This window comes from Strongylocentrotus purpuratus, unplaced genomic scaffold (assembly GCF_000002235.5).
Source record: "Strongylocentrotus purpuratus isolate Spur 01 unplaced genomic scaffold, Spur_5.0 spur5_scaffold_20, whole genome shotgun sequence".
Taxonomy (NCBI): Eukaryota; Metazoa; Echinodermata; class Echinoidea; order Camarodonta; family Strongylocentrotidae; genus Strongylocentrotus; species Strongylocentrotus purpuratus.
The window spans coordinates 8,015,839-8,076,786 of record NW_022145606.1 but is presented as its reverse complement, the minus strand read 5'-3'; the positions used below and the strand labels follow the sequence as shown (position 1 = coordinate 8,076,786).

Here is a 60,948-nt window from a genome sequence, read left to right as displayed (position 1 = left end):
CTGGCTCTTCCAAATTTTGTTGTCGTTTTATTATTTCGAATGGTCTAATAAATATATGTAGTGAAAAATAATGCTTAAACATGAATAATATATGATTTATGGGTAAAAATGTGATTTGTATGACCTTATTTGCATAAATTACCATAAATTTGCAAATGAGTACATTTTTCAAAACATTGAAATTATCATAGTATTCTATACACTTCACTTGACATGCGTGCAAATTTTCGCGGAGATCCGCCGCCTCACGGCCGAGATCTCATGGGTGGCCATAACGCCCCCCCCCCCCCCCCCCGCCGTACTTAGACCTCAAATAGCCCGGCCTTTTTAGGGTTAAAACAACTTAACCTTCTTTCTGAAAATGCAAACATTTTGGCTTTTCAATACTCATTTTCTTTTCTTAAAGCCTTGTAAAAAACGGAAAAAGATCATATTTTTACCTTATTTTTTCCATTTTATCGCAGATTTGTCCGGTGAATTCTCGATATTTTTTTTTTCTTTCAAAAATCGCTTACCAAATTTTGTAAATTTTAGTCGCAAAGTAAAGCATTCAATGAGATCTTTCATAACAAATACAAATTAAACATGTGTAATTTACTCTTATTTCGGGGTCGCTCTACCTACCTATGAATGACCTGACGAATTTTGTGGTTAATGCGCTGTTAAAGAGTGCCTACTTAGTGCTACCTTTAATATATCGATGATTTAAAAATAGTGACAACAGTATACCTTACACGTAGGAAAGAGTCTACAATTTCTTTAAATTTACGTTTTTGGGGAGAAAGTAACAATAAATTAACCCTATTTAATCATATTGATATCCCTTGCCTAATACATGTTACATTACTACTTCGTTAGAGTGGCTTCACAGTGCCACTTTTTATATTTGTGCTCAAAGCTCTGAAGTAATTATTTACATTGTCATCAATATGCAAGTACAAAATTACCAAAGTATACTAACTAAAACAGCAATAACAACATCACACCACATTTATTTAGACTCACAATTTATTGTTAGTGTACATGGATGACTTGACCAATTTTCAATTCATAGGACTACTTGATAACATAGTGCCTAGTGACACTTTCAATATGTGTACAATATGGTTTCAAAAGTGTGCATAATTGTTCACCTTCTACAGAAAATAAGCCTAATAATATGAATTTTTGGCTCAGTTCATCACAACCTTAACTGTTTGCCTAACAAACGTTGAACTACCATGTGCTACAGTGCTACATAGTGCTACTTTTAAGGTTGTTATATTGCAAATCCTAAAAGAGGATGAGTAAATTTCCGTGCCAAAAATCTAGGTATAAAATACATGCACATGTTAGCACTTTTGGAAAAATATATAATGAAAATCAATGTTCAACCTCAATTATGTATCCAACAACTATTTAATCTAACCCGTAACTGATCGTATTGGGCCTCGTATAAACATTAACTTATAAGAAAAGCATTGAGAAAAGAAAAACAAAACCTAATATATTCTTCCATATGTCATTTAAAAACACCTCACATTGTTTTATTTAACACTTGGTCATAAAGTGTTTTTCATGCTTTGATAACTTCATATAGAGAAATATCAAGCTGTTTATTTTAACAAAGTTTGAAATGTTGTTAAAATCTTAATCCACTATACACTCAAAGAAAACAAAAGAAAACACAATATTCATATAGTTCCATCAAAGAGAACTCATACTGCCAAATATCTTGCTCATTAAATGGCAGGTTTAAAGGCCCGGTCACACAGAAAGGACGCACGGGGAACGCACGGCCAGCGCATGGGAAATTTGCAATTTTGGCCAGTGCGTTGTCGTGCGCCCAACTTTTATCGAAGCTACAGCGAGCTCGACGAACGAGTAACGAATGATGACGCACGCCTAGCGAACGACAACGCACTGGCCCAAATTGCAAATTTCCAATGCGCTGGCAGTGCGTCCCCTCTGTGTGACCGGGCCTTAAAACCCGATGATTCCAAGATTGTTTCTGACTTTTTTTCAAATACAGATCGATCAATCGATCCGATTTACTGGGGATGAGCCACAAATATTTTTAAACAATTGAAATTTCTCCCAGGAAGCGTTACATCTATGTTAAAGAAATATTGACCTAATGGCGAACTAATGAATATTAATACGTCTTAATGATTCAGGAGAGTTTAGGTGTTTGTTTCTAGCTCATCGTGACTGTGCCATATGGATCAGTGATGGCCTAGTGGTAGAGTCACTGCCCGCAAAGCAGTAGATGGCAGGATCAAATTCCACTGGTTCCAAGATTTTGTTTGACTTGTTGAAATTTCTTTCGGGAACACAAACAAAATAGCGCCTTGTGCGTTTTTTTCCAGCCAATGCCTATATTGGCTCTTTGTTGGCTTTTTCGTGTTGGTTATAATACGCAAGACCACCCGGCCCATGTATTGTTGTATGTTGGGGTCTAAGATGACCTTCATGGCAATTTTAGGTTCTAAAAGGGCACTAGAAATGTCATAAATGAGAATAGGAGCAATAACCATGCACTATATATTCATTTGCAGTCTTAAACAAGAACTCAACTATCCCCTTGATGACTGGGAGCTTTTGGTCGAAAACTGTTAGATCATATCATGGAACATTGCACCTACATACTACATCTGTTTATTGTTTTTCAATGAAAATAATATCCCATTCCATTAAAACAAGATGACTTTGAACATGCATGTTTAAATCTTCTTCGTCCGGACGCTCTTCTTTATTCAGAAATTCCAGAACGCTCTCTACGAGTGAAGGCGGTGCTGTCTGTCGAAAATCTACTATTCCTGTATACAAATCCAGCAAGGCGTTGCCCTCAGCATCACTTTCGTTCATTGCGGAAGAAAAATCCACACTAGTCGGCAGATGATACACTTTGTGTTTTAGTCCCATTCCAGTCAGCATATCGACAATCGTTTGCGAAGATATTAAATAACTTCCCTCGAACGCAGGGTGCAGCTCGGGGAAATTAACAATAATCCGATAACCGGCTCCCTTTTCTGTTGTAAGAAGAAGCATAATTAAGATAAGCAGAAATGGTATGAAGTCAAATTGTGTGGAGCTTGAGTTATGTCGTCGTTTATTTACCCCCATCTTCAATAACTAGATGAAGAAAAAAAAAAGTCATTTAGGGATTTTTAAAAATATTATTTAAGCCACTATAATTGCCAATAGAGTAACAAGCCCGGGGCTAGCAATGAATCGCCATTATGTTCGGCTATCAAACCAAACTAGATGTTATGACATGGAATAAGAAAACAAAATACTAACGGGAAACGAAGTCCCTGGATCGAAATAATGGTTTACATGTCTGAGTGCTACATAATATGACCGTAATAACAACTTGCCATTTTGGGGGGAACTGTTTTATTTTTAATATATTTCTGTTTTGCATCGGTATTAAGGAAATGCACTGTTTCATTATAAGTAAAAATTTGAGTCTAGTTTTTTATTTATTTTTATTTTACACTATATAAATATTTCACAAATTAAATGGGACAAACAAATATAAAATCTATTGTCAGATGTACAAAGTACTGATAGGTACTTTTTGGATCTCTTACGACAAGCGTTTTTTTTTTTAAAGAGAAGTTGCCAACCTGTAAATCATTTGCACTGTATATTCATTTCAAATTAATCTTTTTGACTCTGGTTTTCCATATCTAATTTGATTTATTGCAGTGTGCCCCTAACTAAGAAAGATTGGGGCATCTTTAAACGAAATTCTTACCAGAACGTATAAATATCATAAGGCAGCCCTTCGGAGTCAGCTGATCAACGAGATAGCGGAGCGTCTCGTTTAAATCGTCTGCGTAGTAGAGAGAGTTTACTGCACTGATGAAGTCGAATTTTCGCCCATTACAAGAAACATCACGGTCATGCTTGAATTGCTGCATCGTCTTGAGCTGCCAATCATACTGGACATCGTCTAAGATGGAATGAAGCTTGTAATGAGAGACATAAGTCTCCGAAGGTTCAACTACGATGTGGTGAATTGACGGGAAGTAAAGTTGAAGTTGTTTTAACAGAGCTGCTTCAAAGCTTCCTGTAAAATCAAGGAAACATATACAATGTACATTTAAGCATACGATAGGGTAGGGCAAACGTTATTTGTACTGTCTTTATGTGTATCTTTATCATATTCAAATAACTAAGATTCATATTGCTTTTAATGCGCAGGCGATTCGTTGTAATTGTGTATTAAAAAAAATAACCGCACTTGATTTTAAAGCGACTTGGTAACATTGTTCAGACGAGAAAAAATGGTGCTAAGGTAGTGACTGCAATGCTAGATGTACAATCAAAGATAATCTGAAAAACTGGGTGAAACGGACCATTATTAATGATACAAATTGGGAAAAAATGAACTGATCGATTCCGTAGTTCTCCCAACCATATCATTACAATTTAATGACATTTTAGGTGTAAATGTAAATGTAAATTGTCAAAAAGCAGTAGATTGGCTCTACACACCATTCTAGACATTTAAGTGTTGACAGATTTCTAATAGCCTGTCTCATGTCTTTTTTTCATGGAAAAACGGTTGGGAAAATTCAAAAATGGTTGGGAGAATTAGTGTTATTCACTGATAGAGGGTGTTGCACAGTGACGCCTTCAAAGAAAACCATAGTTATCTTCTTGGTTTGAGAATTTGTTCATGATTGCTTGCATGTTAGAGGGGTAGTACAGTAGAAGGAAGATAATAAGTAATATTTTATACACGAATCCGGACAAAAATAAGGCAATTTGTTCATTTAACCTTCAACAATGTTACCGAGTCACTTTAAACACAGTTTACGGTTAACCTGCCGTCGACCCGCATTGGTCCAATTATACCAGACGGATCTATAGAAGATCGCTAGACAGAGTGTTTTGTCTCCATGTTCTTCCCTTTTACCACAATCTGCTCTACCCGGGGGCGTTCCATAGTAGACATAGCAGCATGTTGCTCTTGTTTTGAGCTCCGCATTTGTGGCCAGGTTCTACGATGTTATAGTCCGCAGTTTGATGTAATCACTTCAAGATAAACTTTAGTACTGGTAATGCGATTGCATTGTGAAAGAAAAGTATCAGAAACAGTTGATCATGTAGCATGTAAGTATCGGTGTGCACTGCAAGGTTCTGGAGTCATCAAAATCATAATAAATTTGTCCGAGTCTTGGTAAAGTAACAAGCACTCACATAGAAAGCTATATATGGGACAACACACATGGTGTCGGGGCTGGTACTACCTTGATTTCCTTGTCTTTCTATGCTCATTACTCAGCCAGTATACATTTTCTTTCAAAATTGTTTGGCACATGTCATTTATTTGTAATCTTGAACATTCAGTGTAAGTTTCGTTTGATTCTGTGAGAATTAATTTTTTTTTTTTACCAGTACTGGAGTTTATCTTTAATTGAAGGTTATAGATGATTCTGGACTAAACATCATGGCTGAAAAAGCACTTCCTTACGCCTGAGAAATCAGCTAAGTCTCAACAGAAAATTGTGAAAAAACGGCATATAATTACATATTTGGAAAAGTAGTTGCTTGTTTCGAACCATTTCTTCACTTTTGTAGGTTCATCTAATAGTGCAAAATAGTTGACCAAGGAAGATTTGCATTGGCTGTTAGTTGTTTTTTGTTTAACCCTAAAAAGGCCGGGCTATTTGAGGTCTTAGTACGGCCGGGGGGGGGGGGGGGCCATTATGCCCCCCCCCCTTAAGATCTCGGTGCCAGGTAAAAATGTCAGAGGTAAAAATGTCAGAGGAAAAAATGTCAGAGGAAAAAATGTCAGAGGTAGAAATGTCAGAGGTAAAAATGTCAGAGGTAAAATTGTCAGAGGAAAAAAATGTCAGAGGTAAAAATGTCAGAGGTAAAAATGTCAGAGGTAAAAATGTCAGAGGTAAAAATGTCAGTCGTAAAAATGTCAGAGGAAAAAATGTCAGTCGTAAAAATGTCAGAGGTACAAGCAAAAAAATTAGCAAAGTGTTTCGTACATGTCCTGAGGATAATACAATGTGGAAAATAGATTTTGAAATTTATTTTGTTGTGATCAGGCTTGCATATAATGAATGTCTAACATTTTTTGATATTTTGATTTGGTTGATGTGTTAATGTTTGTGAAACGGACCGGTTTGGCCGGTGGCAGCCTGCGACATAGCCCATGTAACGTTCCAGAGACGAACAAAGTCCAAACGAAGAAATGAAAATTCTCGACAAAAGTCAAGTGTTAAAGTGAGTAGTGCATTTAGTACAAAATAGTTACATAATCCCGAGGAATCACGAAAAGTTACATATAAGGGCTGGGCGCCCCGAACTCTGCTAAAGCTTTAGCACCTAATGGCGGCAAAGGAAGTGGAGTAAAAATAAGAAAATCAAGAAGTCGCTCCGAAAAGTAAAAAGTCGCTCCGAAAACTAAAAACCCGCTCCAAAAAGTAAAAGACTGTCTCGATTCAGAAGCTCATCCCCATTTTAAACTCTCCGACAATTATAAATAACGATGTCATTTAAACCGAACCTCTGCAAAGCGCGCACTTCTCTAAAATGTGATGGTGCGGTTGGCATTTAAAGATAAAGTTGAGTTCTGGTCTTGCGAAGTTGCATTGTGAAAGAAACGGTGTGGAAGCAATCAGAAAAGGTTGATCATCTAGCATAAACATGTAAGTATTGGTGTGTAGTGCAAGGTTTTGGAGTCATCAAAATGATAAAATCTTTGGCTCAGTCTTGGTAAAGTAACAAGCACTGTACACAGAAAGATATTGATATGGGACTACACAAACATATGGCATACAAATCGGGCCTCATTTTAAAGCTGTTACTTGTCATATCTGGGATATGAAGTCATTTGAAATAGATTTTCAAGGAATAACTTTTTTCTTTGATGTTCTTCCATACTTGCATAATAAGAATGATAACAAACGCTCACATTATTGTTCACTTTTCCCCAGAACTCAACCTTCTCTTTAATTGATGTAACGTGGGCGGCTTTCTGCTTTGTATCGGAGTAACAAAGCTGCTTATTGATTTTATACCGCAATAGTAATCGACAATATTTTATTGCAACGTGCGCACTTTGGGAATGTGATGGTGCGGTTAGCACTGATAACATGGCTTTCTGCTTTGTTTCAGCATGGACCCTACTTTCAGAGTATCAAAATACCAAGCCCACAAGAAAGTGGAATTGTCGGAAATATGCATTTATTGGAAATTACATATAATAGTAGTCATTGCCACGCAGTTGAAATGTCCAACAATCTTCAAAAGTGAAGGAGAAGTGGGGGGGGGGGGTTCATAGATATCTGATCCTATTTTGTGGGCTGTACTGACTTTTCTTTTTATTTAATGATTACACCATGGAGCGACAACTCAGCCTATAAAACATGGCCAAACTTCTCGATTTTAGAAATCTTTCCCCCCGGAAGTTTGCTCAGTGTACCAGTACCATTTGCTTATACAAAAGCATAATATACCGGTAAATAAATATTGAACTAGGCAGAATAATGGGACATGCATGGTTGCTACTCCGAGTTTCATGCCTTGCAAGCGATCATCAGACAAATTACTGATAGCATTCATCAAAGTACATGATTCCTCTACAACCTTGGTACAAATACGCTCAAAATAAGAGCCATACAATACATGTATATCTGTCCTCCATTTATTACCACAATTACTTTACTGGGGCCTACAGCCTTACAAGCTTGCTTTCGTGTAGGTCCCATCATATTTCTCTTAGTTAAATCACAAATTCATATTGACCACTTATCTTTGTTATTATTATTTGTTATCAAAATAAAAACAATTTTGTACTTCATTTGAAATAAATGTATGCTTATGAGAAATATGAAAATAAATGAAATGAAATGAAAAATAAGACTACAATACCTGAATACAATGCAATAAGAATACTCATGAGTAATTCCAATTGTATTTTTATTAGTTAAGTCTTTAGTCTTTTAGAGGTATTTGTACCAAGGTTGTAGGATAATCATGTACTTTTAAGAATGCTATCAGTTGCCTGATGACTGCTTGCAAGGCGCGAAACTCGGAGTAGAAACCATGTCCCATTAGTCTGCCTGCTCTGCCTAGGCATTGACCACTGTTCGGAAGGATATATAAAGCAAAGCATATATATAAGAGAAAGGGGAGAGCAGCCGGGTCACCGTGCCCCAGAAGAAGAATACCCTCCCCCCCCCCCCCCCCCGTCTTCCTTCGGCAATAATCGGGCAAAAAGTCACAATTTTGGGCCGAAAGGTAAATAAATTTAAACTGGGAAAGTGGAAAATAAAGAAGCGGTGAAATAACGACTGCAGAATATCCCTCGCTGTTCTTTTTCGATAAGCCTAATTAAATATATAACCCGGGTGTAATTATAACAAGCTTGTCACATGCTTTTGTTTTTATTGTATACCTCTAACATTTATACCTCTGACATTTTTACCTCTGACATTTTTACCTCTGACATTTTTCCTCTGACATTTTTACCTCTGACATTTTTTCCTCTGACATTTTTACCTCTGACATTTTTTCCTCTGACATTTTTACCTCTGACATTTTTACCTCTGACATTTTTTCCTCTGACATTTTTACCTCTGACATTTTTACCTCTGACATTTTACCTCTGACATTTTTACCTCTGACATTTTTTCATCTGACATTTTTACACCGAGCCAAGATCTCGGCCGCCAAGCGGCCTATTGCCGCGAAAATTTGCACGCATGTCAAGTGAAGTGTATAGAATAATATGATGATTTCATTTTTTTGAAAAATTCACTCATTTGCATATTTATGGTAATTTATGCAAATAAAGTCATAAAATCACATTTTTATGAATCATATATTAGTCATATTTAGGCATTCTTTTTCACTACAAAACCTGGATGACGTTATCAATCAAGGTCAAGGTTGAAAACCTTATTGTGCTCTTTCCTCATGCCTATATTATGTGTGCCAAATTTCAAGGCATTTGATTGAGCCATTTTCAAGTTATCGTGCTAACAAAAAAGTGGTTAGAAATAAGACAAATATTCTAACGAAAACATAAGGTGATCTGTATTATATACAGCCTATCATTATTATCATCTGTATTATCAGCATATTCTACAATGGCAGTAGTATAGTATAGTCATGTAGAAGTAGGCCTAGTAGTAGAGGTATCATTCTGATCCTTATTATCCTGATTATCTTTTGCAATACGTCTATATAGACGATAAACTCACGACAATTTACAATTGTCATGAATCGTTGTCTTTAAGCTTACCATTAAATGCATCTGGTTCGAATTTTGCTCAGGTATTTGGTACGTGATGATTTAAATGGTAGAACTGAACTTGTGTCCTATTCATTCTAGTCTTATTCATTTGCATTATGTTTTATTCATTCAAGTTCTAATGTTTCTGACTGTTTTCAAGACAATATTTTTTTTGTCGATCATAGTTCTATGTAGCTTGATATCTCACGGTAATTTTGAGAGAAAAGCAATGCAAGCAATGATTTCTGAATTGTAGCGACAATCGCGTTCGCCTTTGTTGTTCTTCAATAATATTTGACATGCAGTATTAATTATTTTTTCAAGGACTCATGATAAATTCGTTTAACAGTTGATTACCCTCGGTTGGATCTTTTGTTCGGATTATTTGGCGGGGAAAAAAGAAGTGAATGTATTATTAGTCTTATTTGTTCATCGTCTCTACGATGCTCTTTGAATCAAAAACAGCTTTTAGTGTTAGGCTTCCTGAAATAAATTTCAATTGTTGTTAAAGGTAAAGACCAGTTATGGTCATGCGATTGCATTGTGAAAGAAACGTTGTGGAATCGAACAGAAAAGGTTGATCATCTAGCATCTAGCATCTGCGAGGTTCTGGAATCATCAAAATGATAAGAAATTTGGCCCATTCTTCGTAAAGTTACAAGCACTATACACAGAAAGATGTATATAGGACTACCCTATATCTCTCACAGACCATGAGAGAAACAAATGTACCAAATATATGAATTAGTAGGCGGTTTCCCGGCAGTTTTTTTTATCATCATGTATTAGTCAAAACATATTCTTTCACATGATTGGTAATGAGAGCTTCCATTTCATTTTTTGAAATTGGGGCGTTTACAATACTGGTCTTTACCTTTAAGACATTTTTGGTTGCACTCTGTAGGTTATGATGATGTGTTTGATCTTTTTTTCAATACAAGATCAAACACATGATGAAAATCTACTGGCTGCATGTCAATAAATTCTTGACAACAATAACAAAATGTGAGCTAGTGCTATTCGGTGTGGCGTACACATGGCAATCACATGGTAGATAAAATTATGATCATCAGTACTGGGTCAAATAAATTAAAGAGAACTGAATTTGAACCCGGGCCATAGGCTACCCCCTCTCTCTCCCTCTTCGTCGCCTTACTTTTCCCTCTCTTACCTCCCTGTGCATTTGTATGCCTCGATAATACAAAAAATAAACAATAAGATTATTCCTCTTCCCCTCCTTCTTCCTAGTACATGTAGTAGGAGAAGTATTAGAAGCAGTATCACAATAATAATGACAACAATTATTATTATGGTTGGTGGTGTTACTAATGTTATTTTTGTAATTATCAGGTGGGCTGTATCAGGTCTGGCATTTTGCAAATGTTGATATGTTCTAGCTGGGACAATCTTCTACGAATGAAGCCATCACAATTTTTCATTTTGACAAAAGCATCATGGCGTATTTTTGCGAGCAATATCTCCGTCGTTTTAGCTTCGTTTACGCTGAACTTCGAGTATGTTGTAGCTGAGACAATAAGCTATCTTAAATTTGCCCTTTATTTTGTCTCAAATTTTAGTTAGACCAGCCCACCTATACTTGTTCAAAACAAGTATTACAAATCTAGTTATTATTATTATCATCAACATTGTCACCGGAGCAAGTGTCGCTTCAGGCGGAGCAACTGTTGGCGGAGCAATTGTCGGCGGAGCAAATGTTACCGGAGCAATTATCGCGTTTTGCTGAGCAATTGTCGGCGGAGCAATTGTTGGTGGAGCAAATGTCGGCGGAGCAATTGTCGGCGGAGCAAATGTCGGCGGAGCAACTGTCGTTCGAGGAGCATTTGTCACCGGAGCAATTGTCGCGTTTTGCAGAGCAATTGTCGGCGGAGCAAATGTTACCGGAGCAATTATCGCGTTTTGCTGAGCAATTGTCGGCGGAGCAATTGTTGGTGGAGCAAATGTCGGCGGAGCAATTGTCGGCGGAGCAAATGTCGGCGGAGCAACTGTCGTTCGAGGAGCATTTGTCACCGGAGCAATTGTCGCGTTTTGCAGAGCAATTGTCGGCGGAGCAAATGTCGGCGGAGCAATTGTCGGCGGAGCAAATGTCGCGCCAGCAATTGTCGCGTTTTGCGGAGTAAATGTCGGCGGAGCAATCGTCGGCGGAGCATGTGTCGGGTTACCACATTATTTCATGAAATGCATTCAGAAAATGAAAGTAAAAAAAACACGAAAATAACCCGTGAAAAAAAAATATTGTCGGCGAAGCATTTGTCGTAGTACTAGTAGCATTTGTATTTTATGGGACACTTTTTGAGCGGAACAATTGTCGGCGGCGCAAATGTCACCGGAGCATGTGTCGCTTCAGGCGGAGCAAATGTCACCGGAGCAATTGTCGGTGGAGCAATTGTCGGCGGAGCAAATGTCGGCGGAGCAATTGTCGGTGGAGCAATTGTCGGCGAAGCAAATGTCGGCGGAGCAATTGTCGGCGGAGCAAATGTCGGCGGAGTAACTGTCGTTCGAGGAGCATTTGTCACCGGAGCAATTGTTGCGTTTTGCGGAGCAATTGTCGGCGGAGCAATCGTTGGCGGAGCAAATGTCGGCGGAGAAATTGTCGGCGGAGCATATGTCGGCGGAGCAAATGTCGCGGAGCAAATGTCGCGGAGCAATTGTCACGTTTTTCGGAGTAAATGTCGGCGGAGCAATTGTCGGCGGAGCAGATGTCGGCGGAGCAAATGTCGCGGAGCAAATGTCGCGGAGCAATTGTCGGCGGAGCAATTGTCGGCGGAGCAAATGTCGCGGAGCAAATGTCGCGGAGCAAATGTCGCGTTTTGCGGAGTAAATGTCGGCGGAGCAATCGTCGGCGGAGCATGTGTCGGGTTACCGAATTTTGTTCACATTATGAATCTACATGGCATTCATCTATGAGCACTATCTTGCCTTTTTGTGCTCTATTTTCTCCCAAATGTTGGTATGATATAGCTGAGATTTTTAATTTCTTGATCACATGATCAGATCATGTCGAAATTTTCGCTTGAATGTTGAAATGATGAATATGTCACGTATGTCCTATTTGTGAAACTTAAACGTTAGCAGTGTCCTTGTATTCAAATTATGCAGGGAAACCCATTTACTTTCTAGACTTTACTGTCAGACACTATTGAGTAACTTCCTTTTTCTTTTGTAATAAAATACGTAAAATGAGCTTAATAGGGAACATGAGCATTTGTAAACATAAAAAACCCACTTCTTATAATGGCCCAAAATTAACTGATTGAATCTCGGCGTAGCACATAGGTAGAACATGACGGGTAGAGCATTTCATGGAATTAGATAAAATTGTTGAAATGCGTTCTTCATGACGTAAATTAGAGTCAAAGGTGTAACTGGTTACTGCACAGTGTCAATAGTCATCTTCCCTAGATCCATAATGATCAAGGGATCGATACAATTTAAACTTGATATATGGATAGATCATAATGGGAGAAGCATTTTATAAAATAATATGATATCGTGTAATGCATTCTTCGTTATGTAAACCAATACCATACGTATGACCTAATTCGTCTAAATGATGAATTCAAGTCTAGTGATCAATTGTATCGAATGCGGCTGAAAGATGAACAAGTGTCATAGGTACTACCTAGTTTAAATCGAGAGCAAACATGTCGTTTTTTACTTTAATTAGAGCTGACTCGGTAATGTGACTTGGCCTTTAAGCAGATTGAAATGAATCAAACGGATTATTAGATTGTTCTGCACTTAGAATAGAACACCAGTGAACTTACAAACAATTATGATTTCCTCTTAATGGTCCGTCATCAACACAAACATGCACATAATAGTTCATATTCTATCTAATTAACAACAGTTTACGAAATATAGTCATTTCACGGTAACATACAAATTATTTGGGAGTGCAAGAGAAGGGGTAAACACTACAGAGAGAGAGAGAGAGAGAGAGAGAGAAAGAGAGAGAACAGGGAGAGGATGTGTGCATATATAAGGAGAGAAAGATAGTATTTCCCCAAAACATTTAGCCTGATTTATAATTTATAATAAATAATAATATAATGAGTTCCTAATACATGTGCCATAATGCAAGATTATTGATCCTAACGAAGATATAAGTTGGGTTACTGATGCGTGACGTCATCTAGGCGCCAATTTTATTAATTTTGTTTATTGACCATTGTTATTTCCGTGAAACATTGTCAATTCTGAATGATTACGCGTGCGTCAAACTTTTAAATCGGTCCAAATTCGTATTAGACCAAAATAACACGTTTCAGACCTTATTAAGCATTAAAAACAATAATGTGCGTGTTCCGTCCGTAATGAATGTATGAATTCAATTTGTAAAACTTGTGTTGCTGATACTTTTTTTAGCAATTTGAAATCACTGTTAACCATTTTTGGCCTAAATTTAAGTCATAGACGTTTATGTTAAACCTCATAATTGACGCACGCGCTAATGAATGCAAATATTCCTAAAATGGTAACAAAAGTACCTATTTTTAATCGACGATAACTCTTCAGAATGGCAGGTAACCCTTATATTGTTATGTTATGTTCTGACAGGGTAAGGAGATGCGACTTCATGTATCACGTTTCTTGTTAGAATGTTTTAAAGTCAAAACAGTGCCACTTAAAGGAAAACAATTGAATATAATTCCATTTGGTAATATTTTGTCGAGGTTGTTTTGTATACATATATTTATTTTCCCCATATTCTATTATTTTGTGTCTTAGATCTTATTTATACAACTTTAAATTATAGGAAGTATAATACCCAATGCAATTTCATGGTAACATTTTCGCGCCGTCCCTACCCCCCCCCCCCCCCCCTCCCACCACCAGCACTACCAGTATTTGTCGATTTATGAATCGGCTAGGACAAAGGCTACTTTCATATAATTCATCCAAGCTTAATAAGGAGATAAAAAATATTGTATTGAAATATATTTAGCAACACTAATGGTGTATACTGATTGTTTTCAATTACGCTTATATTATTTGTTCCTATGTTTAATATAATGTTTATAATGTATATAACAAAATTAAGGCTTTTACTAGAATATAATCAAGATAAAAGATGGTCATACAGACTGAGTAGTACGGAGCATAGGTTGGGTAATTTGGAGGGTTGCAGAATACCAAGTACTTACATTGTTTTTGTTGAATTTCAATCAATTTGTATGTCAGTCTTTATAGTAGTAATAATAATGATAATAATATGTCTTGTTTACCCAGTGTAGCCTCATCAGTATTCATACTGTTCTCCCTGAGGGCCCTGCAATCATATTATTACCCCGGTCATCGGATTCAGGCTTAGCCGCATACAATGTATGCACATTCTCCACTTCCTGGGGGGCATTCCAGCCAGTGCATCATTTTTACAAGGGCACACTTGCTAATCTAAGCACATTAGCTTTCGCATCCTACCGGATACCCATTTAAGACCTGGGTGGAGAGTGGCAAATGTAGATCAATGTCTTGCCAAAGGACATTAGTACCGCGGTGGCACTTGAACCGCGGACCTTGTGATCCACAGTCCGATGCCTAATCCACCCGTCCACGAGTAGTGGCTAATTTTGACCGTACCGTAACCTTAAATGGCTCTGATTTTATTCCAGTCCAATCGTAAGCTCAAAATACATTAAACTACGAGACTTTTAAATGTCTGAGTGTTTAATAATTACTAATAACTTATATTTCATAAATTTCGTAAAATGATATTACTGTATTGCTGCGTTAGCATGACTACCATGGTAAAGGCAACACAAGCCACAGCTGGATTCTAATTACTTGGATTCATATCATTTGTATGACATGTCCCTTAGGGGAGGTGTGGTCTGGATCGTGGACTAAAAATATATATTCCAAAATGAAGCATACTTACCCGTTCCGCTACCGATTCCCAGAGACCTCCCGCATGAAATCCTCGTCTTGTTATCAAATATATTTTGAATGATGTTTGGGAACTCCTCGCTCGCCCATTTATTGTACAGTTCGATCTTTCCTGACTTCTGTTCGAAAATGTCGTAGCACCGTTTGTAGTGGGCATGGTTACGAGAAATTGAAGCTAAAGACGTTTCCATTGCAATTTATCAAGGACCTCCAGCAGGCAGTATTGCATTGGGTTGAGTAACCGAAAAGTGACCTATGCTGCGGTGCGTACGTCCCCTTAGGTGTTTTGTAGTTGAGTATTCCACCTTATGTTATATACAGTACATCATATTGCTCCGATTGTCTCATTTTAGCTCGCGTGAACTTTGCCAGCACAAAACACTGACCTCTATCTCCTGGACGGATCATCGCCCATTCCCATTTACTATACGTTACGTACTAAAAGGCTGTATTGTCTGACCGTTCATGAATATTCATGTTTTTGCTAAACTCGGCAAAATGCCATTCCCATAAGCAAAACTGTTTATTAACTTTAAAACACAGAATAATCTTACTCAATCTCATATGTCAGATCTATTTTGTAATCACATTCCGTACACTTCGATCATCATCAAAACACCTTCATGCGATACACCCTGTTTATATTCAGACCTATGGAGACCGATCCTTTGTGGTTTCATTTCCAGCTCTGTGAAATTATCGGCCACCGTGGATCAGGAAGACATGTTCCCTTTTTGATGTTAAGACAGCTTTAAAGACATACCATTTTTAACAGTGTAACAATTCTTGTTTCGATGTGTATGTGTGCATGTAGTGGTGTTTTTTTTGTATCCTCTTACATTTTTTGATGTAGATTGTAAAGCGTACTCTGTTAATGTGAAGCGCATAGATAATCAATTTTAATTTTTATCCGCTAATAAATCGAAATGCATTATTATTATCATTTTCTTAGCAGGAGCATGGCATTTTCAAATCAACGCGAATTCGAAGACGATAATAACATTTCGAGATTGGGCGTTTTATCTGAGCGGTCAGAAGGTTTTAAACAGTGGGTATTTGGACAGCTAGAGTCTCGTCAATGTCACCATATATTGGAAGCTGCATGCGGTACAGGGTACGTAAATTATATTTTTAAATATTAGCACCTATTAAGCATTCCCGGTTTAAAGATAAAAAACAGTTATGATAAGCTATCCTTAAAGATGAAGTTGAGTTATGGTCATGCGATTGCATTGTGAAAGAAACATTGTGAAATCGATCAGAAAAGGTTGATCATCTAGCATGTAAGTATTGGTGTGTACTACAAGGTTCTGGAATCATCAAAATGATAAGAAATTTAGCTCAGTCGTGGTAAAGTTACAAGCACTGTACACAGAAAGATGTATATGGGACGACGCCCACGTGCGCGACACATGCGTTTATCTCTCTTTTAACAATAGCTCAACAAATTTACCAAATATATCCTGGCAAAATTTGTATCATCATGTATTAGTTAAAACATACTCTTTCACCGGCATGATTGGGAATAGGAGCTTCCATTTCATTTTTTGAAATTAGGGCGTTTCCAATACTGGTATTTTCTTTTAATGGTGTTTTAGTACATTTTGTTCATGTTCTTTTTTGTAGCAAAGGATAATATTTATGAAGTCTCAAAACCTGTGTAAGTTTAACCCTCGGTGAAATTTTATTTAATCTCTGAAAGGCGACGATACAATGCAATTCAGTTTACCTTTTTAACTACACGAGAGAATTATACATTTTGTTTCATTCTGGTGATGGTTATAATTACACAATTTGCATTGAAAATCCCGGTAAAGTTATATTACCTAATGATAGTATAACACCTGTTGGGAAGCTAGACACGTATTATACAGCTGGTGTGGGAGGCATTGGCTGAAGTTAATGTAGGTGAATAATTTGGTTTACTTCTGCACTTGTGATTCATGAGCTGGCTGGGGTTGATACTAAAACTTCCAGATAACAGTGCAGCAATGTCCGGTACTGTTTACCTGTTGTTTCTATTCTGGTAAGGTCAGGCTCGCTTTTATACCTAGTTGCTTATATGTCATGCAATGTCGCCTTTCTCCGGTAATATTACCTTGTGTTGCCATACAATTTATTTAGTTTGATGGAATTGAATTTGAATTTTTTCACCACTTATACCAACAAGAAGTCTAAGAATAAAATGTGTTATTTCGCCCCAATATGGCTTAGCAAATACAATGGGACGGACAATATTCTAACGGAATTTAAAGTAGTTGTATCCTCAATACTGTCACGAAATTGGTTTTATTTCGTAGGTAGCTTGTTTAGAATCAAGAAAATCACTTTTTAATTTGTTTCCTCATATCTTCGGCGTAGATGGCGTAATTGTAGTTAGATGTCAAAAAGATTCGATTATATACAGTATTTCCTCCGTAGGAGGATTAGAGGGACAACTAAAATGGTGAACTTTGACATCTATAGGTTTTGCATTGGATGCATCTTTCTTTTCTTTTTTGTCCGATTTGAACGACGATTTTGGAGGGTCAATGTTTATTCATGAGCAATGACGTCAAAAATACGCCAATTACTGTTTGTAGATTGTCCATAAACAAAATCTTTTATGTTTAGGTCATGCATAATTTTTTTTTTTAATTCCTATAACTCCCTACGATTTGAGCACGAAAATGGCATTGGTATGCAAAAGAAATGATTTATATGATCGTTTGCATGTCTTTTCATCAGGAAACCTAAGATGGATTTATTGTTTTGGTTGACGACAATGGTTAGAACTGTGTTTGTTGGGTCTTGCGCATTCCAGCATAGGACAATACCAGAGGTTGCCCTTTCGGTGGTCCAGTTGTCGGTAGGGACTACTGTGTAGCAGAGTCAGTGGCATTGTAGAGTAAGCTGGCTATACAAACCACATGCATACGGTTATGCGCGCCGTTTGATCAAAAATTATTTGTCGATAAAAACTATTTTTATCTCTCGATAAACATAGTTTCTCTCGATAAACACTTCTATCTGCGATAAACACATTTTATCGAGATAAACACTGTTTATCGAGCGATACACACCGTTTATCGAAAAGCAGAGTTATTTGTATTTCGTCAGGAGTGGGCGCTCTTGAAAGTTGCACCCAAAGAGATTCGACCATACATATAGTATGTCCTCCGGAGGAGGACTAGAGGGGCAGCTAAATTGTGACCTTTGATACCGCTTTGGATGCATTGTTATTTGAATGATTTTGGAGGGTCAATGTTTATTCACGAGCAATTACTTACAAAATAAGCCAATTACTTAAATTTGAGTTTCAACGTTTATTTTCCTTGCTTCTTCAAAATCATATGAGAAATATATTCCCAAAACTTGTATTCCCTTCTCTGGCCGTGTAAAAACACTTTCTTTTTCACGTTGATGTCTTTTTTTTACCAATCCACATGCCTTCAGTTTTAGATTTATTTATACAAAGAACGGACATTTTCATCTCAAAAGTTTCCAGTTTATCTCAGTCAGTTTTACTTAACGTCCAGGTCTCTGACCTGTAAGTGGCTATAGAACGAATGAGAGCTTTATATATCCTGGCCTTCAAGGCTTTTGAAATATCTAAGTTGATCAATATATTGTTTCTCAGTCTGCCAAATGCCCAGGAAGCTAGGTAACTATTAAAGGGGATTACACTTTCAAGGAAGACAAAGTTGTTTACCTTCTCTATATAGGATTGCCATCTACTGAAATCTCCACATCATCGTTTGCCATGATTCTGCATTTAGCTGTGTTGATTTTCATTTCCCATATACCACATACTTCCACCAGCTTGTTAGTCGATGTTTGGAGTTTGCCGTAGATGCGTTCGAGTAGAGTGGTGTCATCTGCATAGCGGAGGTTATTAATGCGTATGCCACTCATCTGAAACCCACTGTGTAGGTGTTTGAGATCTGTCATCACCAACTTTAAAAGAATGTTAAACAGACTAGGGGAAAGAAGACAACCTTACCTGACGCCTGTCATAACTTTGAACCATTCCGTAACTTTATCATTAACGATGACAGCACGTTTGATCCGATCATACATATAAGTTATGAGGTCAATCAGGTTATTATTAACTCCGATTGAAAGAGAGCACTTCCATAGATCTTCCGACCAGACAGTATCGGATGCTGATTTGAAGCCAACACAGTTCCTATGAATGGGGTGTGTCTCTCTTTGGCCTTCCTCAGCACTTGTCTGACAATGGAAATAGCATCAGTGGTTCCTCTGTGGCTTCAGAATCCACACCTGCCTCATTGCATGATATTAAACCTTCACACGAGGCATTTTCTGATTATGTTCACTGCTCAAGATGACTTTAAGAACTATATCCTATACAATCCTCTTGATATACCAGATCTCTGTTCTCCACAAATTTCTAAAACGATTCTCTGATAAAACATTTGATTGTTTGCTTGTTTCCTAAATACGCCCATCATTTGTATCCGACACATTGATACATTGAATTGAATTGAACTGCATTTGTTTCCAATCACAATACAAATGGCATTATACATTGTTGTAATACATACACAGGCAAAGAAAAATACAGTGAAATATATGCATTTGTTAAACAAACTAAACAATTTTTTTTTTAAAGGAAAAGAAGAAAAAGAAGAAGAAGACATGATTGAATCTACTGAGAGTATAGGATGGATAAAGGTGCATCCGTAAAAGCCAAATGAGCTTGATGAATGTGCGCACCCTTAGCGCGTCAGAATATATTTTTTACCCAGGCTTTTCTTTAATGATGAACGATATGTATTACTTGTATCAACCTTTTCATACCAAGTACACCTTGACCTCAGAATTGCTCCATCAGCAAAATATTCATACATGTTATGTTATTCCTCTTCAATATGTTTTTTTTTTCTAATTAAAGTTTCTTCTTTCAAACTCTCCACTTCCATTTCGCTTATAGAGTATGTAAACATTAACACAACATAATTTCGTTGAAATATCGCATCGTGGAAAATTGTTATGTAAATCGCTTGATATCGACCATACCACTTTTAAATTTGATTTTGTTCCTTATACAGTGGTGATTCTTTGCTTCTTCTGAAGAAAGGCTACAACGTCGTCAGTTCTGATGGTTCTCAGGCCATGGTCAACTACGCAAAAAACGCCAGAGAAGAGCAGCAAATCGAAACCTGGGGTAAGATGAACGTTTGCATTTTTGTTTAGCGTTTACCTGTCCTGTTCTGAATATCCTCTACCACAATCAACAAAATAATATTTGAATGAATAAATATGTTATCCAAAGGAATATATAAACACGCCCACATTGCAGAAAGAAAGAATATAAAACCTTTACCACACCCGATTATATAATGTTTTGATTTCTTATAATCTGTGGATTGGTAAAGCGATAAATGTGTTATGGATGTCGAAAGTATTTTGTACATACAATGCAGTTGGTTATTTTACCTAACTGCTAAGAAAGCATAAATGCTTGTTTAAAGTAAGCAACCAGACGGCCGACGGCTCTAGGTCCTCTCCGAGGGACCTGGTAGTGAGGATAAATGCCTTACCAAAGGGCACTAGCGCACCGCCTTGGTTTCGAACCCGGGTCACCGGATTACGAGACCACCACAGTTTTACCAGCTGAGCTATCGTGCCTCCTGTAAAAATAGGTAATATTACACTTTTTTCTCGGGTACTACAATATTTATCGATGCATCTAAACACATACATTTCGAACTATTTGAGTGTTCAACTCAATTTTCTTTTCGTATGATTTAGATATACTTCAGGCCAATTGGTTAACGCTGAAAGACGACCTTCATGTGTATGGGGGATTTGATGCTGTGTTGTGTTTATCAAGTTCTATGGTCTGTCTCATTGATTCTACACCAAACTTTGACCTTTACCGCCGGTCCTTCGAGAACTTCAAATCCATGCTCAAACCAGGAGGAGTTCTTTTGATTGACCACAGGAACATGGACGTCATCATGGACCACGGTAGACCTATCAACAAGAACGTTTATTTCAAGGTAGTTCGCTTATTGTAAACTACACTATCTTAATACGATAAACACAAAGTGGGTAATTAACAAATAGTTCTACTCACACTTCCATATAAAAAGGACGCTTGCAGTGGTCAACTGTACACTATCCATACACATTCAAGTGGATTATTTGATCATTTTAATTGAGTAGCATGGTTTATTCAAATACTTCACCTCACTTAACAATTAACAACGAAACCCTACGGTAACTTAAGTAATTACGCATTCCTAAAACAGGATCAAATAATATCTTAACATATTGCACTAAGAGATTTTGCTACAGAAATACAAACAAGAAGGAAAGGGATTGAGGATGAAATTGCAAGATCAAGATCAAATCTTAAGTTTACAAGGGATGTAGCATTCGATGTGCCTCATGTAGATGGCAATTTAATTTTCAATTTACAATAGTATACCAAATTAAATTTAATTGTAATATTCTTCACTCTGCAACAACAACAAATAGACACTCTTTTATTGTTCAAAATTGTATAATAAACCATTAATTAAAAACGATAAGATACATATCAAATTAAAGAAAATGTAATACTCTAACAATCTCAATCAAAATCAAACTTGTCACACGTATATGGACATATTTATTTGACAGTAAGAATGTACAAATGCATACAGTTGCAAAAATAAAGCAAGTATCCATGCGAATCTTCATTAACATGTTCTTTCTATGTCACACTACGTTCTTTTTAAGCAATGAAAACAATGCATGAGAAACAATGTGGATTGAGCTACGGATATCCACTGTAGCTTTAGGACTACATGATTTTGAAAAGAATGGACACAGTGCACCTCCTTTTCACCTAAGTTTTAGAAGTTTTCATACTCTTCTCTTCTCTTTTTTGTATTGCTCTTGTGTGTGTGTGCTTGTATGCATATTCGTGGTTGATACCGGCTGTAGTTAATGTAAGTTTTTTTTATCTTCTAAAAATACATACCTTGTAAACTTTATTGTTGTGGCAATTTGATGTAAAGGGTAGTTGAGTTTTGTTGAAGAGGGGGTTACAAAAATAATTTTGTTGTCAGATAATTAAAAACTCAAATTTGAAAGAGCACACAATTCAAATGACAAAATCATATTTCTTTGATCAAAAGCGGTTCATATATTCATAAATATAACCATTTCTAATATTTGTCGGGCACCAAAAATGTTCGATAATTTTTAACCATCTGTTGAAAAGACGAAATACCGCGTTTATTCCAGCTAATGCTAATGTTGGCTTTTTGTGGCTTTTCGTGTTCGTTATAATACGCACAACCAGCCGGCCCGTGTATTGTCAATTAATTCATTAATTAACGGTCACCGTTGTTTGGGAAATTGGAGAAGAATAAGTTTGATCATATTTAATCTAAATTTCACACATTGTGAGGTCTAAAATTACCTTCATAGTAATTTTAGTACCTAAAAGGGCACTAGAAATGTCAACAATAAGAATAGGATAAAAGACCGTGCTCTTTGAAAGCATTTGCGATCTTAATCAAGAAATCAATGATATCGTTCAGTTTTTTTCTTTAAAAGAGGCATCATTTATAAGCAAATATTTCCTCATCGAGATTCTGAACTATTTTGTATTCTGTATTTATATTATTTGTGTATGATGTCAAATAAATTGATTTGAATTCACAATCATGGACATGCCACATGATACTTCTATTGCTCGTGAACATATATTATAATAATAATAATAATAATAATGGTGGCTTCTTATATAGCGCACATGTCCGTCACGTTGTGACGCTCCTGGCGCTGCCCCGATTATTACCCTGGCTTTGGCAAGGCAGCCACTGCGGCGCACTAGCATTTCAAGGAATTAATTCCAGCCAGGTACCCATTTACATCACCTGGGTTGAGTGTGGCAAAGGAGATCAATGTCTATGATGGCCAATATTTCCTTCAAGCAAGCCCCCCCCCCCCCCCCCCCCCGCCTGCCTCTCACGCAAAACCTCCTCTTTTGTTTGTTTATTGTAATTAAAGTATCATTTCATACTTTTTTTTTCATGCATACTCTTGCCTGAAGTACAACACTATATCTAAAATGGCATCGGAGGTCTGCAAATGTCCAGGAAAACCGGATGTGACGAACATTACATACGATATGATCCAGGAATCCGGTAAAAGCGATAACTGTGGTTCACGAAAGGGACTCATTGAAAAGTAAATATTTTATTTATATACGTCTTTTTCTATTGGTTGCTTTCCCGTTCATTATTTATGTTCTGGACAAGTTTAAGTTGCATGTTATAGATGTTTTGTTGCTTTTGCAGACCTAACAATATGAAGATTCATGAAGTTATCTCTATCTCTCTGCGGTAATCTGAAAAGAGCGATAGATTTTAATATTATACAAGGAAAGTCCCAAATCGTAATGATTGTAGCGTGGATTTTCATTACTACTATAATTATCAAAAATAAAGTAGATGTTTTTTAAATTTTAATTACCATTATTTCTACAACCTCTCCACCTTGCTGTGTTTACGCATTCTTCATTGTCTTCTTGTTCTCCTTTTTTTCCTTTTTTTTTATTCAATCAAGAACATGGTCACACAAAAGTTGTACAACGTTTGATGTTGCAGATGAATAAACACACTCATTGTTCAAACATTATTAGTAATACTACCTCTATTAATACTACTACTACTATTACTACTACTACTACTACTACTACTACTACTACTACCACTACTACTATTATTATTATTACTACTACTACTACTACTACTACTAATACTAATACTACTGTTACAACTACTACTACTACTAAACTACTACTACTACTACTAATGTTACTACTACTACTACTACTACTACTACTACTACTACTACTGCTGCTACTTTTACTACTACTACTACTACTACTACTACTACTACTACTACTGTTACTACTACTACTACTACTACTACTACTAGTACTACTACTACTACTACTACTACTACTACTACTGTTACTACTACTACTACTACTACTACTACTACTACTACTACTACTACTACTACTGTTACTACTACTGTTACAACTACTACTACTACTACTACTACTACTACTACTACTACTATTTGGAACGATAATTATGAAAATGAGAACAATGGCAATACTAAGTAAGTAAGTAAGAGAGAGTAATTCTTTATAACCAATTAACCGTAATTTGTTTACACAGAGTGACGATCCCATTGCAACCCATCCGTGCAACAAAATTTGCCAGTATTCTAGCTGAGGTTTTCGGAGAAGATTGTGAACACGCCCTCTACGCCGATTTCAAGCCAATTAAGGAGGTTGATTCACCTGCATATTATCAATATGTATTTCAAAAGACAAAGTAAAACAATGCATCCAATTTCTTAGTCATTTAACCCTACCTAATCATTTTAACTTTCACTCTACCCTGTGTTTTTCTTTCCTATTAACCGACTACATAAAACTGGAATTTGATCGTAGCTTGTGTGGACCCTCCTTGTAAATCGTAGCCTGTTTGCGCTCGCATTATCAACAGTGTTGGCGTTTCTATGTTCGTGCCATTTGTGTACTTAACTTATCCGGGGCGAGCTATAACCCATTATTATTGTGGCATGTGGCAAAAAGGCACTATGTTTGTTGTAGAAATTTCAACCATCATAGATTATGTTACTTCTTAATCCATATTGGAGAATGACACTAATCCTGAATCTGTTCGGTTTGCCCAACTCCTGGAGGATAATAACCCGATACAGCAAGTTTGAGGCAGCACACATATGTCGGGACATACATTCGAACTTATAATTGCTATATGAGATAATAATCCAAACTAAGTTAGTTCTGTAACTTAGGCCTGTATCAGGAAGAAAAAAAGATGAGGATATATAGAACGACAGAAAGATGTCTGTGTAGCGACCATTTTGAAATGTGGATAGAATAATAATGATAATAATAACGGTGCTTATAAAGCGCTTACCGCCGCAAGATCGACATCGGTCCCATATGCACTACTACTACGTCTTCTACTCCAACTAATACTATTTTTTCTACATGAACTACTACAACTAAGAAGAAGAAGAAACAAGAGAAAAAGGAAGAAGAACGAGAAGAGAAAGAAGAGGGGAAGGCGACGGGGAAGCAAGAATGTAATCATTTTTTTTTTTATTTATTTATTTATAACACATCTTTAAAAAAGAAGGGTAGCCCAATCAGCAAACAAATACTGGTTTTCGTTGAGGCCCTTCATGACACAAACAAGTATATACATTTCATCAACATATCAAAATATAAATAAATATAGAAAATTACAAAATTCGATTTTAACAAACAAAAAATTGCAAACCAGGTTATAAATAAGGATTTGATTATAAAGAATAACGAAATGATTAAAATGTATATGATACAAATATAAAAATATAAATAAATATAGAAAGTTACAAAATACGATTTTAACAAACTAAAATTGCAAACCAGGTTATATAAAAGGATTTGAACATAGAGAATAACGAAATTAGTAAAATGTATATGATACAAATATGTAAATGCCATATATCCTATTGAAGCAAACAGTAAAAAGTTATTAAAACAAAAACAACAAAAAACAAAAAAAACAACAGCAACATACAACCACAATAACAAACCAACAAGAGAAAACAAGAAGAAGATATGATAAAATATATAAAAAGAGGAGAAAAAGAAGAGTTATATCATACCATAATCATATTAAAATGTGGATGTCTTTTGCCTTTTTGCCAATTCTTGTTTAAATGGTTTCATATTTTTTATAAATCGAATACGTTCGGGTAATTTATTCCAGTTTGATGGACCTGTGACAAGAAATGACTTCTGATAAAAGGTCGTACGAACATGTGGCATCCTAATTAGCATCTTATTTGTGCTCCTTGTTCTCCGAGATGATATCGCTTCAATATAAATAAACTTATCACCTAGTACTTCAGGTGCAGCTTTATGTAAGCATTTATGAATCATGCAACAAGATGCTCTAAAAAACAGATGATCTACTTTCGGCCAGGATAGAATTTCAAACACTTGTTCAGATGGGGTTTCCCAGGAAAAACGAGATATCATATATGCTGCCCTCTTATGTAATCTTTCCAGTTTACTATGGTTTGCTTCAGATCTCCCAGACCAAACGGTACAACAGTACATTAAATGGGGCACTACAAAAGCCCAGTACAGTTTGTTCAATTGTGCTTTATCAAAATAATGTTTACATCGACGAATAGTTCCTAATTTCTGTTTTACAGTTAAAGCAATACTTTCGGTATGTTTTTTAAAGTCAAGACTGTTATCAATTATAACTCCCAAACATTTATATGTATATACACATTCCAATTGGCATCTATTTCTCTCATTTCTTCTTTACTACGCTCTAATACAAATTGTAGGTAATACACCATTAAAGGTACTACAAAGTTTTGGTATGGGGTCATGAATTTGGTTCAAATTAACATATTGGAAGCATATGCGTTCCTACAATATTCATTGATCGTTGTCGCGGTTGAAATTGAGTCTAAAGTTATGAAATATTAAATAATAAACTCTTTATGTTGTATAGCTCCCTCTCAAGGTCAAGATATTAATTTAGCTATGGAACAATGTTTCTTGACTAAAATCGACCGATTAGCTATTTCCGTTTGGAAATTATATATCACTACTACATATTCTGAGATTTTCATGGTCGCAGCTACCATTGTACGGCCATAGGCGCTATTTGAAATTCATCAAAATTTACCGGGAGCACCGGTAAATTTTTATATTCAATTTTTCTCGAAAACAGAAGTGTTTTAGGGGCTAATTTTTTAGTGCTTATAATTCATCCCCAGGGGCATCCAAATATATCAAAATTGTAAAGATTCACTATCCACCCAATTTTCAAAATTTCCCAAAACTTTGTATTACCTTTAATCTGTGTGGTTGTACTGAAGCGTCGTCGAAAATATTTAATATGATTTTATACAAAATTACGATTGTTATCTCTGTAATACCATTATACACATGATTATCTTGTAACTATAAATGTACTGATATTTTTTTTAACGTAGCTACATCCATGATAAATAATAAATGACAAAGCAAAGAAAAATATACGGTAGTCTATTGCGTTTATTAATTCGCGTTTCAATTTAGGTTAAAAACAAAATGGAGTCTTGTCAAGGCGAACAATAATTTGTGATTTTTCTCATTAAAACAAAATGTTTGTTTGAAAGAAAGAAAGTAATATGACAATGAAATTTAAAAAAACATGCAATGGATTGCTTTGCAAATTCAATTTTATGGACATTTATTTATCGGACTAACATATTGCTTCGTTTAGTCTCATTTGACAACGCCCCTTATCGTCAGAGTCATCAGCCTAACATGTTAGCATATGGACGTTTACAAAAAAAAAACGTTAAAAATTCATTTTTTTTTGTTTTAACGAAAAGCACATCCATCCCGACGTACGTTATCACTAGCTCTTTCATTGGAACCCTCATGTCTCATTGACTTTTGAAAGTTCACCCACCGTAATTTGATCAAAATAGGTTGCAAGCAGATGTGAAACAGATGTGAAACAGGTCGAACTTTGGTCTTAATTTGCCATGCGATTGTAAGAATTATAGATCAAGCACACGAAGGATGAGAATCATGAATTATCATAGATCACTTCTGCTTGGTTCATTATGTCCATTGTATCCAACCCCCCACCGTAATGTTTCCATTTAGTAAAAGCAAACATTTTGCCGAGGAAAGCAAAAACATGAATATTCATGAACGGTCAGACAATACAGCCTTTTAGTACGTAACGTATAGTGAATGGGAATGGGCGATGATCCGTCCAGGAGGTAGAGGTCAGTGGTTTGTGCTGGCAATGTTCCAGCGAGCGAAAATGAGACAACCGGAGCAATATGAAAATGTTTGGACCTTACATTTATGTAACGTGTGTCCCGAATTTTCCATTTCCATGGTGGGCAGTGCATGTGCCGTTTATCATCATTAATTTGGTTATTCCAAAAATCGACACAGTACAAACAACTTTATTTGTATTTAATAAACATATTGCTTCCAGATGGTTTATTAGATTATTAGAGTATTGACCAGAATTTAACTCTATTCTATCTTTTACTGTATGTTATAACTGCATTTCGTGAGTTTTGTTTTCTTCCTTTGAACGTTATTCAGTTATTTATTTTTTGTAATAGTTTTTTTTAAATATCTTTAATGAAATGAGGCTTGGATTAATTATCAACAGGATGTCGGATGTCCCTATTTCCATAGATAATATAAAGGGTTTGTTTAATTAAAAATCATCTCGCAGCCCGAAGGCTGAATTGTGTGACTTTTTATAAATTGATAAAAACATTACAATACGATAAATACATGTGAAATCAAACATTACATGATATAAATTACAAATTTGTTTAATTTTATCGTAAAAATATAAATTATGAAGATTTATATAAACGTGAACATGCAATAATATTTCCACACCGATATCCACTTATTTCTAACGGGTTGTGTTTGTTTGTAACCATGCAGACCGGCTTTTAAAATAGTTAAATAGCACTGCCGACAAATATTCACTTTTATAATCTACTGAGTAGATTATAAAAGTGAATATTTGTGTGATTTTAACAGATTAAAAAGACCAGTAAAATACAGTGATACATTGAAAATTTACTTTAATTTGGCAGAGAATGCGTTAAGATTTATAAATGCAAAATATAGATATACATTTAATATTCATGGGTTTAATACGGATCATGTGCTGATCGGTTTGTAAACGGGGCAAGCTATTTCAAATCGTTACAATAGAGACAAATACAGAGTGACGGATACAATAGGAGAGAAGGGGGACAATGAGAAAGAGAAAATAAAGAGAGAGCATAGGAGAGAGAGAGAGAGAGGGGGGAGGGGGAGAGAGGGAGAGAGAGAGAGAGAGAGGGGGGATACAGAGTGCTAGATACAGAGTAGATAACGGAAGAGGGGAAAAAGTTTATCAGTTACGATTGATACAGCAATGATTTGTCAATTAACTGGATAGAATTCATTAAAAATATAATATCATGTTACAAATTGGTACCAAAAAAAAAATATATTAACTTTGAAAGCAAGCCCGCGTACGACGATTGTTTCCCCTGTGACGGAGCGATTCGGTAATGAAATGAAATGAAAAAATTGGCGGGGCTTTCTACTTTCATTGCTTATTGTGCCTCATTCAGTTTTTTCGTGATTTTTAGTAAATAGTAAAAATTGAAGATCAGCCTTTTTCCTTTCTAAAAATATAAGTTTTGTTCATCAATACGAAAAATAAGGTCTGTTATTTTTGAGGGAAATTGCTGTCTTATTTTGCATAAGCTTCACGTCTTTCCTTTTCAATACACTCACAATACAAATTGCGTAAGCACCGCCGCACGCGCAGATTGGTCGATACTTCAATTAAATCCCCCATTGTTAATGATCAACCGAGCTATACATAATAGGCCTAAGCCTTCGTTTTACATGGGTTTTCGACACATTTTAAAACTATATTCTGACCAACAATATGCCATGATCTACACTAAATGCCCTTTCTTTTAAATGTGCAAATCAAATATAGGACTATTTGGGAAATGAATTTTGAGATGAACATCGTTTTAATCGCGAAAATAAAAATAAGATTTACTTTGAATGCTTTCGATTTCGTTTCTCATAATTTGAAATATTCATTTTGCCATCTAAAAAAAAGCCGTCGTGTGCCTTATCATATTATCATCTTACCACTATTACTAAATATATTTTATGGAATAAAAAGACACACAAATCCCATTTATCAGGATAGCCATTAAACAGCTAGACTGGTTTTGGTTATCCCTCGTGAGAATTCAATTTATTTGTCTTTGTCTCCATTTGTGTTTTCGCTCAACCTATCGTGTCAATAACATTTTGTTAATCCTCGATTCATGATCAGTTCTGTAGATGGCATGTATAAATTAAATGATGATGATGATGGTGATGATGATGATGATGATGCTTACAATATTGTAATACAAAAGTAATAATAATATAAATTATTTTCTTCATCTTGCACTTGCTTTTCTTCATTGCCAGAAAACTTGTTTTTATGTTGCCTTGCTTTATTTTTTCAACAATGGTAGCATCTTTGCCCAGGAAAAATCTCATATTCGTGGCTATACCTATAACTCAAACCTCCTCTAAAATGGTTACATGCCCTTGTAAAGGTATATAAGTAAGAGTGGTTGTGATGTTATGAGCTGAAGTTATACAGCACTCCTAATTGAACATAACTTATGTGCTTATTATTAAACAGCCACGTATATTCATTATGAAGCAACTATACAGAAGGCACTCTTCAACACAGTGCTCTTGGCAAACAGATTGTGTGATTTATTGAATGAGTAATTAGCCATGCACACACTCAACCCATATACACTGCCTTATGTACTGTACATGTGAGAGTGGTAAGTTGCACTTGATTACTAGCATGCACAGCATAAGCATGATGTTTTAGATACACCAATACACTCCTGAACCTGCTATGCATTCTGCCCCTTTACAGCCTTCTAGAACTCTGTCCATCTCCAACTGGAAAATGTCCTGACTTACACTGAGTCCAAATGGTAGGCGACAGAAGACATATCTTCCAAAAAGGTGTCTGGAATATGGGAAGTCTTTGGCTGGCCTCATCTAACTTGACTGACCAGTAGATATTGTAATCTTTGTGCACACAACAGAAATGCATGACCGCAATCTTCTCTACTTCATGCATGTAGCAGCAAAGAGAGGTCTCTCATTGAACTGAAACAAGTGCCATATCAGGCAAACGAGTATCAACTTCTTTGGTAATCGGTACTCAAAGGATGGTATCCAGCCCGATCCCCAGAAGGTAGCTGACCTAACAGGAATGCCGACTCCGAGTACCAAGACTGAGTTGCAGCATTTCCCAAGGTTTCATTAATTACCTGTCTCACTTCATCCCAGATTTCAGCACAAAGACTGCAGTTCTGAGAGATCTCCTTAAGAAAGTGGCTGATTTCATCTGGGAACCACATCATCAAGCAGCCATGGAGAAACTCAAGCAAGAAGTTTCAGAGAAGTCGCTACTCCAGTTCTTCGACACAACATCCCCAGTGTATATGCAGTGCGTCTTCAAGGGTTAGAGAGTTGCACTCCTACAGCATGACCAGGAAGGTAGACTCCGCCCAGTAGCTTACGCAAGCAAAGCCCTATCTTCAACTGAAACGCGCTATTCATGTATTAAATGAGAACTACTTGCTATTGTGTTCGGAGTAAAACGTTTTCACACATATCTATATGGCAGGCTATTCCATGTGATCACAGACCATAAGCCACTTCTGATGATTATGGACAAACCTCTCGCCACAGCTCCTCCAAGGCTAGAAAGGATGTTGATTCGACTACAGGGATACAACTTCCAGATCACACACCGTCCACGACTAGACAACCTGCTCGCAGACAGTCCCTCACGATAACCAATCACTCACAACAATGAAACAGTTGAACTTGATCTGAGAGTAGTTCTAGTGCAATTCTCGTCAAGGAAAGTAATAATAATATTTAATTTTTATATAGCGCATAGTACAAATGTCTCTACTAAAGCGCTTTACAAAAAGTAGATGAACTGAAACACTACAAAACAAGACAAAGTCCGAAGTGCACTGACGGAAGTTAATAGGGACTTTTAGATTGAGTGGACGAGAACACGACGAACGCCGACTGATCATGCGTGTCAACGTACTTAACTGCCCATGTTGACTACAATTAGAAATCTTTTAGATTGCACTCGACGATATACATGCATGCACGAAGTAACACTATGAACATCACGGACAAAGAAAGAGGACAACATATACAGTTCCTCATTCTAACCTCAACAAAAGAACATCCCTTCACTGCTATTATGTAAAAATGTGTAGAACAGGTGAATATGCCTGTGACACCTGTTCTACATTATGTTTACATAATAGCAGGGAAGGGATGTTCCTTTGTCTACCTGAGGAACAGTATATTTTATGCGCACGCGGCATACTAGTACCTTGAGCATGTAAAGGCGCTATATAAATATCAATGTGTATGTATGTATGTACTAGATTTAGGAAAATCAAGGTTGACGCATTCTCGATCGCCGACTGAGACGACGTAACGCATGCGCAGTGCCTTAAAATGACGTCACACGTTGCAGTCAAAGCTGTCGACTTGCAAATCTAAAAGTCCTTAGTGTGATGGGCTGGCCTGATACGGTGAAGCAAGTGTAACCAGAGTTGAGAGAGTTTTGGAGTTACCGAGATGAGTTAACAGTAAGCGATTGTATAATTCTCAAGGGAAATAGAGTGGTCATTCCCAAGCAGATGCAACCAGACATCTTGAAAAAGCTCCATACCAGCCACCTAGGCCAACAGAAAACAAAGTTGCTGGCCAGAGGAAAGGTGTTTTGGAGTAACATGAACAAGGACATTGACATACTGGCGCAGTCATGTATGAGATGCCAGGAACATCAACCAGCACAAACGCCAGAACCACTCCAGCCACACGACATTCCCACAATGCCCTAGAGCACGGTGGCAACAGACATGTTCGAACTCAAAGGCAAACAATGGAATTGTGGTGGACTACTACTAGTACCCAGTGGTTCACTAGTTACCAGACCAAGCAACAAGCAGTGCTGTAATCACTATGATGCAACAAATGTTTGCAGAGCATGGCATACCAGCACAGGTGGTGAGCGACAATGGACCCCAGTATGCCAGTTACCAGTTCAAGTCGTTTGCAGAATCATGGGGGTTTGAACATGCCACATCGTCCCCAGACGACCACAAGGCAACGGATGTGTAGAGAGACAAATCAGAACCATTAAGGGTATCATAAAGAAGACTTCAGACATTCAGCTAGCACTACTTCTTTGGCGTACAACTCCCATATCAGAGAAACTACCAAGTCCAGCTGAAGTTCTCATGAATCGCTAGTTGAGAACTACACTCCCAGCCAAAATGCAGAGAACACAGCCAGATACTGATGACATCTACAATCAGCTGCAGGAAAGACAGAATAATAAAAAATAAAAAATCTATTTTGACAAACATGCCAGAAGAGCTGACTTGCCAGAACTTTACCTTGGGCAAGACGTAAGATATCGCGACCCTGTGACCAGACGGTGGTCTCCTGCGACAGTCGATACCAGGGCTGAGGGACAGCGCTCCTACATTCTTCAGAGCCCTGATGGACATTACCTACGACGTAACAGACAGCACATCACACCTGATTTTACCGACCACTCTGCAACTGAGGTTCCCGGGGGTGCTGACAGCAACCCAGGTGATAACGGTGCCTCATCCACTGACCACGATGAGCAGTTGAGCACTCCACATCGTGCGTTCACTGAGCCTCGAAGTAGCCCAGGACTGGAGGAGAATCCACCTCGAAGACAACGTTCATCGAGTAACACTCAACGCCCTAAAAACAGATTATATTTTACATCCAATTAAGATAGGATGTAAATTAATGTTGTATCATCGTTGTACATGATACAATCAAATTTGTAAGAAGTATAATAATAATATTAATAATAATAATCTGTTAGGCGGACGCTCTACTGACTGAGCCAACACTCCGGATGTGGAAGATCATTGATGTAAATTAAAGCAAAAGAGTATCAAGAATTGAGCCTTGTGGTATCCCATGTGTAACCGAACAACATTCAGAAGAATCTTTGTTCCAAACTATATATCGAGATCAATTTCAAAACAACCTAAAGATATGCCCGTAATGCCATAGTGTTTCAATTTTGAAAAGTGTGTTCTATGACCAACTATGTTAAAAGCTTTAGAGAGGTCCACGAAAACGATGATAAAAAATGTATTAGTGTAAATTCTTGACAGAAATGTATTTTGTAAATCTAGCAAAGCATGATTAGTCGAATGAAATGATGTTTCATAAACTCATATTGAGTTTCTGTAAGAATATTAGTAGTAACGGAGAGGGAATATAATCTTTTGAATGCATTTTCTAAAAATGTTGATATTGGTTAACGTAAATGTGCCTGTAATTATCAAATTCATGGGGTTCGTTCTTATTAAAGACAGTGTTATTTTCTAGCAATGTTCTGTTTGCTTTGGACTTTGCCTGTAAAAAACAAAACATACAAGTTTGTTACTGAGATTAGCTAATCTACTAGAGTTACTGTTGTTCAATAAGATAATCATTTGTAAACCTTCATTTTCTAGTGAAAAGAGGTACTATGCTTTTTTTGTGACGTCACGCATAGTCCCCCTTTTCCCTAGGGAAACAAAGTGAACTATGCGTTTTTCCAGCGAGCGCGTACATGATTGCAAATGCCTCCGCACGGTCAACTCCCGCGGTGTCACGGCGCTCAAGCCATATACAATTTACGTTGTGCGATAACTGCACTACACTAATGCAATAGCGCCAGCTTAACAATATTTACATCCTTCAATATTTAATTTGAGCCGCGCAATCTTCTTTATTTATTTTCAATCTGAATGTAAGATGTGAATGTGAGTATAAGGTTCATATTATTACAGAAGTGTACGAGGAATAATACAGATGGAAGGGATATAACAAAATATAAATTGACTCATTCTCGGATTAAGCTAAAACTATTCGCACTCAGGAATATCATTAGTTGATATTCCTTCGATGCGAATAGTTTCAGCTAGATCATCGAGTGTTATTATATATTTGTATAATATATACCATTAATTTTCATGCATCATTTGTCACTCTTGAATTCAGCCTATACCGTACTTTTTTATATGTGCTTTTGCAAAGGGACAATAATGAATCCTCTTGCATAAAAAAAGTATTTCTAAAGTTTATCGTTAACTATTATACCTAACAGTTTCTTTTCACGCGATGGTATTTTCATATTCAAAACTATAAGTGGAGACTTTTGTTTGTAAAAGTACATAATTGAAACAGCGTGAACAGGAACGAACATGCTGTATCAATGCTAAACATAAATAAGATATTGATATTTTACACAAATTTGAAATGTTAATATAGAATACCACATTTATAGCATATATAATTGTTTGACGCATAGCAGAACTAAGTATGGAATCACAAACTATTAGCGTTAAATGGGGTCATGGTATGTACTCTCTCAAAGTATTAAACATCACAAACACCTGGGGAGGAAGCATTCATAACTTTTTAATACATATAGTTGATAAACGACTCCGATGAAACTGTAAAACCAAAATGAAATTTGCGTTTTGGCAATTAGAGTACAAAGAATGATAGCAGGTGAATAACATGCTTCAACAGCAACACAAACACCTGAGAAGCAAGGAAGCATCCATAAATTTGAATAATTTAGTTGATAAACGACTCCGCATGTGAACGTTTGTTGGAGCAGAAAGCAGTGGATTCTTAACAACACGAACCCATTCAACAGAATGTCGGAACGTAAATTAAATTTGGCGCTGTTGAAAATGCATCTTTCTACCCTGCGACTTTAATGGTACGATCCAGTAAATTAAAACAGTAAAATGGCTCTTATTTAAAAATTTCTCATTAAATAAAACCCAAAACTTCAGTGATATCAGAAAAAATATGTTATATCTTACTAATAATTAAAAAAGATGTATAAACATTGTGAAAGTGTCGCATTTTACGATAAAAGACACCGATTTAGCGAAGATGACTCATTAGTGCGCTTGCATCAGGGAATACAAGGTCAAAAGGTCAATTCAGACGCTGATAAGTTATTGGTCGAGCCGTTTTGTTTCCTTTATTCCGACATAATTATACAATCAATCAAAACAAGTTTAATACCAGAAAAAAGCTAACGATTAGTATTTTCATTAACCGCTTGCCCCAAAGTCGCTTGACCACAGTGAAACGAGTGAAAACTTGCGAGAGCGGCAAAAGTGTGATTGAAACTCGCTATTTGTTATTCTTCAACGCAAAAAAAGACAACATTGTGCTGGATATTGTATTTTTTCCGACGAAAGTACAGAAAATGTGCATATGGTCTTTTTATATTATACTTTATAAATTGTTACCCGAGTGACTTCCGGGCGCCCCAATGCTGGAAAGAAACGCACATTTTAGAAAACTTCACTTTTTCATGGAAAAATGCTTATTTGTTCTATGCAAGCAAGCCAGATTGAGCGGATGATACAACGTTTCCATATGGGGGGGGGGGGGGTGAGCTCGAGGCTCTCGATCCTTGCCGTACCTCGGGCCTTGACATGTAGGAATATCAAGAATCTTATTTTTTGCCTGGCTGTAAATTTAGAAATTTGTCATTTTCCAACAAACACATACAAACGTATAATCTACTACAAAGTGAGGAAAAATTTCGGAAATTATGTCATTTCAGCATTATTTGTAATCCACCGTTGTGGAATTAGAAATAAACCACGTTTGAATTTGATTTCTCCAAAGCCCCCCCCCCCCCCGCTCTATCAGTACGCCAGTATCTCCTCTTTTCCTCTTTTTCTTTCCCTTTCCTTCCTTCTCTCTTATTTTTGTTTTGATTGGGGGGGGGGGGGTTAACAACTTGGGAGGCAAGACCCTTTCGGCCCCCCGATCTCCTTCTTCCCCCTTTTCTTTTCTTCTTCCTCTTCTTTCTTTCCCTTTTTCTCCTTTTTCCCTTTCCCTTCTATTCCTTTCTTCTCTTTTTTGCGGGGGGGGGGGGGCAAGGCCCACTCGGCCCTTCTGGATCCGCGCCTGCTGTGAGCGATAGAGAAAAAGAGAGAGAGTGAGAGAGAGAGAGAGAGAGAGAGAGAGAGAGAGAAATTGAGATGGAGGAGAGGGACGGAGAAAGAGTTAGATGTGAGGGATTCAGAGAGATAGCAAGTGAGAGATAGGGGAGAGGTGAGGGAAGGAGAAAAAGGGGGGGAATCGAGATAGAGGGACGGAGAACGAAAGAGAGGGGAAGTTCTAGATAAAGGATTGAGATAGAGAGAGAGAGAGAGAAAGAAGGGGGTTATAATATGTTTTAAATCTAAGTTTTGACACGTTTACTTAAGGCTAGCCGAATATTTCGTAAGATTATCAAATATCTAGACTATTTATTAGTTAGCAAGGATCAAGATCCCGCATGAGCGTCAAGCCGTGACGTAACATTTATTTTAAGTGTGTTTCCTATTCCACAGTGTTCACCAAGTCATACACGAATACACGTATATATAACAACGCAATGCTCTTCAAATTGCTCAGTGAATACAGTCTATGGGGCCCGCAGTTGCCGTTCATTTACATGGCGACTTTAAATATTGCGGCGCCTCACCGCGCCATAACTGAACAAGCCTTTTTGTTATACAGATGAGGCAATAATTATTTTGTTTTCCTTCCACCAGGTTACTTTATTGAATAATATCATTCATATAGGCTTACATATATGTATACAAGAAGAAATATGTACATGCAGAATTTCAAAATGATATGCTTTGCCATTCAAAATATGATGATATCTTACATTTATAGATATCAGTTACAAATTGCAGTTCATTTTTAAAATATCACAGATTTACTTGGCAAAATAATTTAGAAGAAAAAATCAGAAACAGTTTGTAAAAGCAAACCACTTTTTCATAAATTTCTTTTTTTTTCAGATTTGTTTTACATATATACTTTTCCATATCATGATACCACTTTATCGTTAGTATTATGTGTTAAAAAAACTGGCAAATACTCTTTGCATTTCGCTGCAAAACTTTCTTTCCTGACTATAATCATAGTGCAGTTGAGGGCACTGTTGCTACTTCCATTTAACCCAAACAATTTATTTCCATTTTTAAACGTAGTATGTACATTATTACGGGACAGCCCACGCTCAAGTTTTGACCATATTTCGTTTGAAAAAAATACAGTAGCAATATATATATAATTATATATATATGTATAATTTTTTCTTCACAGTTATTAATAATAATAATAATAATAATAATAATAGCCTAATAGTCCACTCCAAATTTTTTAAACCGAAACGGAAATTCTTTTTGCCCAATTGATCGTGAGCCCGGCAGCCACTGAGCAGCGCCAGATCGACGTTGCTCTATCCGTATCTATACAATGTATTAGTGGGTATTAGGTTTTTGGTAAATAATTTAAATCTTAACAGAGCATCTTTCATATAACGAATTCAATTCAGTATCTTGAACTGAATCCACCTCAGGCAAAACAGATGATTTAATTTTCATTCATTCAATGTAGTACAATTCACATCTAATAAACAGGTAAAATAGCAATAAAATTTAACACATAATACATCATTTGTGTCTGAATAAATGTGCCCCTTACTGTCTCTGACAAGAGGTGGCGCTACACCTCTTACATCTACCAGTTTTTTAAGACCATTAATTAACTTTTGCTCATGCCATCTTTTTCAACTCTTTAATGATTGTATGTTGAATATTTTTTTTGTATGCGCCTTGAGCATCTCTAGAGATGGATATGTTGCGCTTTGTAATGTCCATCAAACCTTCCATATTAACTTATAAACTCATGTTTGGGTGAAATTCCCGAAATGTCAATATAAAATGTTCAGTCGTTTTAGAACATAAGAAATGCAGCTGCATAAACGAAAGGACGTTGACCGTATTGTTTATATAAAATAATGTAAGACCTAGAGAGGAGAGATTGAGAAGCAGATCACAAAGACCAGAGATGAGTGTATCGAGGAAGGAGTTCAGACAGATATGAAGGAGGGAAACCATGATAAGTCATGAAAGTATAAGGAGGACGATTTTGTAAGTAATGCGAGAAGTGATAGGAAGCCAGTGAAGTTTTTGAAGAACAGGGATAATGTGTGAAGTACGAGGAACACAAGAAACAAGACGAGCTGCTGTGTTTTGGATACGCTGGAGCTTTGAGGTTATTTTTGCAGGAAGAAAAAATAGAAGGGACTTGCCACAATCTAGCCTAGATGTGACGAAAGCATGGATAAGACGATGGGCTTTATTCTGGTCGACAAACCTACGAATTTTTACGAACAATTATTATTCAATTGCAGTACTTTCAGTATAATGGGCTAGTATAAAGTTTGAATAGCTTTCAGCAGTTGCATAAACATTAAGACACATTGAAAACAAGTACTAATGTCCTTTGCTTTATAATTGGACTCATACCTTTATTTTGATAAGGCATGTCGATCAATAATAACAATAATAGTAGTAACTGGTTCTTATATAGCGCTTTACCTAATAGATCTAGATAATAGTATACATTCTCAGATTGTATTGAATAATAATTTGCGAGTGTTTGTTTTGCGTGACTGCTAAATCATGTGTGTGCTACTATGATAATCAACTAGGGGACCTACGTCCTTAATTCATAACTGACAGTAATGAAGATTAATGCCTCACAAAAGGGCACTAATATAGCCGATCGACACGGTTTTGATCTTGGGGGCTCACAGTAACCAGGACATTGCTTAGCCACTGAATCATGACTGTACACAGCGGGGGCTAGGGTACGTCGGCGCCCCCACAAGTACAACAAAACAAAGAAAATGCAATAGATTATCAATATTTTTTTGCATTTTCTCCCGGTCCCCAGCATAAACATTTTCTCTTTTTTTGCAACGCATTATGGGTCAAGGCATGCCCACATAGAGGATTTTTTTAATCTTAGGGGTCGCCTTCAGAGACTCCAAAACTCTTTGTCTTTTCTGCTCCTCTTCGGACTCACATAACACCTCTTCGACTTGAACTCTCAACCATCGATGTCCCCCGTACATAGCTGACTGCTTGGTTCGTCGTCCTCGAGTCCGAAATACCCGCTCATCATCATCCATCTGGCTCACTCAGTGTCTCTCTAAGAAACGTGCTGGTGAATTGTCTGTTCCATCGGTTGCTGCAAAACTGTGGAACCAACTACCTACTGCTTTGCAGACGGCCTCATCCTTTGACCAGTTCAAGAAACTACTCAAGTTACATCTATTCTGCTAGAAATTACTTTATTACCAGCCTACATATACTTTACTGATCTTTGAGAAGTGTCTAACTTTTGCTTTTAAGTGGCCCAAACATTGTCGAGCATGTGTGCAGCGCTTTGTAACTGCAAGGACAAGGCGCTATATCAAATATCTTATGGATTGGATTGGATTGGTGCAAAATACAATGAATTATTGAAAATTGATTGCGTTTTCTTAGTTTTTTTTTGTATTTGTGGGGGCGGCGACGTACCCTAGCCCCCGCTGCAAACAGTCATAATTTAGTGGCTAAGCAATGGCCTCGGTACTGTTAGCCCCCAGGATCAAAACCATGTCGATATGCTTTATTAGTGCCCATTTATGAGGCATTAATCTTAATTACTGTCAGTTATGACTTAATGACGTAGGTCCCCTAGTTGATTTTCATAGTAGCATACACATGCTTTAGCAGTCACGCAAAACAAACACTCACAAATTATTATTCAATATATTCTGAAAATGTATACTATTATCTAGATCTAGTAAGAATAAATCATTGTTAAAATCTTTCCATAAATCAGGGTAAAAAAAAATTATTCCACCATTATGACCAACAGTGTTATACAAAATAAATTCTTAAACATTTGGCAGAGAATGGCTGTATCGTATCCTCTGTTATCATTAAACATTATCATATTGAGTAAATGTAAATCGCGTTAAAACATGTCTATACAAAATGCGCTAGATAAATTCATTATTATAAGTAGTAGTAGTAGTAGTAGTAGTAGTAGTAGTAGTAGTAAGTAGTATAGTATGAAATACAGATCTATATCACATTCTCAAAATATATGTACAGTCACTCTAGTGGCTGTAGACTTCTACCGAAACATCACAACTCAGATGTGTCAACCATATATCAATCATTTTGCAGAATGATTGAGGGGAATTTGTGTGTCTTCCTATAACACTGCAAATATATTCCTAGTTGACATTTGGATTTGCTTGGTTTTCATTAAGTGGATTTCATATACACGATACAACCTCAAATGCATTTAACTCCGTTTTCCCATCTTTCTTCTAACGAACTTTCTCTGGCTTTTAGTTGGTTTTGCACATGACGCTGAAATAGTTCTTTTTCCCACATTTAGCAGACGCTTTAGAAAATTGCAAAGAATTTTCCGTGCATCTTTTCCTGCTGTTTCCCACAGTACCTGTAGCGTTTTAACATCTGTGGTGGTGACTTTGACGTCTTTTTCTTGTTAATTATTTTTTCCCCATCATTCACAGGTGTTACAAATAGATATTTTGTAAACATTCCACGAAAATTGATAATTACATAGTATAATTGAAGGTAATTACATACAACTCATATGAAGAAAAAAAATCAACATCATTATATAGTTAAATGAATAAATTAACGTGTTAAATTAACGTGTTGAATATACATGAGAAAATAAACCCTTACGCACTATAACACCCATGAATTGGAGCCTATCTAAAAGACAGACAAAACCAACAAACAAATAATCATACACTTCATAGTCTTTAAAAGAAAAATTAACGAACAAAACAAAAAGAAAAAAAAAACATTAGAGAGAAACAAAAAGTACAAATACAAACAAAACAAAAGAAAAGAAAGAGCTTAATTACTAATTATCGTATGTACGAATATCGATATCGCAAGCAGAGAAAATTGATGCCCCACCGAGAAAAAAAATTACTCTAGCTTGTCTTTGTGTCTCGGAAAGCTTTCTAGATATCAATTTATGACGATGAGCTTTCCATAATAGTAGGGTTTATTGAAGTTCGCCATATATATTGTTGATCAATTCAGACTTAATTGTCGCTCCATCGTAAAGGTGAAGTCAATTATACAGCTAATATCGGGTAAACACCGGGTACAAACATGGTATAAAATCTCCATGAAAAAAAAGAAAGCTAGATTATTTATCTTTAAAGATCTTGCTGTCAATTGTAATCGTGTAACCATACGACAATACAGCTATGGCGCTTTATTCAAATCATTTAGAATTTTAATCGACTCACCCTTTAATTGAGATGCTTTTACACAAAGATATTTCATTGAATAAATGAATTAATTCATATATATATATATATATATATTACCCTACATGGTACATTAATTGGACATCATAGAAATCCTAACCCTAAACCTAATTCTAACCCTAACCCTAACCCTAATGTCTACTTAATGACTCATTTATTCACTCCAAATGTCCATCCAATGACGCATTTAGTAAAATTACACATCGAGAGAGAGAGAGATTTATAAAAACATTGGGTCTTCTATGAGAAATAAAACGTAAAAAACGATAAGATTGTCCTCCTAATAACAATGTCTACTTAATGAATCATTGTTTTCACTCCAAATGTCCCTCTAATGACGCCTTTAGTAAAATATTTTTAAAATATATATATATATATATACCTAATACATGAATATGTCATTATCATTACTGAATAATGATTATCATTATTATAAGTATTATTATTATTGATATATTATCATTAATTATGATATTTCATTATTTGTAACTTTATCATTGTAAAAAATATACAGTCACCATCTAAAGCCCCGTCTTATACTTTTTCGATCTCACCCGAGCGATATGTGGATGAGAAACAGTGGGGGTCTGATCGTAAAACACGTGGTGAGGTTTTGGACACCGTCTTAATCAGCCATCCGCAAAAACCTCACCCGGGTAGTTTACCATAACAACTGCAACCTGTTCATTGCGATCAGCTGGCGCGCGCTGTGTATATGACATGTAAATTACAGGTATATTACGGGTAAATTACGTCATCGCCGTGAAAAATGTAAAAAAAAATCACGGCGATGACGTAATTTACCCGGGTAACATTCCGCGAGCGTCTTGATAGGCCGTTTATCAGGAAGTCGTCCGGACGACGTCCGGAGGTCACCCTCCTATCACCCTGGCTCGTCTAGGGTGAGATTTACCTCGATATCGTCCGGACGCTACCACGATTGACGCGTTTTAATTGGAAGGGGGTAAATGTCGTCCGGACGACGTCCGGACGTCATCGCGACTTCATTTTCCAGTTAAGACGGGGTTATAGAGAGCTAAATTTTTTTGAGAAGCAACTAAACTGGATGGAGAGACAATATACCTAATTCTAGCAGAGGATATTTACCAGGAGGACGAAACATGGGACCAGAAACATGATTACCAGAAACGGTTATTTATAAGTTCTGAATCTAATCTTAGCCAGGAGCGGATACAGGATTTAAAAAGAGAGGGGGCATGAATTTATTTTTATATTTTTCTAACTTCACAATTCTCTGACAAGCAACATATTATCAAGGCTGTACCTTATATATTATATATATATATATATATATATATATATATATATATACCTTCTTAGGTGTCAAGTACTATGAATAATACTCAATATATTAGTTTAATAGAGAACATTATTTGAAATTGTGTAAAAAAATAACATTTTAAGAACAAGTTTTATCTTTCATTTGTATGTATTTAATATGAATGTAAACTGCAGCCTCAAAGGAAACATAATATCGCTCATGGACATCTCGAATTCGTAAGTTCATGTCGTCATGTTATGTCGGTATGTCCAGGTTATTAGTTTTTGTTTCACGTATCCTACCACAATAGTATACAATTGTAAACCCCGAGCGTTTATGTCCAATCCATTACCCAAAACATCTACATTTTCGGTAAAAACGATCGCCACATCAGATCTCATTAAAACAATGGCACATTTGATGTTAAAGTTTATGTTAAAACTCCACAATACCTGACAAAGTATGGAACACCAAATGAAAACATGACTTGGCTTTATATAATATATAACCTGTATCTTCTTCTTCTCCACCTTTCTCCTCCTCATTCTCTTCTTCTTCTCATTCGCGAGCGTCTCAACAAAAGAAAAAGAAAAAATAAAGAAGAAAAATACAAAGAAAAAAAAAGGTGTACTGATCTGTTTCATATAAATTTAGTAGTTGCGTATTTTTAAATGTGAACTATGTCATCACATAGGCTTAGAACATCAAGTTTCTCTTCACAAGGTACAAAGTACCTGAGCTTTCAAGATAGAAATGTACACATTTTCCCCCAGTCCCGAACAGGAAAAAATTCCTCTGTAGGGCCATGCATTATGGTTCAAGGCATGCCCACATAGAAGATTTTTGGGGGTTGGGGGTAGGGGCAAAATGCAATTAATTATTGAAAATGTATTGCATTTTCTTTTCTTTTTTTGTTTTTGTGGGAGCTTTGACGTATCCTAGCGCCCGCTGCGTACAATCATGAGTCATTGGCTAATCAATGGCCTCGTTACTGTGAGCCCCCAGGATCAAAACCGTGTCGATTTGCTCTATTAGTGCCCTTTTATTGAGGTATTAATCCCCATTACTGTCAGTTATGACTTAAGGACTTAGGTCCCCTAGTTGATTAGTATTGTAGCACACACATGCTTTAGCAGTCACGCAAAACAAACACCCCCCAATTGTCATTCAATAAAATCTGAAAATGTATACTATTATCTAGATCTATTAGGAATAAATCATTGTCAAAATCATTCAATAATTTGGGGTAAAAATAATTATTCCACCATTATGACCAATAGTGTACATACATTTTCGAAAAAAACATTTCAAGATAAAATGCACAAAAACAAAGAAAATGCAATACATTTTGTGCTTTTATTGATACAGGACATACCTAAAATTGATAGATGATAGTATACTATCAGCAGGAAGCACTTGCATGTGTGTTCACTATTGGAAAACATTTTCTATAACACTTTTCTAATAGTTAACATCAAAATTAACATCAGATCTTCGACCTCAAAACTATTTCAAATCGATTTCACCATTTTATATTTTGGCAGGTCAAATCAGATCACATCAATTCCTAACACCAGCTGCCAACGTACTGCATCGATATATTTTGTCATAACTATTTTGTTGTAATGAATACTCGTTACACTTTGGTTTTTAATTCTACCTGAAGATTTTAATTTTTTTCAGGGTAAGTCTAGGAAAATAGCTAAAGTTAGCTTGAACGCTAAACCGCCAAGTGATTTAACATCATCGTACCAACAAGAAATATTGATGTAATAAAAAGAAAAATGTGGTATGGAAGTATTAATTAGTCCTAACTGACATTCTCTGTAAAAGAACAATTGACTGAAATTCTCCTTTTTTCCTCATAAGCTTCATTTGATGTGTCGTCTTTAAATATGACAATGCTTCATCAAAGAATAAAGAAAGTGTCTATGCACTTGTAAACTAAAGGCTCTTTTTCCGCCCATTTCATATATCTTATTAAAATAATTAAGCAAGTATACAAATTACCAATTAACTAGTTACAAGGGTTAGATTGCCCTTTAAAGGCATCTTTAAATCTGAGATGCACGGCCTTACGTGTTTTCAGTGCCTGTGATATGGTGTATTATTGAAGCCCTAAAAAAATCCCGCTTCAAAATGATCAAAAAGTGCCTCAAAAAAGCAAAAATATGTCTGAGTGACCGGTTTGACCATACTCGATTTTCCCAATAGATTGTAGTGTTATGAAAACCGTTAGGAAAACGCAAAATTTGGTTATGATTTCTAATCATAAATATCTTGATAATCAAACGGCTTGTAAAAGTCACGGGGTTTCTGACTGACCTAAAGGTTTATAATTATCATTGAAGCATGAGTTAAATCGAGGATTGTGTTTCAGAATCTGAGACAAAGTTACCGGATCCCTTTAACACACATGATAGTGACAGAGCCCTCTCACTGTTATCGTAAAGTAGACTTTAATCTATTCGTGCACAACATGTTGAAAATAGGCCGTATCTTCTGTGTCAACATGCTCCTGTAGTTCAAGATCACCATAGAGGGAGTAATTGCAATTTGATCCAAACATCTCTTTGAGTAGTGCAGTGAACTCGTGAACGTGGACGGGAGCTATCGGAATCAATACCCTGTTAAGTACATACATAGGTAAATGGTTATTAATGTGTAAAAAAGTGGTACTGATGAGATAACAATGTTTATACATGTACTTATGTCGATACTGATTGAATGTTGGGTTGCCAATTTTCGAATGCCTACGCCGTATTAAACAGCAATGCTAGTTTTTGTAATTATTAAATACAATATATAAGTGTCCTCTCGAATGGGGTTTGCAATCTTCCATAATAAGACATTGATTTATACATTATTTTCAACTTTTGAAACAAATTAACGGCGCTTCGGGTAAACTTGCCCTAATAAATTAAATTACATTACTTTCCACTTACTTTTCTAAATTTGTATTACCCGTTTCATCACTCTTTACCACCAAGTGGTAAATGATGTCTACTCGCTGACGAACGCCGTCTTTTTCTATCACTTCCATCGAGACATCCGAAACAGTGTCTACCTAGTAAAATGATTGAAAAGAAAGGACAGAGGTTTATATTTAATAAGTTTGTTACTTTAGCCTAAAGCTATCTTTCAGTGTTATCATGAACGAGGTAATTTACTCTCCCTCAAACAAAGGCGTACAACCTCTTTATTCATTTATTGGTGCATGTACATTTATGTAAAGGGAATATGTTTTATGTTTAATAAGGGTTTATTAGTAGAATAATATTTTTCGCTTCACATAAATGCCGTTGGGGTATTTAGGAGAACTGAAGAACAAAATCTTAATTCATTATCGTTTGTTGTTATACGTCAAGTTCCAGGGTAATTCGAAATGACAATATCAAAGTGGTTCTAGGACAATTACCCCCTTAGGACTATTACCCCTTTGGACAATTACCCTCTAGGACAATTACACCCAGGATATATTTGCCTGTGCTTTGCACAATATATTATCCTTGTACATGGGCAAATTTTTTCTATTTTAATCACACACACAAATCATGTTCTTTACTTTTAACTGCGATGTTAATTTATCTTAATCCGGTTAAAGTTCGTATTAAAATGTAGATGATTTATTTTCTTTTCATATGACACCAAACTAATGGTAGTCAAGGTTTCCCTAAAATGTAATACAATAACCTATTTTTCGGTAAAAGGGCCCCTCCAATTGAAGGGGCGACCGCTACAAATAAAATAAAAACACCTCTGAAATATTGTGTATTATATCAAAATCTTTCGAATAAACAAGGTGTGCTTAAAGTGTGTGTGGTAGTGGCAGGCAGCTCAAAAGCTAAGCATGATATTTGGCCCTACGCTTATTGGAACTTCATTTTGGCTGAATCTCCTTTTAGAAGATCAATAATAATATAATATCCATCATATCTTAAAGCACCACTGTACTACTTATAGCTACTTGCGCCCTCTATATAGCAAACGATGCCTAACCGGTGCCTGTTGGTCCCCCATGATCCCTTTTTTCATGTTAATTGAGAGTCAATTTGATGGTATAACCACCTGTCAGTGACCTTGCAGGGAATTATAATCGCCTTGGACAAACTAGTTCAGACGGGCTTTAAATCCATATATACTCTAGATCTAGACTATATCGTAAGACTGTATTGCCGACCCATCTTATAAAACAAATAATGCACTTTTTGTATAACAATAGTTGATGGTGTCTTATTAACTTATTGATACTGCTGGATCTAGCTTGGATAATTGTTAAATTTCGAAAATGCTCTTTGTCCTCAATCCTTTGAAATTACGATTTCCGAAACTTATCTAAACCTGGATTCTGAAGCGAAAACAAAACCAAGCAGAACCTCTGTAGTAATCGCTATCAAACGGAATGGAATATGTAACAACTTGAGAGGACACATTTGAAGCACACAAACCTTATGATAAATGTTCTTATTCACAGCAATGCCATGATCGAGCATCGAATCCAAGTTCCTGTGGTCGATCAGTAATAATCCACCTGGTTTCAAGAACTTCCTAAAGTTTGTCAAACACTTTCGATAGAGGCCAAGCTGTGGGGGCAAATCCACTAGGTGTAAAATCGAACTTCCCAAGCAGAGCACGGCGTCGAATGGCTCTTGATCTGGTAAGTCCTCACTTAACGTCAGCCAGTTGGCTCGCTTTACAACTACAGCCACGTAAAAAGAAGAAAAAAAGGGAAATAGAATAACAAAAATCTAAGTCTTTTAAAAACCTTTTTGAACTCGGAGTGAATATCATTACTGCATGGATATATATGAAAGTATGTGTGTGAGTGTGTTGCTTAATGTTAAAAGGGGCCAAATCCACTTGTGACCTATTTTCAATTCCTTTGTTGATATGTGCAAGTGACACACGATCATTAAATGTATTATACTGCATCTAAATTGAATTTTTGTTCAACTTACAAAACGGGCTAATTTCAAACTCATTCATTACGATTCCATTAACCAAAAAACAGCTGTTAACTTTATACAAGAGAAAGTGTTAAATTAAATATGCAGATTTTACTCAAAAAGGCCATATTCCCATTCATATATATATATATATATATATATATATGGTGTTGATATAATCTCAGAGCTTGTTTGATCTATTCTAATGACAAATAGACTCTATCTACAATAAATCATATCGTCGCAATAATTTCAGAAAAAGGATTAAAAACAGATTATTCCAATCTTTTGAAAAATAGGGTATGGTGGATCAGATTATTAAGTATTGTTTTACTAATGTGTGTAGTATTAAACTGAGGGAAAGATAATACAATATTTAAATGAAAAGGATGGGTAAAAAACATGCCCTACCCCAGTCTTTAAGTCCAAGACGTGTTTTCTCTGATCTAGCGTAGACGAGCATCGCTTCAGCATCATCACAGCTAACGACTTCCATTCCCTGCTCGAGCAGGAATACCGAGTCCACACTGTGTAAAGGGGAGTATTGAATACTTGTTATTTATTATGCCGGAACTCACCGTGATGGAATAAGTAGAGGGGGGGGGGGGGTGTGGCAATAATTTGAAACGTAGTGTACGTGTGCACATAGCAGTCCGTCTTTCAACGATAAAGTTCAGTTCTGGTCATGTATTTATTCTTCTAAGACAATCTTCCGCAAGCTCACAAGATATTTGTCACCATTCCCAGAACATTTCCTTTAAACTACTCATTTTATTTAATGTTTATGCTGAACTTGAAACATCCCAAAGTTATAAAACACATTTGGCATAGTACAACCTCATAGCTTCAATATAGTACATATGAAGTACTCGGTTCCAAAAGGTGTCGTGGACGAGTGGATTTGTCACCAGAATGTGAATCACAAGGTCCGCGGTTCAAGTCCCACCGCGGCACGGCCTTTAGCAAGGCATTGATCTACATTTGCCACTCTCCATCCAGGTGTTCAATAGGTACCCGGTAGGATGCGAAAGCTAATGTGCTTAGATTAGCAATTGTGCGCTTGTAAAAATGACGCCTAGCTGGAATGTTCCCAAGGGAGAGCAGAATGTGCATACATGTAAGCCTGAATCCGTTGACTGGGGTAATAATATATATATATATATATATATATATATATATATGTTAAAGGTAATACAAAGTTTTGGGAAATGTTGAAAATTGGCTGGATAGTGATTCTTTACAATTTCGATATATTTGGCTGCCTATGTGGATGTATTATAAGCACTAGTAAATTTAGCCCCTAAAACACTTCTGCTTTCGAGAAAAATTGAATATAAAAAAATGTACCGGTGCTCCCGGTAAATTTTGATGAATTTCAGATAGCGACTACGGCCATACAATGGTAGCTGCGACCATGAAAATCTCAGAATATGTAGTTGTGATATAAAATTTTCATACGGGAATAGCCAATCTGTAGATTTTAGTCCAGAAACATTGTTTTATAGATAAATCAATATATTGACCTTGAGAGGGAGCCAGACAACATAACAAGTTTATTATTTACAATTTAATCACTTTAGACTCGATTTCGACCGCGACAACGATCACTTAATATTTAAGAATCGCATATGCTTCCAATATCTTCATTTGAACCAAATTCATGACCCCAAACTCCATGACTCCTGGAAAGTACTCATTTTTGACAAAATATGGATTTACGTCTTTGTGTCCCTGAACCGTCGAATTTAGTTGTACTAATATTATCATACATAGTATTATCAAAGTTCGTTTAGATCGAGCTTTTCTGGACTACCTTTTAATTAGTTAGCATTTCTACACTTACCCTTTACCACAAGCTAGGTCAAGAATCCGATGACATTTTTTACTTTGTAACACTCCTAGCAACCAGTTCTTGTACTTAGACGACCGCTCCCTCCGCGATGCCCCCATCTTCTTAAGACTAAGTTTGTTAATGACGTCACTGTCATCAAACGGATTAGGTGCAAGGTCCTAAAAGAGAGAAGAAAAAGGAACGAAAGTTCATTGTAGTAATTTGAATTCTCGCTATCCCCGATATGTTAACAAATACCTGTATGTTACCTTCAGGCCCCCATTTCAAACGCAGTCTGGGATAGTTTGGTGACCAAGTCGCTTCCGGTCCATTTCGTGCGGCCGCAGTGTGCTGTGCATTTCGGCGTTGAAACGTGCGTGCGTGCGTGTGTGTGTGTGTGTGTGTGTTTGTGTACTTTATTTTCCGACAGTAATCACAGTGATTTATCACAATTTTTAAGCGATTTCAAGAGAGGATCATTACGGAAAACGTATGAAACAAAATTAAAGGTCATAGGTCACTTTATCCTTGTAATCTTGATATCTTATGAAAAATGAGAGGTATAAGCAGTAAAACTTGGTGATAGTATGTATCACCATAGGAAGACACTATCACTAGAAAGTCGGTCAACGGTAACAATGTTCACTTTTTGAAATTAGAGGTTTGTAGCCTTGCTATCGCTACATCTAAAACTGGTGACCAGTGGCGAAGATCTGTTGTTAACCTAGGGGCGGAGGTGATTTAATGCGCATAGAGGCGTCCCTCCGGGGTGGCACGGGGCACACTGCCTCCTCTTTTCCAATGTCCCAAAAGTGCCATTTTTACTTTGTAAGAAGTGCCCGTTTTTACATAGGAAAGGTGCCCCTATTACTCTGTAAAATTGCCTCGTCCCCTTTACACCTCTGATAAGTGCCCTACTATTCTCACACGCGCCCCTTTTCCTAAACATGATATCTATCAGGCGCGGATCCAGGGGGGGGGGGCCGAGCGGGCCTTGGCCCCCCCCCCCCGGCAAAAAAAAAAACAAAAAAACAAAAAAAGAGAAGAAAGGAAAAGAAGGGAAAGGGAAAGAGGAGAGAAAGGGAAAGAAAGAAGAGGAAGAAGAAAAGAAAAGGGGGAAGAAGGAGATCGGGGGGGGGGGGCGAAAGGGCCTTGCCTCCCAGGCTGTTGCCCCCCCCCCAATCAAAAAAATAATAGAGAAGGAAGGAAAGGGAAAGAAAAAAGGAAAATAGGAGATACTGGTGTACTGATAGAGGGGGGGGGGGGGGCTTGGGGGAAATCAAATTCAAACGTGTTTTATTTCTAATTCCATAATTGTGGATTACAAATAATGCTGAAATTACATAATTTCCGAGATTTTTTCTCACTTTTTAGTAAATTATACTTTTTTATGCATTTGTTGGAAAATGACAAATTCCTAAATTTACAGCCAGGCAAGAAATATGATTCTTGAGATTCCTACATGTCAGGGCCCGAGGAACGGCGGGAATTGGGAGCCTCGAGCCCCCCCCCCCCCCCCCACACTTTAACAAAAAAAGTATATTAAAGAGAAATTAAAAAAAGAAAGAGAGCAAGAAAGAAAGAATAGTTAACTGCCAGTGTTAACAAATAAAGAGGCATCAAAATATGATCATCTGACCGTGATTAAATGCCTAAAACCCCTAAGCTTCCGGGGGATCTACCCCCTGGATTCCACCTAGGGCCCTAAGGTGGGCCCTTCGATGCTCATCTGACGGTTATTTAATGCCTAAAACCCCTGATTTTGGGGGGCTCCGCCCCCTGGATCCCACGCCAAATAGTGTCCTGCCAGTGACACAAAATAATAAGGATTATAACAAAATGCTCATCTGAAGGTAAATAAACGCCTAAAACCCCTGAGCTTCCGGGGCTCTGCCCCCTGGATTCCACCTTGGGCCCTAAGACGGGCCCTTCGATGCTCAGTTGACGGTAATTTAATGCATAAAACCCCTGATTTTGGGGGGCTCCGCCCCCTGGATCCCACGCCAAATAGTGTCCTGCCAGTGACACAAAATAATAAGGATTATAACAAAATGCTCATCTGACCGTAATTAAACGCCTAAAACCCCCGAGCTTCCGGGGGCTCCACCGCCTCGACCCCACCAGGGGCCCTAAGGCGGGCCCCTGAATGCTTGTCTGACCGTAATTTATTGCCTTAAACGTCTGAGCTTCTGGGGTCGGACAAGGTATCAAAATGTGTTTATCTGACCGCAGGCGCGTAGCCAGGGGGGCGGTGGGGGCGGTACCCAAACAATCACCGCCCCCACCCCCCTAAAAAAAGAAAGAGGAGAGAAAAGGAAGAGGACGTAGAAAAAAAGAGGAGCAGACAAAGAACATCTTTAAAATTCAGACAAAGATTAGTGTAGAGAACGGTACAACGCATCGTCTTCTTTCTCTAATGATTTAATGAATCTTAAAAGCTTCCGCGCTTCGCGCGGGAGGGGGTAACCTGTATTCAGACGAGGATTAAGAGTCGAGAACTGTACAACGAATCGTCTTCTTTCTCAAAAGATTTAATGAATCGTAAAATATTCCGCGCTTCGCGCAGGAGGGGCCGGGGTGTGGGGGGGGGGGGCGGTGAAAATGAATTCAGACGAGGATTATTTTCGAGAACGGTACAACGAATAGTCTTCTTTCTCTAATGATTTAATGAATCGTAAAAGCTTCCGCGCTTCGCGCGGGAGTGGGTAACCTGTATTCAGACGAGGATTAAGAGTCGAGAACTGTACAACGAATCGTCTTCTTTCTCTAATGATTTAATGAATCTTTAAAGCTTCCGTGCTTCGCGCAGGAGGGACCGGGGGGGAGCGGTGAAAATGAATTCAAACGAGGATTATTTTCGAGAACGGTACAACGAATAGTCTTCTTTCTCTAATGATTTAATGAATCGTAAAAGCTTCCGCGCTTCGCGCGGGAGGGGGAAAACTGAATTCAGACGAGGATTAAGAGTTGAGAAATGTACAACGAATCGTCTTGTTTCTCTAATGATTTAATGAATCATAAAAGTTTCCGCGCTTCGCGCGGGAGGGGTGAACCTGAATTCAGACGAGGATTATTTTCGAGAACGGTACTATGAATCGTCTTCTTTCTCTAATAATTTGATGAAACGTCAAAGCTATCGCGTTTCGAGGAGGGAGGGGGAAACTCGCCCCTCCCTGCACCCACCCCCCCCCCCCCCCCGCGCATTACGTCACTGCTGGTCACCATTACGTTCCAATTTTTGGCTCGCATAATTTCAAATTTGGGCCCCCCCCCCCCCTAAGAAATCCTGGATCCGCGCCTGATATCTATGCCTATATATACTTTGTCTAGTTATGACATTCTTGTACTAATGTAGAACGCTGTGAAAACATGTTTCTATAAAACTAAGGCCTTCAAACAAAATCTATTCAACATCAGCTTAAAAGATAAAGTCTCTTATGTTTAAAGAGAAGGTTGAGTTCTGGGAAGAGGTGAAAAATAATTTGTGAGCGTTATCATTCTTATTATGTAAGTGTGGAAGAACATCAGATAAGAAATGTTCCCTGAAAAGCATGGCTCTTCAAATGCCTTCGTATTCTAAATATGTCATGTAACATCGTAAAAATCCAGGGTAGGATTTTTACGCCACGTGTTCGTGTAGTTCCAAATACATCTTTCTGTGTACAATGTTTGTAACTTTACCAAGACTTGGCCACATTTCTTATCATTTTGACGATTCCAGAACCTTGTAATACACACAAATTCTTATATGCTAGATGATCAACCTTTTCTAGTCGATTCCACACCGTTTCTTTCACAACGCAAACGCATGACCAGAACTCAACTTCATCTTTAAGGATAGCTTATCAATCATCTCTATAAGTGCGTAAATGCAGTTCGGTATTTACGTTTCAGGGGTTTCACTTATGTCATGAACTACATTATGTTTCACATATGTATAAAACTCTTCTTAAGGATGGTGGACCTGAATATCAGGTAAAGTGTCATAAACAAAAGCCAGAATATGTATCAATTTCTCACATTACTTATAGATCTGTCTGGGTTTGCTCATATATTATATTAGTGGGAAATGTATTGATCGAAGCGGAACGAAGTAATACCAAAATCTGACAAGCCTAATTAGGCCTACGCTCCAAAAATAGAATCTATTCTACAAACTTCTTTTATAGGTTCTGAACACCTACGCACCTCAGGTTAAAATCAATTACCATAATATATTTTGTTTGATTTGTGTAAAACCTGCCAGCGTGAAACCACGTTTTCTTTCAGAAATTTCCTTTCAAAAGTGTTTTCCTTTATCCTGTGACCTACAAGGCCAGCCGCATGACATATCTTATTCGCTTACAATACTGTAACACGATAAGGTTTAGTCTACTCCAAAGATAATTTGCGTGTAATAGATGCAGAAGAACAAGTGAAACAGAGCAATAACAAACATTGAGTAAAATCCAATAAATAAAAAGCAATTTATAGATTTTTAAAATAGTATGAACAACTATGGAACTTAGAAAATTACTACACATTTTGCAGATTAGGTTATCAGTTTGTGACGTCATTGCCTCATTATTTACCAATTGCTTTATATATTTTATCCCATTAATTTCCCTTTGTATTCCCCAAAACTTGATCTCCCCATGCCTTTCCCTAGGTTTTATGATTTGTATCATATTGCGTGCATGACATTTTACAAAATCTTTTATGAGTTTTGAAGAATTAATAAATTTTCTAAATAAGGTATGTTCATAATCATTGATTTGTGTATGAATGGTTTATCAACATTCACATTTTTCATGATTTACCTGAGTAAACATTACTTTATATTCTTGCATCCACACATACAAATATTTGTGTCAATACAATTTGGATGCTGGTGTGAGAAAATAAGAGTTTTAGGAGGAAAATCGGAAATTTATATTATCAATATAAAGAAAGCAATAAATGGATAGTGAGGCAAAGATTTGTCTTGCAATTTTCAAAGTTGTTCATGTCATTAAAAATTCATATTTTTGCTCAAACTTTGTTTGATTGGTTCTTCTGATTTTTATGCTTTTATTGAAACTAAGTAATTTTAGGAGTGGACTTGCCCTTTAATAGTGTGTCAGGCTGTATACCATGTTATGAGTGATGTGGATCGGACAACGGTTTGTGTGGTTTCCAGGCATAGTCGCTTTGTGTTTCTTTCTCTTTGTGAAACAAATACAGTGTCAATGAGTAAAGCCATATCGTTTACACGATATCAAGTAAGAAAAAAATATCCAAACACACAGTCAGTTCCATAACACAATGTTTTAAGTTTAGAGAAGAAAAAATCCTTAGGCTAAATGTTATTAGTATTGGCAGATTTTCTCAATTCGCTTAGTTTTGTTTTATATCCATAACGCTTGTACGTGCCAGAGGCCGTCATCTTGCTTTCACTCTATAGTTTACTTTTTGAGCCGAGGCCCTTTTACAATGACATGTAGATGATATTTTGGACTCCATTTCGTGTTGTGATTTTTACTTCGTCGAAAACCAACTGATCAGATTGCTAGCGATCTCTGACTGCATATAATCCGCTAGTAGTACGTCCCCTCCCCCCCCCCCCCCTGAAGCTACGTCACTGATGACATTTATTGTCAGTATTGTTTAATTAAGCTAATGAGGGCTTACAATGTTCACTTTGTCCCAATTGTAATCAGAGCTTGCAGGATGAATCATGAAGGCAGTTTCACGACCGTCTGTATACCACTGGCATTCACAAATGCGCCTTTGTTTTTTCCCCCATTGATACACATAGGGATGCATAAAGAACGTTTGACCTGGTTTTGGTCGTTAACACAAACAATTGCTACCTAAACTTGAGCGAAGTTAGGTGGCAATAGGGACTTTTAAAATTGCACGACGAGAACGTGGACTGCCACGTGTGCCATCCTTTTAAGGCAATGTGACTTCCTTTTAAGGCACTGGCAGTACCCGGCAGTGCCTTGTTGGCTTAAAAGGAAGTCACATTACCATAAAAAGGATGTCACACGTGGCAGTCCACGTTCTCGTCGTGCAAATCTAAAAGTCCCTAATAGCCGTGTTCACACGACGCCCCACTTTTGGGTTGGCGTGAAGGTAGTGTTAAGAGCTAGTCGACTTAAATATGGTCAGGCCGGCTTAAAGGTCGGCAAAGTGACCGTCTGAATGATAGTCCCGTTAGCTACGCCGACCTAGGGGGATGATTTACTGACGCGCAGAGGCACCCCCTCTGGAAGGGGGGGGGCAGTGGCGGATCCAGGGGGGGGGAGGGTGGGCCCGGGGGGCCCTTGAGAAAAAAAATCATGTAAAATCACGTGATTTTTACCTTTCTTGGGAGTTGGGCCCCCCCCCCCCCCCTGGCGCTCAAGGGGGGGGGGTGCAAATTGAAAAAAATTTGAGGATCAAAAAAAAAAAAAATGTGCTCACTACCCCTACCTCTTTCTCATAAGTGCCCTTTTTAATCTCTGGTTAGTGCCTTTTTTCTTTTTTGATAAGTGCACCCTTCACCTCTAATGGGCCGTATGCATAAAAAGTAGCAATTGCTTCAAGCACAAGCAATTGCTTGTCAAGCAAAAGATCAAGCTCAAGCAATTGCTTAAATCCGTATGCATAACATTTTGCTTGTGCTCAAACCTTTTGCTTGCCTCCAGCAAGCAATTGCTTACGATCTCAACAATAGCGACGTCACGCCGGTGCGAACATCATTCATGGAGAACAAAGGCGGGTTTCGCATACTAGTAGTGTATTCAAATGTCATGCGTGTGGGGTAGCCTTTCCTGACATGGCAGTATAACATTCCAGGATGACATATTTCAGAACAAAATGAAAAAAAAACACCGATACATGCACACACAAGCGCACACCCAAATACACATATTTATTCTACTCCTGTACAACTTTGGTTTTTCTCTAACGAGCATAAACATGATGCTTAACCGCGAACGTCCCGATTAAGCAAGAGCTCAAGCTGCTATGACGGAGCTTGAAAAAACGTAAGTAATTGCTTATAAGAACAAGCAAAAGGTTCGTTTTATGCATACGTTTTTAAGCAATTGCTTGATCTTTAAGCTATTGCTTGCGGACATCAAGCAATTGCTTGTGCTTGCTAGCAAAAGCATTTGCTTGCAAGCAATTGCTTATGTTTATGCATACGGATTCAAGTAAAAGGCTAGCACAAGCAATTGCTACTTTTTATGCATACGGCCCAATAACTGCATTGTTCAAAACTATTAAGAGATGCCCCTTTTGCTATGTAAGAAGTGCCCCTTTCCACTTTTTAACTCGGATAAGCGCACCTTGTATTTACACATGTGCCCTTTAAAAAAAGAGCCTTTTCCCATTGTCATAAATGCACTTTTTTTACCAATGAAAAGTTTCCCTTTCCGTTATCGTAAGTGCCCCTTTTCATCTCTGGTAAATGACCCTTTATGCAGGTACGAGAAGTTAATCCCTTTTACGTCAAATGAATGTGCTCTTTAACTCCGATAATTACCCCTAATCAAATCTGAGAGATGCTCGTTTTACTTTGACAAGTGCCTCTTCACCTCCTGATAAGCACTCTTTTCATATCTTTTTATTTTTAATAACAAATTTTCCTTTTTCCTCTCGCTGACTTGGCTAGTTCTCAAATGAATTTTCAGACCATCACGTCCAGCTGCAAAGTATGATGCTTAATTAAAAGGACTCGGTAATATTATTCAGATGAGAGAAACCTCAATCATGAAAAAGGTATACATTTTTTAAATCAAATTTTAAAGCGTATTCAAATTTCTGTCAAAATTCATTCGTTCTCAGTTTTGGTGTGCTGTGGTAACTCCTTGAATTATCCATACCTGTACTGTAGTAACGGGGTGCTGTATGATGGCCTGTTGTTGACTAGGATCCATTTTAGATGATAATCAAGCATACTCCGACTGTAAAAGAGAGAGAAGAGAGAGATGGGTACAGATTGATTAGTTTAACCATACAGCTAGAATGAGGCGTACCGCGTACCGTGGGTCCAGCAACTGATGGGGCACTGGCATCGCAGGAGGTGGATTCAATGCGAGTTTAGTAACAAGGCCACCAATTACACTGTTGGTAATGAAGGTGGAATACATTTTGTTACCCCCAATTCATGGAATGATTTTGTCAATGATTTATTCCTAAAAGATCTAGATAATAGTATACATTCTCAGATTTTAATGAAGAATATAAAGTTGCGAGCGTATATAAAGTACTTCTTGGTCAAGCTCCCACTTATATCAAAGAACTGTTGAATTTCAAACCTAATCAACACAATCGCAACTTGCGCAGTTCCCGAGATACTTTGTTTCTGTAGATCCCATCTATCAAAACAAAAATAACGCTAGGTGATTGTGCATTTGCTTGAGCAGCCCCAAAACTCTGGAATAACTTGCTATTTGAAATCAGGAAATCACCATCTGTAAACTGAAAACACATCTTTTTAATTAACTGTAAAACCAAGCATATCAGGAGCTCTTGTAGCGCTGTAGAATATATACAGTGCTGGATAGTTTCTGCGCTCTATAAATGTATTATTAGGTGATACGTAACGAAGTCTACGTATCACCTATTGATTTCGTCAAGATTTTCTTTTTAGGTGGTCTGTTGAAAACAGATCACCTATTGTTTTCGTCAGAATTTTCTTTCTTTATTTATTTATTATTATTATTATTATTATTATTATTATTATTATTATTATTATTATTTATTTTTTATTTCTTCCCGTTTTTTGTTCATCGGTTAACTCAAGATTGGTTGTCTTAATTTCTTTCAATTTTGACACAGTCATAGGTCATTGTCATGAGACGTGACAGGAACATTTTCAAGGTCATGAGGTCATCTTGACGTCATCCAGGCGCCATTTTGTGAAATCACGTTATCCATCATATCTCCATGATGCATAAGCAAAGGTCATTCATATTTATATCACATATACTTCAGGTAAAGGGTCAACAGGTCATGTCATCAAAGGTCACATAAAGGTCATGACGCGCGCGGAGATATGAGTTGGAGATATGATTTCATGTCTCATTTGACCCTCAATTAACTCATGACGTCATCATAATGGCCTCCCAACTAAAAAATTTAATTTGCATGTTATGACGTCAGCATATTTTTTGAAAATTGATTGTATCTCTGTAAATATTGATTGATTTTCTTTCAAATTTTAATATGTTCTAGCTGAAACAATTCTCTACAAATATAGTGCCCACAATTTTTCACTTTGACAAATGCATCATGGCGTATTTTTGCGATTAAAGGAGGCATGTCAATTTTTTACATTTTGCGTGTATTCTCTATGGGACATGACTTTTTCTCAAAACTGGATTCTACATCCTGTCTTTTGCGAGCAATATCTCCGTCGTTTTAGCTGTGTTTTCGCTGAGCTTTGAGTATGTTGTAGCTAAGACAGAAAGCTATCATAAGTGTGCCCTTTATTTTTTGGTCAGATGCCGGGATCATGCTCATATTTCACTTGCAAAGTGGAATTTGTGAATTCTATTTTCCGTTTACGTGTAATCTCAATGGAAAATGTTTTGGTATATCGGTAACGCACTTGACTTCCGACCTCGAGGTCCCTGGTTCGAGTCCGGGCGTCTCCAACAATTTTTTCTTCACTTTTTTTTCTTTTTGACCTTTCACTGTACCATCTCCTTTGAGTATTAAAACACGTAGAATTGCAAATAATGTAATAAACAACCCTATTTTCTTTATTATTACCCTATTTTCACTTAATCCATTACTTTTTGCGTTTAATCCCTATGGGAGATGACTTTTTCTCAAATCTGGATTCTACATTCCTGTGTTTTGAGCAATATCGCCGATATTTCTGCTTGGATTTTGTTGATTTTTGAGTATGTTGTAGCTGAGACAAGTTTCCACGAGATTTATGTAGACTATCTAACATTATCATGACGTTATCATAGTCAAAAATTCAATCATAGGTGACATGTCAATTATCATATATAACAATCCTCAATCGGATACCTGAAGGGGGCGCTATACCACTTTCAATCATGGTCATCTGGAAGGCATTGTTCTCAATTGCATCTCTCTCTCTCCTCTCTCTTGCTCTTTACTTCTCCTCTCATGTTCTGCCCCTCTCCTTTTTTTGGTTTGTCTCTGCATCTATCTATCTCTCTTCTCTTCTCTTTCACCCTCTCCCTCTCTCTCTCTCTCTCTTGCCTTGCGTCCCTCTTATTCTCTTGGTCTGTCTCCCTCTTGCCCTACAGTTGAAACTTGACTCATGGATAGACCATAATGGGAGTAGTAAACGAAATATGAAATCGTGAAATTGCGTTCTTCATTATGTTACACATGAGCATACGTATCACCTAATTCGTCAAAGTGACGAATTAAAGTCTAGTTATTATTATTATTATTATTATTATTATTATTATTATTATTAATCTAGGCATAATACGACAAAAGGTGTTCTGTGATTATGTTTTACTGTGAAAAGCTAAGTCTTGACATGAGAAACCACCTCCGAGCTCTAGTTAATAATTTATCGGGAAATTGATGAAGTGAAATGTTGCACAGAAGATGATATCCCTAAAAACTTGTTTTTCTTGGCACAAGACATTCCTTTGGAAAGGGAGCTTGGCGGTAACCCCCCCCCCCCCCCCCCACCCAAAAAAAAAGTCCTAACCCTTCCTATAACCGTAATACATTCTGCTGCTGATTTCTTGACACTGACCCCCAAGATGATAGGATAAATAAACAACATTATGTGGGGGAGGGGGGGCGGGGTCACACCCTTATAAACA

The 60,948-nt window shown here is 37.0% G+C and overlaps 3 protein-coding genes across 3 annotated transcripts; 1 reads left to right on the top strand and 2 right to left on the bottom strand.

Annotated features, from left to right (window-relative positions):
- Positions 1–1,911: 1,911 nt before the first annotated feature.
- Positions 1,912–15,616, bottom strand: LOC115927194 (histamine N-methyltransferase A-like). Its single transcript, XM_030992690.1, has 3 exons — positions 15,147–15,616; positions 3,743–4,057; positions 1,912–3,011 (listed from the first exon to the last, which is right to left on the bottom strand). Exons 1-3 carry the CDS (start codon positions 15,343–15,345, stop codon positions 2,638–2,640), a joined length of 888 nt encoding a protein of 295 aa, XP_030848550.1. The 5' UTR covers positions 15,346–15,616; the 3' UTR covers positions 1,912–2,637.
- A 494-nt stretch (positions 15,617–16,110) lies between these two features.
- LOC105438157 (glycine N-methyltransferase-like) lies at positions 16,111–24,993 on the top strand. Its single transcript, XM_011665607.2, has 5 exons — positions 16,111–16,268; positions 20,209–20,324; positions 20,912–21,162; positions 23,211–23,347; positions 24,349–24,993. The coding sequence occupies exons 1-5, from the start codon at positions 16,114–16,116 to the stop codon at positions 24,509–24,511; spliced, it is 822 nt and encodes a 273-aa protein (XP_011663909.2). The 5' UTR covers positions 16,111–16,113; the 3' UTR covers positions 24,512–24,993.
- A 20,708-nt stretch (positions 24,994–45,701) lies between these two features.
- LOC579000 (glycine N-methyltransferase-like) lies at positions 45,702–50,337 on the bottom strand. Its single transcript, XM_030994066.1, has 5 exons — positions 50,186–50,337; positions 48,754–48,869; positions 47,845–48,095; positions 46,342–46,463; positions 45,702–46,023 (listed from the first exon to the last, which is right to left on the bottom strand). The coding sequence occupies exons 1-5, from the start codon at positions 50,290–50,292 to the stop codon at positions 45,861–45,863; spliced, it is 759 nt and encodes a 252-aa protein (XP_030849926.1). The 5' UTR covers positions 50,293–50,337; the 3' UTR covers positions 45,702–45,860.
- Positions 50,338–60,948: the final 10,611 nt, after the last annotated feature.

What these genes read in the sequence shown, in the direction of transcription:
- LOC115927194 (XM_030992690.1), bottom strand. Translation starts at nt 15,345, where the DNA reads ATGGAAACGTCTTTAGCTTCAATTTCTCGTAACCATGCCCACTACAAA. An exon ending in GGGAATCGGTAGCGGAACGG is followed by an intron (nt 4,058 to 15,146) that starts GTAAGTATGCTT and finishes TTGATTTTACAG; the next exon opens with GAAGCTTTGAAGCAGCTCTG. An exon ending in TATGATATTTATACGTTCTG is followed by an intron (nt 3,012 to 3,742) that starts GTAAGAATTTCG and finishes TTCTTACAACAG; the next exon opens with AAAAGGGAGCCGGTTATCGG.
- LOC105438157 (XM_011665607.2), top strand. Translation starts at nt 16,114, where the DNA reads ATGGCATTTTCAAATCAACGCGAATTCGAAGACGATAATAACATTTCG. An exon ending in GAAGCTGCATGCGGTACAGG is followed by an intron (nt 16,269 to 20,208) that starts GTACGTAAATTA and finishes TTCCTTATACAG; the next exon opens with TGGTGATTCTTTGCTTCTTC. An exon ending in CGAAAGGGACTCATTGAAAA is followed by an intron (nt 23,348 to 24,348) that starts GTAAATATTTTA and finishes TTGTTTACACAG; the next exon opens with AGTGACGATCCCATTGCAAC.
- LOC579000 (XM_030994066.1), bottom strand. Translation starts at nt 50,292, where the DNA reads ATGGGGGCATCGCGGAGGGAGCGGTCGTCTAAGTACAAGAACTGGTTG. An exon ending in GACCTAGCTTGTGGTAAAGG is followed by an intron (nt 48,870 to 50,185) that starts GTAAGTGTAGAA and finishes CCCTTTACACAG; the next exon opens with TGTGGACTCGGTATTCCTGC. An exon ending in GGTAATACAAATTTAGAAAA is followed by an intron (nt 46,024 to 46,341) that starts GTAAGTGGAAAG and finishes TGTACTTAACAG; the next exon opens with GGTATTGATTCCGATAGCTC.